At 43.1% G+C, this 72,089-nt stretch overlaps 1 long non-coding RNA gene across 1 annotated transcript; it reads left to right on the top strand.

Annotated features, from left to right (window-relative positions):
- Positions 1-20,196: 20,196 nt before the first annotated feature.
- LOC120038976 lies at positions 20,197-25,101 on the top strand. Its single transcript, XR_005475251.1, has 4 exons — positions 20,197-21,427; positions 21,780-21,894; positions 24,207-24,363; positions 24,667-25,101. It is a non-coding gene; the product is annotated as an uncharacterized LOC120038976 (long non-coding RNA).
- The last annotated feature ends 46,988 nt before the right edge of the window (positions 25,102-72,089 follow it).

The following is a 72,089-nucleotide window of genomic DNA, read 5'->3' on the forward strand; positions in this document are numbered from 1 at the left end:
ATTTATGGAGCATTTAAAAAATGTCTGTACTAATCCTCCCTTCCGTGCACCTGGTATTATTTTTGGGTTACCAGGTGCATATTTTTATAATGGTTTTAAATCATTTTAGATGGGCTACATACCTACATGCCCGACATGGAAGCACCATACTGCGGGCCCAAGTCAATGGGGGCCGGCCTGAGGGATTTATGGAGCTTTTAAAAAATGTCTGTACTAATCCTCCTATCCGTGCACCTGGTATTATTTTTGGGTTACCAGGTGCATATTTTTATAATGGTTTTAAATGCTTTTAGATGGGCTACATACACCAGTGCCCGCTATGGGAGCACCATAATATGGGCCCAAGTCAGTGGGGGCCGGCCTGAGGGATTTATGGAGCTTTAAAAAAATGTCTGTACTAATCCTCCTATCCGTGCACCTGGTATTATTTTTGGGTTACCAGGTGCATATTTTTATAATGGTTTTAAATGCTTTTAGATGGGCTACATACCTAATAATAACAGTCTGATGGCCTTGAGATAGAAGCTGTTTTTCAGTCTCTCGGTCCCTGCTTTGATGCACCTGTACTGACCTCGCCTTCTGGATGATAGCGGGGTGAACAGCCAGTGGCTTGGGTGGTTGTTGTCCTTGATGATCTTTATGGCCTTCCTGTGACATCGGGTGGTGTAGGTGTCCTGGAGGGCAGGTAGTTTGCCCCCGGTGATGCGTTGTGCAGACCTCACTACCCTCTGGAGAGCCTTACGGTTGTGGGCGGAGCAGTTGCCGTACCAGGCGGTGATACAGCCCGACAGGATGCTCTCGATTGTGCATCTGTAGAAGTTTGTGAGTGCTTTTGGTGACAAGCCGAATTTCTTCAGCCTCCTGAGGTTGAAGAGGCGCTGCTGCGCCTTCTTCACAACGCTGTCTGTGTGGGTGGACCAATTCAGTTTGTCCGTGATGTGTACACCGAGGAACTTAAAACTTAAAACTTTCCAGTATATTTAAAACCAAATACTTTTAGACTTTAGCTCAAGTCGAATTTTACTGGGTGACTCTCACTTTTACTTGAGTCATTTTCTATTAAGGTATCTTTACTTTTACTCAAGTATGACAATGGAGTACTTTTTCCACCACTGAGGCAAGCAGATCAGAGATGTCAAGGTGGCACCCAAGAAAATGCCATGTGTATATGTGCCACATACAAATATGTATGGTCATATTTTTGATGTTTTATTTAGTTTGTTATCTGATGGAGTCATCCCTTGTATCATTTTCTAGGCCTCCCAGGTATTTGCATTTAAAGTAATGTATATGATTACTGCTGCTAGGGGGCGCTGTGACGTCAATGGGGAGCGTTAGTGAGATCGTGAGGTCTTAGAGGTTTCTTCTTCAATCTTGGAGAATGTCTACTACTGAAAACGAATAACGTTTCTTCGTCTCATCATTTGACCCTATTAATTCAGTTACGTAATGTGCAAAAGTGCAATATGACTCTCAAAATATTGAGGTAACATGGTTAACTACATAGTCCATGAGTTTGGTCAATTAAAGAGAGTTTTAACAGAGTGATAAACTGGTTGGTATTTTCCCCATTGTAAGTCATGGAGGTTGGCTAGGTTGCTAATGGTTTACATGTAAGAGAAGGGATCAAGATGGCGTCTGAACTTTCTGTACTTTTTCTCAACAAAGTTTAAGATCCTATTTGTTTTATTTTCTATCAACAAAGACTCAGTTTAGTTCAGGTAATATATGTAAATATGTGATGTCACGATAAAATGTGTTAATATTTCTACAAAAATAGCGCTTAAAAGTTTGATAACTTGATGCTAACCAAATTTAGCTTCTCTTTGCTCTAGCTAGCTCTAGGCTAGTTGATTTCAGTCAATGTTAGCTTACATGTTAGTAGTTTATAATATAATGGTTGTAGCACCATTTAGCACAGGCCTCCAGTAATTTATAGCTTTTGCCAAATTGACACTGATAGTACAGTGAGTTATAAATTATGTGAATGTGTAGATGTGTGATGATAGTTTTTTAACTTAAGACCTACATGTAATCTACATGTGTTATAGAATAGCTCCCTTCTCACATCCCAGGTCATGTTTAGACTGGAACGTGACAACTCAACGGGCTATGCGCATCTCCCCAAAAGCCGACAGACAACTTTCCTGAGTGCAATGTCATTAATGTGACCGATATGTACAGTATAAAAAGCATAGTGAAGCAGGAAAAGATCCCACCTCTGACGCACAGCAGAGACATCGCTGCTGAGATTTCCCCTGGAGCAAGAGTCCCTCAAGAATTTAAAAACAGTCATTGCGTTTCAATGAATGTACTCCCCAAACGCTTGTTGCATCGTAAACTATCCTCCCAGTCCCTTGGGACTTCAGCGGATGGATGATGCGCCGCTGCCATTTACTTGGATGAGAAGTTGGACGAACGCTCCTCCAGCTCACGATACGCAATGGTGGACAACTACAGTGTGGTGGTGTGTCGTTCACGAACGAACGGCTCTTTTTGAACAGATCTTTTTGTTGAACGTCTGGAACCGAATTGCATCGGTGAAAGAGCCATTCATCTGGCTCTCTGATTTGCATACTGCTACTACTGCTTGTTGAGCTCAGAACAACGTTTATCTGTAGATAAATTACAACATCACTATCTAAAGGGGGTCCTCACTGCAGAAACAATAAATAGTGGGGAGGGCGGGTCATTCTGGTCCACGAGGATTTATTTCATGCTTAAAACTTCTTATGGCTGCAGGGGGCGTATTGAAAAACTGGAAAATATGTGCCCATTTTCAAACGGCCTCTTAATCAATTTTTGCTCTTACAATATGCATATTATTACTACTATTGGATAGAAAACAGTCTCTAGTTTCTAAAAACGTTTGAATTATTTCTCTAAGTGGAACAGAACTATTTTTACAGCCCATTTCCTATCCGGAAGTGAGATTTCCAACATCGATGTCTCTCTTCAAGACCTTGTCTATAAAAGGGCATCTCACTTAGGACTGTAGAAACACGTCATACGCCTTCCCCTGGGTGTCATGCGGAAGTGAGAGCAGAAAGGACTTGAATATCTCGTCCAGGGTTTGAACACAACCTCTTGGAGTGAGACTTGCGCACTTTATTTTTTTTTTCTGGGCGCGAAGTAGGACCTGTACTTGGCTCCTGGAAAACGCTCGTTAAAGGTGAATATGACCTCCGGCTTCGATTTTATTTGATACATGTCACAATATCATCCTAAAGTATGTTTTTTCAATATAGTTTAATTATATTATTGAAATTTATTCTGGACTTTAGACGTGATGCGACGCAAGAATTTTGTCAAGATGGAGAGGTTAGCGTCGCACTGCCAGTGTGCTTGCTAATTCAAGAGGGAAATCGTTCGTTCTGGATCGAAATAAAGACGTTTCTGAACAAAGGACCCCTTGGAGAACATTCTGATGGAAGATCAACAAAGATAAGGACCCAATTTGGGATGCTTTTTCATATATCTGTCGAACTGTGCTATGCTACCGTTCGACTAGAATCAATGCTGCTGTGTGCTAGCTAATGTAGTAAGCTAATATAACGATATATTGTGTTTTCGCTGTAAAACACTTCAAAAATCGGAAATATTGGCTCTTTTCACAAGATCTTTGTCTTTCATTAGCTATCCACCATATATTTTTCTGAAATGTTTTATGATGTGTAATTAGTAGTTGACGTTGGTGTCTGTATTTTCTCTGGCTACTCCCGTGCGATTTCTGACTGTTGCTATGATGGTAGCAGTAATGTAAAACTGATTTATAGCTAAAATATGCACATTTTTTGAACAAAACATAGATTTATTGTGTAACATGTTATAGGACTGTCATCTGAGGTAGTTTTTTCTAGGTTATTTAGGTTGGTTCTAGGTTAGTTAGGTTGGCTTGTGCATGCTACTTGCATCCTACTTGTGCTGTGAAAAATGTCTGTCCTCTTTTTTATTTGGTGGTGAGCTAACATAAATATATGTGGTGTTTTCTCTGTAAAACATTTAAAAAATCGGACATGTTGGCTGGATTGACAAGATGTTTATCTTTCAAATGCTGTATTGGACTTGTTAATGTGTGAAAGTTAAATATTTTAAAAAAATAGATTTTGAATTTCGCGCCCTGCACTTGAGCTGGATGTTGTCATAAGTGTACCGATGTCGGGACAGCCCGCCTAACAGGTTAAAAACGAATTCTTCATTTTTTTTGAACGCGCATTTCACGATCTGACTTAATGGAAGCCTACCTTTTGGCTTTTACATTGAATATCTGCAATTTATTTTAAGCATTTTTAAGGAGATCCGTTTATGTGCCAAATGAACCCGCTCTTTTACTTGAACGGAGACAAATGTGCCGGCTCACCGAATAGACTCAGAAATCCCATCACTACTACAGCGGAGAGGTTAGATCCAAAGAGAGCACCACAATCAACAGGCAGGCGCGGTTAGGACGTTGGGATTTGACTGTCACAGGGACAAACTAATAAGAGGTTATAATTCATTGGAATAGGCGGTTCTTGAGGTAACGGTGGTCAATTGAAAACGGACCAACTGGATTCTTGAACCCCGGGGAACAGGTGTAGTCCAGCAGTTGGTGATGGTGACATACTGAACAGTCCGACCTGGACAGGTGCACCAGAGTTGTGATTGTATGTTTGTTTGTACAGTTATGGCTGTTCTGTTATTATTTTGTGTACTCACTAAACACCCACATTTGTATTTGTGTGGGAAATGTTTGTAGGCTATGGTTGCTGTTTGTATTCCATTGAACTTTAGGCCCATACAAAGACAAATCACACAACATAGACTACCAAATAACCTTAGGCAAAAATACACGAAATAAAAGTCAAGTGAAAATAGTTATAAATGTCTTTATCAATTATGAGTAGCTAAACATGATCGACTTTTGGACACTGATGCGCAGGAGAACCCCTAGCTGTCAATCAAGCCGGCGCGGTGAACGGATTATGACGCTCAAGCGTTCCAAATGACGCAACAATACAGTTCCAGAACAGAGAAAGTTCCGAAGATGTTATTCGGTTCCACACTAAAACTGCGCTTTGACAAGTGGGATTTGAGGTGAGTCAAATATTTACAAAAGTTTACAATACATTAACCATCCGCTAGCCTACTTAGCCTATAATTCTGTCATGGTAAGATAACACATGTGAAGGTGAACGTTAATGTATTTGAAATATTTTTTATTTCTGACATTATCTAGCTCGCCTTATAAAACACAATTATTAATTATGGATTCGTTTTTTTTTTGTTGCTATCAATCACTCCATCTGTATTTACTCTTCTGTCTGTTTGTCTTGCTGACTTATCTGTCTGTCTGTCAGACTATCTGTCTGTCTGTGTACTGTCTAGCCAGCATATGCCAGAAAGGTTCTTTCACATAGGCTCATATTCACAAAGTCTCATAGAAGGAGTGCTGATCAATAATCCGTTTTGTCTTTTAAATCAAACTGAATACGTTTTGATTGACAGGAGGGGACCTGATCCTAGATCAGCACTCCTACCCTGAAACACTTTGTGAACACAATCCAGGTGTACTGTGATTATGAAGTTGTGATGAGGTATTATTATATTAGTCCCGTGATGGGTTGTAGGCTAGAGCTTGAGTACTGTAGTCTGAAGGCTGTTTCTGAATTCACTGACCTGGTGAGTAAATGTTGTGTACAATGGCGCCATCTAGTGACAGAAACATAGAAACACACATTGTTGCTGAACGAAGGCATCTCTATATTTTCCAGAAATAAAACTTGTAGACCTTTCCTGCAGTCTCTGAGGAGATGGACACCTCTTCTTCTTCTGGACGATCTCCGTCTCCTACTGGGACTGTCTTCTTACCCCCTCCTATCATGTGGAACAGTCTGTAAGTCATTCATCACATAACCTAGCTCTGGTCCAGGGAATTATGTGCGGCTTGCTGAAGGAAGGCTCAGTGTCTGCAAGCTGTACGTAACACCCTGGACCAGAGCTACACATTACCCACCTCTGGCCATCATGGACAGTCAACTCATCACATTCACGTACTGTAAGTCACAGTTGAGTGAGTTGTGTTATTAAAGGCAGTTTAATTGAGCAGATGTTGAATTATTATTGTAATATTGTAGTAAATTGTATGAGTTCACTTCCTAAATAATGTGTTGACATTCCTTTGCTCCCAGATACAAGCAGGCAGAGATGGAGGTTCAGTTCCTGAGGGAAGAGAAGAAGACCTGTACAGAGAAGGAAGCCCACATGCTTGAGTTGAGAGGGAAGGATCGAACGATTCGAAATCAGAAGAAGGAGATGGACAGACTTCAAGTGTGCCTCTGGGAGGAGGCAAAGAAGAAGAGGAATGGTGGAACGGAGAAGGACGAGGTGATTGAACAACTACAGTCTGAGACAGACCATCTCAGAGCCCTTTTGAAAGATGAAAGGAGGAGAAGAAGAGTAGAAAGGGGTATAATCAAAGAGTGGAAGGCTGAGATCCTGAGACTGAGGGAGGCAGAGAGCCAGAGGGAGGCAGAGAGCCAGAGGGAGGCAGAGAGCCAGAGGGAGGCAGAGAGCCACAGAATGGGAGGAGAACCAGAGAAAAATGCAGGAGATCAACAGACTAAAACAACTGCTGGAGCTGCTGATGGTGGACCTACAACTGGCCCATGTAAGACATGTCATTGTTATTATTAAAAGGCAGTGTATATTCACCCGTCTGAAAATGAATGGCGGCAGACAGCTGTATGCTAACCCAATGTTAACTTTTATGCCTTTCCTAAACGTTAACCCTTACCTTAACCTCACTGAAACTATACCTAACCTTTACCATAACCCAACCCCAGGTCCTAAACCTAACCTTCATTTATCTCAACCCCTACGCCTTTCTTCTGCCGGTTGAATATCCACTTCCTTATTAACGTCATTACTGTTGTTGTTGTTGATAACTGTATCTGTGCAGGTTGTAAATAATTGCATTAGTGAAACATCATTTGTAGGAGTAATTTCTACAAGCATAAACATCAGAGGCAACATTGTTGTAACATCACACAAATTGCAATGGGAATTTCTCAAACCCCTAACTGAATGGGCAAGCTATTTGTGTGTTTGTATTTGTACACATTTTGGACATAATTGATTCCATAAAATGTCTCATAATTTTTTCAAACCATGTCAATATATTAATTCTGGCTGCAAGCCCTAAGTCGGGATCAATATGACAACAGCCACTTCAAGTGCAGGGCGCGAAATTCAAAATATATTTTTTAGAAATATTTAACTTTCACACATTAACAAGTCCAATACAGCAAATGAAAGGTACACATCTTGTGAATCCAGCCAACATGTCCAATTTTTAAAATGTTTTACAGCGAAAACAGCACGTATATTTATGTTAGCTCACCACCAAATACAAAAAAGGACAGACATTTTTCACAGCACAGGTAGCATGCACAAAGCCAACCTAACTAACCAAGAACCAACCAAACTAACCAACAAACAACTTCATCAGATGACAGTCTTATAACATGTTATTCAATAAATCTATGTTTTGTTCGAAAAATGTGCATATTTCAGGTATAAATCATAGTTTACATTGCAGCTACAATAAGAAATTGCACCGAAAGCAGCCATAATAATTACAGACACCAACGCCAAATACCTAATTACTCATCATAAAACATTTCTGAAAAATACATAGTGTACAGCAAATGAAAGACAGGCATCTTGTGATTCCAGCCAATATTTCCGATTTATTAAGTGTTTTACAGCGAAAACACAATATAGCGTTATATTAGCTTACCACAATAGCCAAAAATACAAGCCATTTCCCAGCAGGTAAAAGTTAGCGATTGTAACAAACCAGTAAAAAATATATAATTTTTGACTAACCTTGATATTCTTCATCAGATGACAGTCCTATAACATCAGGTTATACATACACTTATGTTTTGTTCGAAAATGTGCATATTTAGAGCTGAAATCAATGGTTATACATTGTGCTAACTTAGCTACTTTTTCCCACAACGTCCGGATTTTTTTCTGACACTTTTTCTGACACACATATTCTGACCAAATAGCTATTCATAAACATAACTAAAAAATACATGTTGTATAGGAAATGATAGATCCATTAGTTCTTAATGCAATCGCCGTGTTAGAATTCTAAAAAATAACTTCATTACGACATCCAGCTTCGGTATAGCTAGAGTACCCAAAAGCTGGGCGCCGACGACTAGTTCACATGTACGACAGATATATGAAATAGCATCATAAAATGTTTCCTACTTTTGCTGATCTTCCATCAGAATGTTGGACAAGGGGTCCTTTGTCGGGAACAATCGTTGTTTGGATTTAGAACGGCCTTTTTCCCTCTCGATTTAGCAAGCACACTAGCCAAGTGGCACGAATCTCTCCATGTCAACAAACGGAAGAGAACGGAACACGGCAAAACTCCCGAAAAAATTTCAATAATCTGATTAAACTATATTGAAAAAACATACTTTACGATGATATGGTCACATGTATCAAATAAAATCAAAGCCGGAGATAGTAGTCGCCTATAACGGCAGCTTTTCAAAAGGCAAATCCACGTCCCTCTTCGCGCCTTCCTGAAAACAGGAAATGGGGGACACGTCATTCCAAGAGCTGTAATTCGAGTCCAGATCAAGTTACACAGTTCATTTCTTCTCTCACTCCTTGTCGACATCTAGTGGAAGACGTATGAAGTGCATCTAAACTAATAAATAACAAGGACTTGAATAGGCAGCCCCTAAAACAGAGCCTCAATTTCAGACTTTCCACTTCCTGTCAGGAAGTTTGCTGCAAAATGAGTTCTGTTTTACTCACAGATATAATTCAAACGGTTTTAGAAACTAGAGAGTGTTTTCTATCCAATAGTAATAATAATATGCATATTGTACGAGCAAGAATTGAGTACGAGGCCGTTTGAAATGGGCACCTTTTATCTGGCTACTCAATACTGCCCCTGCAGCCCAAACAGGTTAACTGACAATGAATTGTCCAGATGAATTGATCAAAATGACTCCGCTATTGATGTTGTCCAGTGTTTGATTCAATTACCTAGGTCTAAGTTGTATTTCTATGTATCATTCTCTGCAAATCCCTTGAAAGTATGTCTTGGTCAAAGATTATCACTAATTTATTAACCTTTTCAAATTAAGCAAGAGATAGAGAGATTGAGGATAAGGCAGAAAGTCATGGAGGATCAGCGACCAAGACTGGCCTGGAACAACAAACCTATTGAGACAGAAAGAGAGAGGGAAAGAGAGAAAGAAAGGGAGAGAAAAGCAGAATTGGAAAGACAAGAAATGAAGAAGAAAGTGAAACAGGCAGAAGAAACGATAAAAGTGTTAGAACGAGAGATTGAGAGATTGAAAGAGACTGAAAAGGAAATCATATTTGAAAGAGAAAGAGACATGCGTATTGCAGAGAATGAGAAAGTCAAACGGGTTAACGAAAAGGTGAAAGAGTTAGAGAGAGAGGTTGAGAGACTGAAAGAAGATATGACAACAAAAGAGATTCAATACAAAATCAAATTTGAAAGCGCGAAAGAAGCGTATAGAAGACAGATTGAGAGAGTGAAACAGGTTAACCAAAATGTACTAGTGTTAGACAGAGAGGTTGCGAGAATGAAAGAAGAGATTAGATTGAAAGACGAGACTGAACCAGAGAGAACATTTGATAGAGACAGAGAGAGAGAAAATGATTGGAGACGAACTGAAGAGGAGATGAAAAATAGAGTGGAGAGAGAGATGGAGATGGAGACAGCCCTCATCAATGACAAAAAGAAGTCTGAATTGGAGGAAGTATTCAATAAAATCAAGGAACAGCTGAAAGAATTAGAAAATATGGAAACAGACAAATATAAATGGAAACAGAACCAAATGGACATGGAGGAGAAGATGGAGGGTGAGAACAACAAACAGAAAGAGGTAGAAAGAAAGAGAATGGAGAAAATACCAAAACAGAGACAACAAGAAGATGAGAAGAAGAAGGAGATGGAGAGAGAAGAAGAGGAGAGACACAAACAAAAGCACATAGAGATGGAAGAGGAAGAAAGAGAGAGGGAGAAAGAGAGACAGAAAGAGATCAAAAGGAAGAGAATGGAGAAGAGACAGAAAAATATGGAAAGAGAACAAGAGAGACAGAGAGAGATTGAAAGGGAGAATGAAGAAGAAAGATGTAAACAGATGCAAATAGAGATGGAAGAGGAAGAAAGAGAAGAAGAAGAGAGACAGAGAGCGATCGAAGAGAAAGAGACACAGAGAGAGATGGGAGAGAAAGAGATACGACAACAACAAGAGGAGAGAACGAGAAAGTTTGAGAGAGATCAAGAAGAAGAAGATATATGGAAACAGAAGCAAATTGACATGGAGAAGGAGGGAAGAGAGAGGGAGAACAAGAGACAGAGAGAGATAGAAGAGATACACAGAGGACAACAACAAGAGGAGAGACAGAAACAAATGGAGATAGAGAAAGAAAGGGAGAAAGACAATGAGAATCAGAGAGAGATGGAATTAAAAGATCAGCAACAGAAAGAGATGGAGAAAGAAAATATGATTATGAGAGAGAGGGAGGAAGCAGGAAGAAGAAAGGAGGGGCAGACAAATATTTTGGGGGAAATTGAAGGACAGAATGAACTGGAGATAGAACAGGAGAGAGAGATGGAAGAAAAGCATGAAGTGATTAAGGAAGCAGAGGAAGAGTACAGGGAAAGAGAAGAGAGAGGAAAGGAAGTAAGCATGAAGAAACATGTAGTAGTTAATGTTAAAGCAAAAGCACGGGAAGTCTTCAATAGACGTAAAGAGAGAAGGTTAGAAGTGTTGAAGGGGGAACGAGAACACATAGAAAGAGGACAACAAATCAGGAGGGAGAAGGAGGAAAGACGGCTGGAGATGGAAAGAAAACAGGAGAGGGCAAGACGACAAGAGGAGCAGGATAAAAAACAAGAGATTGAAATTGCTAGACAGAAAGAAATGTTCAGACTAAGAGAGGAGGAGAGACAGAGAGAGGCAGAGAGAGAGGATCAGAGAAAGAGAGCCATTGAAGGCTATTTATCTTTAATCAGAGAGAGAGAGAAGATAACAGAGGCAAAAAAAAGAGAGGAGATTGCGGAAGAGGAGGAGGAAAAGGAAGATGACAAGGAGGACCTTGTCCCACCCTATAAAAATAGTCGAAGGGGAGCTATGGGCTGGGTGAATAAGAAGTGGGAGAAGAGGAACATCAAGAAGATAGAGAGAGCATATCAGAGAGAAGCTGAGGAGGGCTATAAGATCGTCAACAAAGGTAAGACCTGTTTTCCCTCTGCTTATAACATCATCCTCTTTAGTCTCCTCTACACACATCAGTCATCATGTTGCATCATTGTTTCAATATAAAACTACTGTCCAAAATGGTCACGCTGATCTATTATCAACTTAAATGTAATGTACACAGGGAATTTAGAATGGAAAACCCAACTGGATCTCAATGATCCTGGTCTAAAGTAGTGCATCATAGCCTTTTGGGGCCCTAAGAAACGTTTTGTTTGATCTGGAGATGGCCAGCAGGAGGGGCCAAGGAGGCCACAGGCATGGGCAGAGAACCAGGAGGGGAGTTCAGAGAACCAGCAGGAGTGGCCAGACAGCCAGCAGCTAGAAGCTCCAGAAGAGGCTGAGACATCAGAGCTAATCTCAAAGAAAAAGAAAAGGCCAGGCATCTGGAAGAGAATTAAGATGGGGTAAAGAATGTTTAAACATCTATTCATGTTTTACACTGTTAATATATATGTTGTCACTTCTATTATCCAAATGTGAGGGTTTAGTGTACATGCAACACACATGTAAATATATAGATACTTACCTGTCTCTGATGTCTTACAGCATTCCTGACGTGCTGTCTGCCTAGAGCTGGAACATGTAAATATATAGATACTTACCTGTCTCTGATGTCTTACAGCATTCCTGACGTGCTGTCTGCCTAGAGCTGGAACATGTAAATATATAGATACTTACCTGTCTCTGATGTCTTACAGCATTCCTGACGTGCTGTCTGCCTAGAGCTGGAACATGTAAATATATAGATACTTACCTGTCTCTGATGTCTTACAGCATTCCTGACGTGCTGTCTGCCTAGAGCTGGAACTCGACGAAGCCACAGTTCCACTGAGGTTACGTTGGTCATTAAAAGTGTCGCCCAATAATTCCTCCTCCTCTTTAAGTCATCAAGCCACATTTCCTCCACAAAACATGATCGTCTCCTCAAGCCAGCAAGTATCCTCTTTATCAGGCAACAAACCATCGAAGGTCAGTGACCCTCCTCCCCAGAGCAGAGGTTCTCATCTTTATCCTAATTAAATTCATCTCTACTCACCACCTCTACTGTCCTAGAAAATATCCCAAAAATGGAAATGGTTTAAACAGAAGTCCTCCCCTCAGACCAGTGGCTCCACAAACCAGAGTTTCTCATCTTTATTCAAGTTGAACGCAACTCTGATCATTTCCACCACCTCACCTGTTAAGGGGAGGTGCTGAAAAGGAGGTCTGGGAGGAGGTCTGCAGGTAGCCTGGACCGGACCGGTAGCAGCTAAGTTGCTGGCTCCATCCCCGGACAGAGCTGTTCAAGTCAGGCCAGTGATGTTTGACGATGTCATTTTTGTTATTAAAGTTTTACGTTTTAATAAAAGCATTTATTAAAAAAGCAATATGGTTGTTACGGTGTGGATTGTTTTGTTATTTATTAGAATTGAAACATCCAGTAGTCATGGTAGATGTTAGACTTTCAATGAGACACCTAACATTCCATCAGTTTGCTACAATGTGTGACATGTTATATTAGAGAGGAGTCCTCTATACACATCTATTTTAGACCATAGGAGAAATATCAGATTGAAATAGCTTCTCTAAGAATCTGAGGAGAGAGCAACAGTAGACGCATCGTTAGCTCTCCCACCTCCAGTTCAGTACTTGGGTCATTCCACCAGTTGAGTACCTTTTGGGGAGTGTAACTTTTATTTCACCTAATTCTAACATTCTGTCATAAAGAGCACATGTTCAACTTAATAAAACACATGTTTTCCCATCTCAAAAGTAAAACATACATACTATAGCAAGTGCCTATTAAGTGCCAAATAAAGTGACAGGGTTGGCTGTAACAGAGTTGACTATTTCATTTAGAATCAACCATAGATCCCCATGTGACAGGGGGAATGGAATGCAAGCTTACCAAACAAATGTAAATTGTTTCAACATTTCTAGACTGTCTATCTATAGGTAACAGGGTTGATGTCTTATAATTCACCCAGTGGTGATTGCAGCATGTACATCTTGGTGGGGAAAACTCCCCAAAAATATTTTAGATGAATGCCAGCAAAGCCACTACACAACACAACACTAAACAATACATTAATTGCACTATAACTTTGACAAACGGTGCCCACAAACTGTTAGGGTCGACATAAAGCTGTCCCAACAGCAGAGCTTTCTTTTCAGCACCATGGAGTGAATCCTTTTTAAAAAACATAGCTGATATGGCTGACTTGCTTAAACAAATGTGGTTTCTACTGATACTTGAGGGGACAACGAGTTGATAACAGGCAATCCGTCATTTTGATTAAGACATTTAATGAGAGAGCTAGGATGGACGCAGTCAATATATATAGTCTACATGTGCACCACCAAGTCAGAGCAGTAGGCTAAGTTATGAGAGGGGAAAGAGACAAAATTATTAGGGTGAGACACATGGGCTACTAACAGCTTACTACACAACATACACTTAGTATTACTTTCTTAGCTACAGTATACATATCTCCCTGGCATATTACATCATTTGTAGAGCAGCATTCAAGACATTTTTGGACTCACCTTGTTGTGCTGTGCTCTCTTGAACAGGAAGGTGTCGCGGCGGTTTGTCATCAAAGTCTGTCATTCTCTGGATTTATGGTGCTTTCAAGATAACTGGGAACTCTGAAAAAACAAGGTTGAATCATGACGTCAGTGATCTTCAGGTCAGAGCACAAGAAAGAGGCCCGAGTTCCCGACTTGGAATTCCGAGTTGGATGACCGTTCAAAACTTGTTTTCCCAGTCGGAGTTCCCAGTTGTCTTGAACTCACTGAAGTCTAAGATTTCCCAGTTCTGAGTTTCCAGTTGTTTTGAATGCGGCAGAAGTCATGCTGAATAGCAGGCTAGTGATTGCTTTGCTAAGCTTGTAGTTAGCCACTGATTCCTTCCAAACCACTCATTATTGAATTTGCCATTTCCAACTTGTTGTGTAATGCTTATGCCCAATGGTTGATGAGCACCGATACATTTTATCTATAAGTTCTCTTCATTATTTCTCTTCATATGACAAGGATTGGAAAGGATTTGCCAGTAGATTGTTGACTGGATTCATGATGATGACTGTTAGCTTGGTAGCTAAGATTTAGAAAATATGATGTTGACATGATCAGTCCAATCAAAGCTACGGTAAATATAACCTGATTTGATGTCATTTTATCTGTGGCCAATGACCTTGAGAATTATTGGATGGGCACTTCTAATGTAACTCTATGGCAGCACCCAAGGGGCTTGAATTTTCAAGCTCTCCTCATAGATTTTGCAGTGACGTAGTGTCCCCTTGAGTGACAGAACACTGAACCAATCACGGTGCAACTAGAGAACATTACCAACCCCTACTCTCCGTATTTTCCCCTGGCTGCCCCACCACAGAAAGCACTGAGAAAGGCTGAAACACCTGCATGTTGGAGCTGCCTTACTTAAGAAAGCAAGAAGAGACCATGTCTGTATGACGCTTTATTAACTCAATGACTTTTCTTTATCATTGGTTGCAAACTGATATGTGACACATATTAATGCCAGAACATGAGGCAAAACAAGCAACATAATTGCAAAATGTTTTTTTGCTAAACACGTGGGGCTCAAATCTGACTTGCCTAGTTAAATAAAAAAATATATCTATAAATGTAATATTCTAAATCGGCTGATGATAGTGAATAAGTTAAACCCTTTGTTTTTCCAATTCGGTGTCATATTCACTTTTTGGAGGTGAAATGTAGCTAAAAATGTGCTATCCTCTGCTCAGAGGGTTAAGGAACCGTCTTAAAACTGCAACGCATACAATTGCCTGTAAATGAAAAATATCAATACCTTCTCAACTACATGACAGAGATCTCAAACAAATTTGACACTGTAAAGAGACCTCATCTCTTGAATTCAATTAGTAACTTTTTTTTAAATCTACAAAATGTAAAATAAATCACTTTACATAAAAGTTCTTCAAAAAAACATCAATATCTTCCACCCCATATGACTTTCATGAATACAACCAACTGTTATTGGTTCAGGGACGTCATGCCTCCAATCAACAGCAATTTGTGTTGTATTTGTTGACTTTGGATACTTTTTTACAAACGTTAATTATATTTGCATGAATAATACTGTAAAATGTCAATAGATTCCACCCCATGTGACATTCATGAGTAAAACTAACTGTGATTGGTTCAGGGACCTCATCCCTCCAATCAATAGCAATTACTTTTGTATTTCTTGACTTTGGTGATATTCTACCAACTTAAATTGACTTTAAATTAAAGATACTTTCTTAAAACGTCAATAGCTTCCACCCCATATTACTTTAATAAATACAAACAACTATCATTGGTTCAGGAACCACATCCCACTAATAAATGTCAATTACTTTGGTATTTTATTTACTATAATTTTTTTTAAATGAATTTGAATTGACTTTACCTGAAAAATGCTTCCCTAAAACTTCAGTCGCTTCCACCCCATATTACTTTTATGAATACAACAAACTGATATTGGTTCACAGACCTCTTCCCTCCAATCAACGGCAATTACGTTTGGACTTTTGGACATTACAAATTAAGTCAAATTGAAAACAGTATTGGTGTTGTTGAATTAGGTTTTCATAATAGCAAGCTAGGACTGATGGTTTGGTTATCTAAACTAGCAAGTATGTTTGTTTGGTTACCAAGGCAACTACTGTAGCTATCTAGAAAACTTGCTAGCTACTTCAGTGGATGTTGAACACATTTCTACCGGCAAATGAACACATTTCTACCGGCAAATGAACACATTTCTACCGGCAAATGAACACATTTCTACCGGCAAATGAACACATTTCTACCGGCAAATGAACACATTTCTACCGGCAAATGTGTCAAATTATAGCCATGGTATTAAAGGGATAATCAACTCAGGGCTTTATGGGTTCTCTGGAAAATAATGCAAATCCATGGAAGGTCAGTTCCACAGTGTTCATTATTTGCCAGAGAACACATAGTCCCTCGTTGATTATCCCTTACATAACTTTATGAGCTGGAATTGCCTTTCTTTGCAACAGTGGAAGCTGCTGAGGAGACAATGGCTCATAATAATGGTTGGAATGGAGTCAATGGAGTGGTATCAACCACATCAAAGATGGGGTTTCCATGTGTTTGATACCACTCAATTGACTTCATTCCAGACATTATTATGAGCTGTCCTCCCCTCATCAGCCTCCACTACTTTGCAATTAGTTTGTTCGTTTTCAGTTGTTAGCATTTAGCTAACAGCGTCTATGTGAATTTGGTATCAGTTTGTGCTAATTTGTTAGCATTCTGGTAATACATGCCCATAGGTTTTTCTTGTGTTTTTAGCACCCGCTCATGTGCTATGCCGGTAATACTGTAAATCCCGGTATGAGAGAAGGATGGTATGACAATATGAAAATATGGATATCGCCCAAGCCTAATCACCACAACTACCACAACTTCCACACCTACGTACCACAACTACCACACCTACCTACCACAACTACCACATCAACCTACCACAATTATTACACCTACCATCAACACACCTACAATCCACAAATACCACACCTACCACAACTATCACAGCTACTATCACCATACCTACCAAACCTACCTACCACAACAACCTACCACAACTACCACACCTATCATCACCATACCTACCATATCTATCATCACCACACCTACCAAACTTACCTACCACAACTACCACCACACCAACCACACCTACCATCACCACAAGTAACATACCTACCATCACCACATCTATCACACCTACCATCACCAAACCTACCACACCTACCATCACCACACCTACCATCACCACAGCCACCAAACCTACCTACCTACCACAACTGTCACACCTACATCACACCTAACATAACCACACCTACCATCACCACACCTACCATCACTATACCTACCATTACACCAACCATCTCACCTACCATCACCACACCTACCATCACCACAAATACCATACCATAATTACTTCACCACACCTACCATCATTAAACCTGCCATCACCACACCTACCATAATCACATCTACCATAACCACACCTACCATACCTACCTTCACCACACCTACCATCACCACACCTACAATCCTATACTTATGTAGCAGTGTGATGTTGTTCCCCTAGATTATGCACCAAATTGCACACAAGGACCAATTCAAATAGGCCAGGTCAAGAGGGGATGTTAATAATTTGATAATAATAATAATAATTCAGTGTATTTTTTAAATTTAATTACAGCTGCATAGCTAATGTTTTTCTTTGGTGTACAAACACATTTTCATATCAATATTGTACATACATGTGATTGTAAAAGTTTTGTATATTTTGGTGTGGCCCATCGCGGGTTATCTGTATTTCCGTACCCCCTTATTGTTCTCTTTTACCTGGCCTTCAGCTAGAGAGGGGTATGTTGTCCTTCGCTCCGAAATTGTTTAATATAAAACCGTCATAATGTTACACAATGTACTGTTATGCTACCATAAGTTTGTTACAATGTGGATAATATAAAGATTTATGTTAACAAGTTTCACAAAGCTCGCTAACTAGGGTATCTATTGTAACTTGTGAGTACTTGGGACAGTGTTTGAGTGAGTGTCCATGTGCTTGCGCAGGTGCCTGAGAGCTAGGACTGCGGTTAACATAATGTGTGGTGTCTCTTCGTGTGCAGGGCAAATAAATATAAATAAACTAGCAGACCTTCAGTTGTGGCAGGGTCCTAATTAAAAGTACACAACGCAGAATGAACCACGCTACACAAGGTAGCCAAAGTGGAATCAAAAGTCATAGGCCTAATCATCAATCAAATATAAAATATAATCTACATATGAATGTAGTAGAGTTCAAATGGTTATTCCATCAAACTTCAAATTATTAGAATAGTACACAACGCAGAACAACCAGGTTGGGGGTCAGTGGCCCAAACCCGAGAACAGGAATATTCCAAGTTGAGACAGAAGGGGGGAGTCAGATCTCTATGATCGCCAGGAACTTTACTTTTGGTGTCTATTTTTAATTGTTGCGCTACTGGTGCTGCCTGTTGATGTTAGGTAGGCAGCTACAGTAGCTGAATGATGTTAACATCTTCGGGTTTTGTTTCATTAAATGTATTTTATTTCATCTGGGTGCTTGCGTCACCTACTAACACCCTTGTACTACCCGTAGCTCCCGCTCTCCTCAGTCCGAGAAAACACTGAGAGAAAAAGGTATGTGTTGTAGATTACTCCTTTGTAGAAGTCCATAACGTGAAATAAATAAAGTATCCCAAGGTTAATGCTGTAGATATTGTTATAAGGGAGTGTGAGACTATTGAAACATGTAACTTTCAGAGTTTTATTGTTGTTATTAATATAGTTTACAGAGTGCTAAAATTGCTGTTGCTAGCTAGCATGCCTTTCTGTGATGCAGACGGTTAGCTGAGCTGGTGCTGGCGTTGCATTATGGGAGATGCAGTTTTGTCCTTTAAGGTCTGAGTGGGATAGAGGCGATTTCACGTTGTAACTTGTTTGTGTTGCAGTGTTTTTGTACATGAGTCGTTGTATTTTGCTACTGTCAACACTGAAAGCACCTAGCAATCTATTGGGGATGTGAGACATGTGTTTTACCTTTCTTCAGGCTCCTGTGTAGAACATTTACATTACATTTAAGTCATTTAGCAGACGCTCTTATCCAGAGCGACTTACAAATTGGTGCATTCACCTTATGATATCCAGTGGAACAACCACTTTACAATAGTGCATCTAAATCTTTTAAGGGGGGGGGGGTTAGAAGGATTACTTTATCCTATCCTAGGTATTCCTTAAAGAGGTGGGGTTTCAGGTGTCTCCGGAAGGTGGTGATTGACTCCGCTGACCTGGCGTCGTGAGGGAGTTTGTTCCACCATTGGGGTGCCAGAGCAGCGAACAGTTTTGACTGGGCTGAGCGGGAACTGTACTTCCTCAGAGGTAGGGAGGCGAGCAGGCCAGAGGTGGATGAACGCAGTGCCCTTGTTTGGGTGTAGGGCCTGATCAGAGCCTGAAGGTACGGAGGTGCCGTTCCCCTCACAGCTCCATAGGCAAGCACCATGGTCTTGTAGCGGATGCGAGCTTCAACTGGAAGCCAGTGGAGAGAGCGGAGGAGCGGGGTGACGTGAGAGAACTTGGGAAGGTTGAACACCAGACGGGCTGCGGCGTTCTGGATGAGTTGTAGGGGTTTAATGGCACAGGCAGGGAGCCCAGCCAACAGCGAGTTGCAGTAATCCAGACGGGAGATGACAAGTGCCTGGATTAGGACCTGCGCCGCTTCCTGTGTGAGGCAGGGTCGTACTCTGCGAATGTTGTAGAGCATGAACCTACAGGAACGGGCCACCGCCTTGATGTTAGTTGAGAACGACAGGGTGTTGTCCAGGATCACGCCAAGGTTCTTAGCGCTCTGGGAGGAGGACACAATGGAGTTGTCAACCGTGATGGCGAACAACTTGTCAGATGGTGCATTGGAGACTGATGTGTTCCTGTCTTTTCACAATACTATTGCAGGTCAACATAAGCCAGCAGCATACCACCCTGCATACCACTGCTGGTCTTGCTTCTGTAGCTAAGCAGGGTTTGTCCTGGTCAGTCCCTGGATGGGAGACCAGATGCTGCTTGAAGTGGTGTTGGAGGGCTAGTAGGAGGCGCTCTTTCCTCTGGTCTAAAAAATATCCCAATGCCCCAGAGCAGTGATGGGGGACACTGCCCTGTGTAGGGTGCCGTCTTTCGGATGGGATGTGAAACGGGTGTCCTGACTCTCTGAGGTCATTAAAGATCCCATGGCACTTATCGTAAGAGTAGGGGTGTTAACCCTGGTGTCCTGGCTAAATTCCCAACCATCACTGTCACCTAATCTGTCTGTCAGTCTGTCTGTCAGACCCAGTCAACTTACCTGGTAAAATAATGGATTTTGGAGAAAAAAAGCCTAAAAGACAGCCATGGTGTCGGTCTTCATTTCTTGGTTCTCCTGTGGTGCATATAAGACCCGCTACATAAAGACAAAATGTAATCTACATGTGTTATAGAATTATCACTCTTCTTACATCCCAGGTCATGTTTGGACTGGAACGTGACAACTCAACGGGCTATCTCCCCAAAAGCCTACAGACAACTTTCCTGAGTGCAATGTCATTAATGTGACCGATATGTACAGTATAAAAAGCATAGTGAAGCAGGAAAATATCCCACCTCTGACGCACAGCAGAGACATCGCTGCTGAGATTTCCCCTGGAGCAAGAGTCCCTCAAGAATTTAAAAACAGTCATTGCGTTTCAATGAATGTACTCCCCAAACGCTTGTTGCATCGTAAACTATCCTCCCAGTCCCTTGGGACTTCAGCGGATGGATGATGCGCCGCTGCCATTTACATGGATGAGAAGTTGGACGAACGCTGTCTGGCGTGCGAAGGGTTTTGTCCCATTGTATATATTTATTGTTTTTTTCATGGCAATTTTATTATTAAACTGCGCCGTTGTAACACGATCTTTGCTCTCCCGACTTCTCTGCCGCCAGTACGCATTAACAGTAGGCTATGGTTGCTGTTTGTATTTCATTCATTGAACTTTAGGCCCATACAAAGACAAATCACACAACATAGACTACCAAATAACCTTAGGCAAAAATACACGAAATAAAAGTCAAGTGAAAATAGTTATAAATGTCTTTATCAATTATGAGTAGCTAAACATTATCGACTTTTGGACACTGATGCGCAGGAGAACCCCTAGGTTGTAAATAATTGCATTAGTGAAACATCATTTTTAGGAGTAATTTCTACAAACATAAACATCAGAGGCAACATTGTTGTAACTTCACACAAATTGCATTGGAAATTTCATTTATCTTTAATCAGAGAGAGAGAGATAATAGAGGCAAACAGAAGAGAGGAGATGGCGGAAGAGGAAAGAAGGGAGATCCTTGAAAAAAACAAGAGGGGTGACAGAGGAGAAGGAAGATGACAAGGAGGACATTCTCCCACCTGATAAAAGTATCCGAAGGAGAGCTGTGGGCTGGATAAATAAGAAGTGGGAGAAGAGGAACCTCAAAAAGATAGAGAGAACGTATCAGAGAGAGGCTGAGAAGGGCTATAAGATCGTCAACATTAGGTAAGACCTGTTTTCCCTCAGTTCATGACGTTTAAGTTGATACCACAGTAAGTTGAGACCGTGAAAGAGTTCCTAACAAATACACACCCAAGACGTTTTTGGGGGGGTTCGGGGGGCCACTAGTGGCCATGGGGCCCTAAGCGATCGCATATGCCTAGGGCCAGCCCTGGCACTATACAAAGAATAGGTGCCATTTGGGACTCATGTTAAACTTAGGGTCAGGTCAATTCGGGATGGGAATTATTGAACTTTATTGACAAATTCCATGCCTTGCTCAACTGAAAAGAGTAAAGAATCATTGAGATCCAACTGGGATTTCTATTCCTAATTCCCTGTGTCCATTACATTCCAGATGCCCAGAGAACCAACAGGGGGGGCCAGAGAGCCAGCAGCTAGAAGCTCCAGAAGAGGCTGAAACATCAGAGCCAACCTCAAAGAAAAAGCCAGGCATCTGGAAGAGTTAAGGGGTAAAGAATGTATAAAAATGTATTCATGTTTTACAGGGTTAAACACATGTGGTTTCTACTGACACTTGAGATGTACAAACTATGGCATAAGGGGACATTGAGTGGATAAGAGGCAATCCGTAATTTTGATTAAGACCTTAATGAGCAAGCTAGGACGGCCATACAGTGGTTCCTCCTTTAAAAGTTGCATCATACTACGGCTCACCTTGCGGGCTGCCGCAGCATTCCATGGCACGTCATTTAATTGTCAGCCATTTTTTCTGTTACTGCAAGTTAGTGCTAGTATGACCACCAGAGGGCATCTTTGAGAACCATTTGATAGTCTTCCATATTGGCATTACCAGAGACGGGGAGGGCACGCAGGAGACCGGGGTTCAATCCCCCGACGGGGAGGAAGGAGTAGGTTGTCCTTGTAGGATGTTACATCTATTAGGATGGAACGGAAAATGTGGTGCTGTACAACGTGACGGTCGGCAGTACAGTACTGGGCTATTTAGCTAAAGAATCCCTGTGTCGTGTGGACGGGAGACCGGGGTTCAATCCCCCGACGGGGAGGAAGGAGTAGGTTGTCCTTGTAGGATGTTACATCTATTAGGATGGAACGGAAAATGTGGTGCTGTACAACGTGACGGTCGGCAGTACAGTACTGGGCTATTTAGCTAAAGAATCCCTGTGTCGTGTGGACGGGAGACCGGGGTTCAATCCCCCGACGGGGAGGAAGGAGTAGGTTGTCCTTGTAGGATGTTACATCTATTAGGATGGAACGGAAAATGTGGTGCTGTACAACGTGACGGTCGGCAGTACAGTACTGGGCTATTTAGCTAAAGAATCCCTGTGTCGTGTGGACGGGAGACCGGGGTTCAATCCCCCGACGGGGAGGAAGGAGTAGGTTGTTCTTAACTGATTCCATATGTGTTATTTCATAGTTGTGATGTCTTCACTATTATTCTACAATGTATGTAACTATTCTTCTACAAGGATCCAACTAAAGAAGATGCAAAGACCAATGTTCATCCCCGGTATAAAACAAACTAGCTAGCGTTAGCTGAATGTAAAAGCCATGTATGCTGTTTTTAATACAGAAATCCTCTGAAGCCAACAGTCATGTGAGATGTTTATGTTGTTGAAAATTACTAGTATTTCCATTTTTCAAAATGTTCATGTTTATTTTTTGTTCGTTGTTGAAATAATGGTGGAATTGTACAATAGTTTTAAAGTGTAGAATGAATACACAAAACAAATGAAGATGTCAAATTTGAACTTACTGTGTCCCATGTTGAAAAACTACACACACACACACACACACACACACACACACACACACACACACACACTCACACAGTGCATCTAAGTAGGCCTAGCTACAACCATTCTGTCCTGGAAGTCAATTCAGCCTTCCACAGAGGTGAAGTACTGAGTCAACTTTTCCCTGACAGAAACTGCCTCCTGACCTGCTCTGTTGGCCTGGATGGCTCTCATGCCTCGCCTCATCCCTGGCCCACCCTGCTGTAGTCACATCTCCACATCACAAGGCTTTGTGAGGAAGTTGTGGAGGATGCACATTGCAACCACTAGGGTAGCAACCTTGCTTGGGAGTAGGTTTATTTCTTGGTAGAGGATCCTCCATCTGGCTGCAAGGATCCAGAATGTCTTCTCCTCTGTCATTCTAGCTCAACGGAGACGATAGTTGAACATTTCTTTCTCGTAGCTGATGTTATGCCCGGCATATGGCCTCGTCAGGTGGGGCTTTAGTGGAAAGGCAGCATCCCCCACCATTGTGTATGGTATCTTTCCCAAATCTTCACTCCCAGGCAGAAATGCATCTTGGGGCACCTGCAGCATTTTTGATGCCATTGCCCTTCCATGTGGGGAGTTGGCATAGACTCCTCCGTCACTGTTTCTCCCAAAATCTCCCACTTGAATAGCTGTGAAGCGGTAATTGGCATCCACAAGGGCGAGTATCACCACAGAGAAGGTTCCTTAAAAAAAAACGTCTCCCTGAGTTTGCTGGTTTGGTGATCATAATATGTTTTCCATCAAGCGATGCCAAACAATTGGGAAAGTCCCATTTTTCATGAAACTCTTGAGAAGTTTGTCTCCAGGTTTCCTCAGTGAGTCGTGGCAGATGGGTCGCCAGCATCTTCCTCTCTATGGCCTCACAGGTCTCCATAATACACTGCGACACTGTCTCGAGTCCAAGACAATAGGTGAAGGCCAGGCTGCAAATAGAGTCTCCAGATGCCAAATACCTGTAATGACAAAATAAATGTTTTGTTATTGTTTAACAATCAATTCTATTTTACTCTTCACAGAAGTTGGATTGTGCAAAACCAGATGGAAGTCCCTCCGTGACATTTTTGAAAGGCACCTACGGAAGGCCCAGCCCAGTGGTTCTGGGGGAACCAATCAGAAAGAATGGAAATACATGAAAATATTATCATTCTTGATACCTTACGTCCAGCCAAGAAGGTAAGTTATAATACACATTTGAAGTGATTGCACAGAATTCTAAATCTCAACAAATTGCAGTATTGCTGGCTTTGTTTTCTACCTGCTAAGTCACTACGTGATTGGCTCATGTCAGCTGGTATCCCATTTCTGAATGAGTGATTATAGAGGCCTATAGATTATCTTATTACAGAGGAATGAAAACCAGCACTATTAGACATTGTGGCCCAGATTTGAGAAATAGGATTAATTGAGGCTGACCTGAGGTTTCTCAAGTTTACTTAAAACACGTATAACTTTTAATTTATGTTGACCTTTTTTCAGCTCAAGAGGCAACCTCAGCCTTGAAAATGCTTATTCGCCTCAGCCACAACCGATGGAGCCCGATGACGCTGAAGACGACGTGGTGTCCCTGAGCCCTGTGCTTCAGATGCCTGAACAACAGTCAAGACCAACCACTACAGGCACAGCTCAAGACTGGCAGCCAAGAAAAAGAAAACAGAAAGTCAACTATCAAGATGTGGATGAAGAGCTGCTTGCATTTGTCAGCCAATCCCTTCTGCTGTTACCCCAGAGGATGAGGATGAGGATGAGGCACGTGTGCTCAGCCTTGTGCCAGAGCTGAAGAAAATAGGAAGAAACAAGGGACGTCTGAAAGTGCAACTACTGTCATTGATTGTAAACTGGGATGACCAGCATGCAACACCTCTGCTACCACAATGGCTCTTTGATGCTATGGACATAGTCCACCAATGGAAGGTCAGGTGAATCAGCTTGACCCCCCCCCCCCCCCCCCCCTCTCATGCTATATAGGAAGGCCTCTCCTCATTCTTTGTCTACTTTTCTCTGAAGAAGCACGAATTGTGCGAAACGTCAGGAATTTTTTCTTCTTAAATTTTAAATTATACTCCTTTTATCTTTTTACCCTTGAACAAAAAGGTTTGGACTATGTGAAATAGAAGAGGATTACTCCATCTCACTATTACAAAAAGGACACAATTTTTCCAACAAACAAAGACAAGCACATGGACCTTTGGAGACGTGTTGGGGATGGTATGGAAGAGCTCTTTCCCGTATGAGATATTCATTTTTCTGGGTTGGTGAGTACTCCCAAAACAACTGTGTGTACACATGACGATTTTAAAGTTTGGAGTGGATTGAAGCTGACCCACTATCAGAATTGAACCATAAAGGAGTGATCACTTGTGAATGGAGTGTTTTTTCTCACCTTAGTGTGGAGTGCTTTCCTAGTGTTACGTTCCCCAGTTTCTGTGTTGTATTTGAGTGTGTGCGTTTCAGGAGATAGATTCCTGAAAACTCCACAAGCAGCTGATTGGGCGACCCCAGGCTAATTGATGATTGGAGCTGACCCCGCCCCCTCGTCAAGAAGCAGTTGACTCTAATCACCATTGCCACCAGAAGATATAAAAGCTAGTGTTCTGTTCAGAAGGGAGATCATGAGAAAGATTAGAGGGAGATTGAATGTTTTGGAGAAATCATTAGAAAGAGTTCTGTGTTTGTTGCTTTGTCAAAGTTTCTTTAGTGGCCTGAGTTAGTTTACTCAGTTTTGTTGTAAAGTGTTTGTGAAATTGTTAATAATTATTCTGTTTCTTTTGTTCCCAGGGGGGAAGGGGAAGGCACTTAGGGAGTGCTTAGGCAAGAGGCCCGAGGGCATACATATACCCGTAGTATATTCAATGTCTAGGCACACTAGGTAAGACCTGGGCGGACCACCCCCTGTATTTTGGTTAGGGCACCAGGTGGTGCTAAGTTAGGTGGGTAGGCAGGTTAGATAGGAGAGGGGGAGCTTTGATATTTACTTTCTTTCCTTTGGTTCCGTCCAGCCCCTTTTCCCCATATTACCGTGTAAGAAATAATCCTAGTAACGGTAAATTCTGCCTTTGTCGTCCTTTCTCGCACCTACGGTCCATACCTCTTTCGCTTCACGGAGAGTTGAGTTGCAGCAGGGAGTTGCGTTCCCTCTTTTTAGAGGTGTGCGTAACACCTAGAAAGATTGTTTTTAAGGAGTAAACAACCTAACCTATAGTGGGAATTTCATGCGGACTGCTCCTTGGTATACATTCCCCTCCCCCCCCCTCCCCCCATTTTTTGAGGGGCTGAGGCCTGTATGAGGCTTAGTTGCCATTTCTGGAGCGACCACCAGATGGCAACAGACAATGATTTGTTGTAGGAGAAAATGAGTTGTGAGTGTTGACCTCTGTTATCTCTTTATATTGGGTTTTGTTTCATTGGAGTTTCTTTTCTAAAATAGGGCCAATTTTTTAATTGTTTTTTTGGTGTACATATATTTTTGTCCTTTGTGTGTGTATATATATTTATTTTTATATTTCAACTTTCATATGATCCTTTCTTTTAGTGGGGATTCCCAGCAAGGGTTCCGGCTATTGATTCTTTACCATGACAGTGCCAGTATCTAACCGTTTCCAGGCTCTAGTTAATCTAAATGATCAGGGTGAGTCTACTGGAGAAATTAGGAATATTCCTCCTCTGCAAGATATAACCCTCACGAAGGGATATTTTAAGGCTTTACAAGCAATTCACTCAGAAATTTTAGATTACTCTGCAGTTAATCATTCTTTTCCAGCAGGTATGGTAAGACAGGTGAACAAATTGGCGGCCTTTATTAAACCCTCCTCGCCTAACCAACAGACCCTAGCAAAGGTAAAACTTAACACCAGCAGGTGGATGGAGAACAATATGCATATTCTGAGGGAGCATTATGATGGGGTAATTGCCTTATGCATTCAGAATACCTCAACTTATAACCAGGAAGCTCTAGATAAGGCGGTGATGTGGGCAAAGGCCAGATACAAACACAAATTTACATCTTCAGTAACTACCTTAAAAGATATGCTGCAAAAACCCATTGACCCACCTGCCTCTACTAAACTGATAGCCTCTCATCAGGCTAATTCCAGTTATGCGGCTGCAGTGACTAGCAAGTCACCGACTGGCAAGGCCTTAATGGGAGCCCAGGCCCACAGGGACTCTGGAATATGCAGGAATACTCCAGGGGGATCGAGTGACACCTCGGTAAGGGGCAATATGGTTAAGGAACAGGCCTCTAGTATTCCTGTAGACAAACAGACAAACCATAGCCTGACTACCAACAGCAATACCATAGGGTTTGCTGGGGGTACACGGGGAAGGGAGGTGCAGGTAGAGGTTCATGTTGGGACTACTTCTCCCCCGTAGAGTGGTTCCCTCTATGAGCCCACCTTCTAACCAACTATCTCCCCTCTTATGGGAAAGGGAAGGACTAGCTTCAGACTTACCCCAACAATCAAGAAGAGCACGGGGATATTTAATCCCCAAACTCAGCGACCAATATGTAATTTGGCCCAGCCTAAAGTCCCATCCTTGATAATCCCAGGTAGAGAACACTCAAATGTACCTTTAACAGCAGAGGGATTGGAGATTATTGTGAATAATGGAAATAGTCTAGAACTACCATTGAATAATGTGGCTGTTTTGATGGATGACATGGTTTTATCCAATTCTACTACAGGTTCACAACAAGATAATCATCAAGGTACGGTAGCAATGGAAAACGGAAACGAAACGGGATCTGGGACAGAACTAATACTGGAACCTGTAAAAAGAGAAAAACGTCTTTATCCCACACATCCAGAACTGAAAGGAAAATAAATGATTGGAGTATTGAGATTACAAAGCCCGTGGTTTTTATTGGGGATTCCAACCTTGCGCGCATTCCTAGCTTTACAGACACTAACATACAGATAGATAGCTTTCCGGGAGCAACCTTCAGACATATTGCAGGAGTGATAAGCAAGTTGGAGAAACAGCAAAACACACAGAAGGTGGTTTTATCAGTGGGTCTTGTTAACGGCTTCAACCAGCAGTACACAACTGCAGTCAAGCAGTTGCAAAAACTACTGAATAAAACCACTGAAGTTTTTCCTCATGCACAGGTTTATGTTCCCATCATACACTTTTCGGATGAGCTTTCATGGGAAAAGCAGGAGGTACTGAATCAATTGAACCAGTATATTCAGAAAAATTGTAGGGAACTACTGGATCTGAATAAACTTAGATTTCACACAATGCAGGATGATCCAATACATTGGAGACCAGATACAGCTGTAAACATTTTAAATTACTGGCTAGACCAGTTAAACTATTAAGAGGGGAAGAGTGTATTGGTATTACTCCCCAACACTAATGTACTTAACTTATCGATTACTTTTAAACTTACAGCGGCAGAACAGCAACTTCTGGAGAAGGGCCTTATGTTTATTCCAACACCCGCTAAGATAGATCGTATGGAGCTCAGGAGGGATCTGCACACTTATCATAGAAAATTAAAATGACTTGATCATTTTAATTATAATACTGATAACCAAAGAGTACCGTTTACTGGTCCATCACACTGGGAGCCTAAGTTACAGGGAGTGTCTAATACAATGCAGACTTTAATCCAAAGGGACTCTACTTCCTTTAGTACATTTAGGTTTCATATGGCAGGAAAAGATAATCTTACAAAACAAGAACGGAATTCCTTAAATTCCTTAAGTAAGAATTCAAATATAATTATAAAACCAGCGGATAAAGGATCAAAGATTATCAGATACTGGGTTTTATCCAAAATGACAGAGGCGAGTAGGCAGTTGAGTAATTCGAAACATTATAGACCACTGACTCATTCATTGCAGCAGGAGACCCAGAGACAAATGAGGGAGATTATAGGGGAACTTTATGAGAATAATTACATTACAGACAAACAAATGTTTTATCTATTTGGACCAGATACCCCACGCCCCAGACAATTTTATTTGTTGCCTAAAATCCACAAACCTCCTGAGACTTGGACCATTCCCTCAGAGGTTCCATGTGGGCCGATTGTATCGGATTGTGGTTCAGAATCGTATAGAATAGCGGAGTATTTGGATTATTTCATAAATCCCCTGTCACGGAAACATCAAGGTTTCATTAAGGATACATACGAATTTGTGACACAATTGAAAGGAATTGGTGTGCCTCAAGAAACTGTATTTTTTTCAATTGATATTGACTCCTTGTATACTAATATTGACACCAACTTGGGTCTTAGAGCAATCAGAAACATTTTCCATAAATATCCAGACCTAGATAGACCAGATGGGGCTTTGTTACAACTATTGGAACTTAGTTTAACAAGAAATGACTTTGAGTTCAACTCTAATTGGTTTCTTCAAATCCATGGTACAGCTATGGGGAAGAAGTTTGCCCCGTCATATGCCAATATTTATATGGCAGAATGGGAACAATCAGCCTTCCCCAAATGTATAAAGCTTCCATTTTTGTATTTACGGTATCTAGATGATATATTTGGGTTATGGACACATTCTTCCTCAGATTTTATGGAATTTGTGAATATTTTGAATACACATCATCCGTCGATCACGATTAAATACAACGTTCAGCCGGAACGAATAGAATTTTTGGACACCGAGGTATTTTTTGTAGAGGGGAGTGATAACCTGAAGCAATTAGCAACAAAGGTGCAATTAGCAACAAAGGTTTATTTTAAACCTACGGATACTCATTCCCTCTTACATAAATCCAGTTTTCATCCAAAACACACCTACAGAGGGTTGATAAAGTCGCAGCTTATAAGATTTCATAGGATTTGTACACAGGAAAAACATGTAAAGGAGGCTATAGGAATTCTTTTTAAGGCTCTCAGACCCAGAGGATACTCGAAACGTTTCCTCCGCACCATAAGAGCGGAGGTGAACACTATGGTGGTAACTGAACCTATATATGGGCGGACTAATAATGATGGATGTATTATCCCATTTGTCACCACATATTCACAGTCTTCTATGAAATTTAACTCCATAGTGAAGGATCATTTTAAGCAGACAAGGGAGGATGGGGACACCCTCGAACAGTTTAGAGTAATATCAGCATATCGGCGAAATAAAAATTTGAAAGATGTGCTAGTACACTCTGGATTCAAGGAGAAGCTGGTGCGGAGGGGACCACACTTTAGACAAGTAAAATATATTCAGAATAAATGGTCGGGTCTAGGGGCCCCAGTATGGGAAGTATTTCAATTGAAGACCACCAACATTGTATATGGAATTGAATGTCTGAAATGTGGGAAACTGTATATTGGAGAAACCAGGAATTCCTTGGAAGCCAGACTCAAACAATACCTATATCATATAAGTAAAGAGTCAGTTAAAACCATATTATACACCCACTTTAGATTTCATCCAGTAGCTCAGTTAAGAATAGCAGGGTTGGAATCTAACCAAGGGTGGGCGCTAAAACATAGACAGATCAAGGAGCGAAGTTGGATCAACAAATTGGGTACTTGTAATCCCACAGGTCTTAATGAAAAATATTAGAGACCCTAAACCTTCTAACCCTGACCTAAAACCTAATTTTAATTTTGACTATAACCTTAATCCTAATCTAAACCCTGACCTTAACCTCACCCTTAACTGCAGCAATCCCCACCCTAGCTCTAACCTTAACCCCAATCCTAAACTTAACCGCAGTCCTGACAATAACCGTAGATCTAATCCTAACCCGAACCATAATCCTAACCTTAACCCCACCTCAAGCCCTAATCGCTAATCCTGAACCTTGACCTAGATGCTGACCTTAATTCGAACCCAAGCCTTAAACATAATCCTAACCTTAACTCCAAGCCTAACCCCTTGGACTCAAAACGTGGACATAAGGAATCCCATAGGCCTGATAGAGATTAACCTGTTTGGCGTGCAAGCCCGACGTCGGTACACTTATGACAACAGCCAGCTCAAAGTGCAGGGCGCGAAATTCAAAAGATATTTTTTTTAAATATTTAACTATCACACATTAACAAGTCCAAGACACCAGATGAAAGGTACACATCTTGTGAATCAAGCCAACATGTCCGATTTTTTAAATGTTTTACAGGGAAGACACAATATGTAAATCTATTAGCTAACCACGTTAGCAAAAGACACCACTATTTTTACTCCATCAGTTTTTTACTACATCAGTAGCTATCACAAATTCGACCAAATAAAGATATAAATAGCCACTAACCAAGAAACAACTTAATCAGATGACAGTCTGATAACATATTTATTGTATAGCATATGTTTTGTTAGAAAAATTTGCATATTTCAGGTATAAATCATAGTTTACATTGTAGCTACAGACAGAAATTGCACCGAAAGCAGACAGAAAAATTACAGACACCAACGCCAAATAACTAAATACTCATCATAAAACATTTCTGAAAAATACATAGTGTACAGCAATTGAAAGACAGGCATCTTGTGATTCCAGACAATATTTCCGATTTATCAAGTGTTTTACAGCGAAAACACAATATAGCGTTATATTAGCTTAGCACAATAGCAAACATAACAACAGCATTGATTCAAGGCAAAAATAGCTATAACGTATAAACCACCAAAATATATGAATTGTTTCACTAACCTTCTCAGAATTCTTCAGATGACAGTCCTGTAACATCATATTACACAATGCATATAGAGTTTGTTCGAAAATGTGCATATTTAGTGGCACAAATCGTGCTTATACAATGAGAATAGTGTCCATAACGTCAAGCAATCTGTCCGGCGCCATCTTGTAAACGCACCTATTCTTATCAAACTATTCATAAACTTGACTAAAAAAATACAGGTCGGACAGCAATTGAAAGACAAATTAGTTCTTAATGCAATCGCTGAATTACATTTTTTAAATTAACCTTACTGCGCAATACAGGCTGCGATAATGCAAGGCTACACTGCAGGAAATGGCGTCTTATGCATTTGACATTTTTCAACAGAACAATGAATTATCAGCATAAATAGTTCTTACTTTTCGATGAACTCCCATCAGAATCTTGGGAAATGTGTCCTTTGTCCAAAAGAATCGTTGCTAGGTTGGAGAACGTCGTCTTCAACGTTGCAATTAGCAGTAAACAATAGCCATGTGGGCCAGAGATACCCAACTTCCTACAACGTCACGAAAATAAATACCCGAAAATCGCAATATACTGACAAACTGATATAATTCGGTTTAAAATAACAACATTACGATGTCTTCAACACCTATATCGAATAAAAACAGAGACGGATATATCTAGGAGCTAAAACGGGAGCTTCTAAAATGACATGCCAAGACCCTCCCTGCGTCAGAGCGAAGAGTGGAAAGATGGAACACTTCGGTTCCAAGCAATTTATAACCTTTGGGAACTACGTAGAAACTCCATTTCAACTCTCCCTATTCGCTGACACCCAGTGGAAGGCGTATGCAGTGCATCTCAACCAATAGAGGACAGGCAAATTAATACACAGGTCTCAGAACAGCCAGCAAAATTCTGCATTCTGACATACACATAGGAAAATTGCTCTAAGTCCAGTTCTGTTTCACCCACAGATATAATTCAAACGGTTTTAGAAACTAGAGTGTTTTCTATCCAATAGTAATAATAATATGCATATTGTACGAGCAAGAATTGAGTACGAGGCCTTTTTGAAATGGGCACCTTTTATCTGGCTACTCAATACTGCCCCTTGAGCCCAAAGAGGTTAACCAGTCTAACCCTAACCAGATTCCTAGACTCGAACTCGGGCTCCATAAAGAGGTATCCTGAGGAGCTTGGTAATTAGGGAGCATGTGTTGATGTATTGCCTGGGGGTTTATCCTCGTAGAGGAAAATGTTATCTTTATCTGTTTCCCTTCCTATATGAACCATAACCCCTTTTGGGGAATATCGCATAATTTCCCGTAGAACAATTATGTATCCTTAGGAGCAATAGAATTAGAGAACATGCGCCCGTGTACTTGGTCCTCTTGAAGGGCAATTTTTTCTTAAACCTAACCCTAACCCTAACCCTATTGCAAATGTAACGTGCATTCTCTTAAATACTGCAGAAATGCAAAATTGAATGACCTCAGGATGGCCGGGCAGTGATAGTGGTTCCTCTCCATCGCTCGTTGTGTTAAATTTCATCGTGTCGATTTTGGTGATGGTACCTCACCGTTGAAACATATTGTAAATGCACAAAAGTCAACTAGCAAGTCAGTGTCCATCAGTCAATTAGATATTTTCAGACACCAAACTGATACCATCTGAATCCGAACTCACTTTTTCCAACTCCTTTAGAAGCCAACTATCACATATTTCAGAGCAGGCCCAAAATTCACAGCGCCTTCCATTTAAACCATAATAAAACAAATAATACGTAGTTATGTTCTAGCTGCGGGTCCAGTTCTCACATTATGTTTAGCCCTATGTGAGGCGACCTCGAATCCCAAGTTTCGGCTCGATAGGCCATTCGGTGCCCGAGCAAAACCCTAATTGGTGCTGAAAATCCACTTTTTTCCATGCCTTGCTACGGGGTGCTTGAATGAGCAATCGGACAGAATCGTTGGGGTCCGTCTCTATGGGCCGAGCCGGTTTCAATGCACCTAGTCTTGCGACTCTGGGACTTTTCTAAATGTCGCCATTTTCGTAATGCTCAAAATGAATTGAAGACATTGCAAATACACAAGGCTTTTTATCGGTCCGAGAACCTTCTAGAGCACAGGTGTCAAACTCATTCCACGGAGGGCCGAGTGTCTGCGGGTTTTCGCTCCTCCCTTGTACTTGATTGATGAATTAACATCACTAATTAGTTAGGAACTCCCCACACCTGGTTGTCTAGGGCTTTATTGAAAGGAAAAACCAAAAACCTGCAGACACTAGGCCCTCCGTGGAATGAGTTTGACACCCCTGTTCTAGAGCCACATAACTCACCGTGCACAATCGACCTGAGGTCTAGAACAGGTTTGTAAAGTTTCAGAACTCTAGGCCTGACGGTTCTTTAAAAGTTTGAACAAAAGTAACTACTGCAGGCACTGTCTGCCTCTTAGCCCCTCAGTGTGTCCCTCCATCATTTCTGTGTGGGTGTGTATTATTATTATTTTTTAATCTGATGGGACTAATGACTGATTTACAGTTCATGAGGATTGTCTATTCACATATGAAGTTTTGGAAAGATTTGACATTTTTAACCCTTCAAAACAGCCCATTTGACACCAATTATGGCACTTCCGGTTGGCACAGGAAGCTGAAAGTAAACATATACTCACTGGAGTTTGCTGTTAGAGAATCCTGAGTTTTAAGTCTATATGTTAAAAATTGACTGATTTACATAGGGCTGAATGCACTATTTCTCTCAAACTGCAGGTTGGGTATTGCAAACACTTTTAGGGTGATTTAACCACTTCCGGTTTCTCCAGGAAGCTTAGAATCGACACAGGTAGACCTCATGGTGGCCTGATGGACTGACATCAAAGACAGGTTCATAAGACATTCATAACCCACATAGGCTTCAGGTTGAATTTAGAGGTGCAGTCAATGCATTCCAATGGGGCGACATGTCATTGTAAACTGTTTGATGTAAACACCTTCTTTTAACTGTTAAGGGTTAATGCCACACGGTCAATGTTAGGCTTGCACAGATCGGGAGGACCTTAAGAACATTCCTGAGGTCAAATTGTGCTTCTAACCTTAACGGTTCTCTGTCTCCCAAAAGCAAATAAAATTGAAATTGAGGTCAAAGGGTCATTTTGGTCCGTTTTCTTGTCACTGTCGCTGCGCTCAGACCGAGTGAGCTACGGTCAAGCGGGGCATCTCGTTGAACTCGGCACGGCCTGGAGATAATGGTAATGCCATTGCAGGCTTTGTGTGTCTTTAAGCACCGTACTTTTTCACTCCATCCTTGCTGTTTGTGTGTGTGAGAGCTTTTCTTTGACATCTGTTGGGAGAAATGACTGATTTACAGTTCATGAGGGTTGTCTAATCACACAAGTGAAGTTTTGAAAAGATCTGACCTTTATTACCCTTCAAATCTGACCCTATGGCACCATTTTAAGGTACTTCCAGTTGACATAGGAAGCTGAAGTGAACACATACCCTCCTTGGGGTAGGCTCTTATATAATATTGAGTTAAGTCTTTATGTTAAGAACTGACTTATTAACAGAGGGTTAAAAGAGTGTGTGTTATTTCATAAAATCACAGAATTCTCGCAGAGCTTCGAGACCCACTTAAAAAATGTTCGTCTGAACACACTGCAACTGGATCTGTGAGTTTTTTGAAAAAGAATTTCCTCTGTTGATCATGACCAAATTGTCAATGTACGATTTCTCTTAAATTACGATAGATAAATGGCTGGTTCTTTTTTACCTGACACCGTATGCTTATGTACTTTGACGTGAAGTGGTCAAATTAGCACCCTACTTTGCGTTTTTGACCTTTAATCCCAGAAAAATGGCCATAACTGAAAAAGCGTTGAGGCCTCGACGCCTTCTTGTTCGGGGCCAACTGCCCATTACTCCAAACCTACGCTCGCCAAGTTTCGTCTTCGAAATATTTTCCGTTTAGGAGAAAAGGCAGCGCTCGTTGCGTTTGCAATATGATTTATTTTCCCTCGTGGGAATTTCCGAGACCGCGGAAAAATGTCCAAAATTTGTTATTTTTATTAAACGGAAACCGAACGTCCGAGACATTTTATTTGATGACTTCCTGAAAGATCTCTCCCCCGCTCACGGCCCGACGCCGTCCGCGATTTTTAGAAACGTCGCCGGACGTCTAGTAAGGGACCGTACATTTGCAATGTGACTTTTCTCACTAACCATACGGCGAACGCTAAAACGTTCCCTTAGGTATGTTTATACTTAAGTCTAACCATCTATTTTAAAGGGGTTGCCTGTTATCAGATTCGTCTGTTATTCTTTTAACCTAACCATTCACCCACATACAATCAACTTCCTGGATACAACAATATTCTTTCCAGATACTGTCGTGGCAGAATCAGATTTAGCTAAGTAACATAGATAGATAAGATGTTATTTTCATCATATGCTTGTGAGATACTTGTCATTAGAATGGGGCCCTTTGGACTATAGGGTTGGCAGTGCATTTTCCCTTCTGAGCTAGGGCTTAGTCACTCGGGGCCCAGAGAGGGGAGAGGTCAGGCTTGTCTTCATATGTCAATGTATCTGTTAAACCATGTGGTGCTATGTAGAATATCAGAAGGGGAGGAGGACAGAGTGGAACGTTGTTTTCTTATGGGAATGTGTCTGTAACTATTCTTAAATCATGTGAAGGGATGGCGTTATTAATGGGGAACCAGTTAGTTATCTCATACAATGTTTGTACGCCAGTTACTCCCTACTTTTTTCATAGGGAGAAGGAGTTTGGCAGTGTTTGGAACCATTGGATTCTTTGTAAGTTGAGAGGGGTGTATCTTGGCTATAAATGAAACTAAGAATTGTTTTGTAAGCACTCAGAGAATTCATTTATAGACACTAAATTGATCTGAGAGTCAAAAAAGGGCTTTGGTGAAGTTTGTATATATATTAAAGATGGAATATATAATTTAACTCTGACTTGTGTGTGGTTGGCTCTCTCGCTCTATTGAGTAATACAGGAAATTACCACGACAATACTGACACACACATAGTCTCTTTACAAAAAAAAGTATACTTTAAGGACACAGACACACATGCCTTACTTCACAAGTCCAGTTATCACCCAAAACATACATTCACTGGTATTGTAAAATCGCAACTCATTCGATTCCATAGACCATGTACACAACATAAAGACTTTCATCTAGCCACACAGATTATTTTTAGTGCACTGAGGAAGAGGGGATATTCAAAGCGATCACTGAGGTACATAAAGGCTAACACACTGGCGGGCTTCACCCAGAACAGATTGCCTGATCCTCCTAACCCTACCTCTAACACTAACCTTAACCTTAACCTTAACCCTAACCCTAACCTTAACCTCCACAACTCTCCCGGTAGAACTCTGGACCAGGTACTGACTCCTGACATGGGCGAACAGCCCACACCTATCCTTATCCCTTTCCCGATTCTGGGTCCGTATCCCTATCCCCCCCATCCTATCCCTGTCCTCCACCCTCAGACCTTTCCCAGACCCCCTGTTCCTTTTCCCCCAACAGACACAGAACCCCAGATTATACCCATTATCAGCACCTTCAGACATAAACGGACTCCTTCATTCCAGACTCGTCGCTTTCACCCAAACACAACACACATTCCCCCCACTTCAGGAATTCAGACCCATATCAGATTTCTGCAGAAACCCCAACTTAAGGGATCTTATTTTTTGCAAAATGTTCAAATAAACCCACTCCTAAACTACCCATTGAACAACAGTATTATAGACAACTTTCACACATTCAAAATCCACATGCACAAACCTCCAGTCCTATCTCACAACTCAGGACCATTCAAAGCACCAATATTGTCTATGCCATAACATGCACACTATGCCATAACATCTATATAGGAGAAACCGGTCACACAGTCTTAACACGCCTCAAACAGCACCTCTACACAATTGGAAAAAACATATTACAAACACACCTGGTCCAACATTTTCAAATCCACCCAACAACCTCCCTCCGCATTACCGGTCTGGAGACGAAATCCTCCTGGACCACAGGCCAGAGAAAAAACGTCAGAATCCAGGTGGATTTCAAAACTGAATACTTTGGCTCCACTGGGAATGAATATAACAGAAAACACTAACAGTGGGAGGGGGCCTAATGAAGAGGGCTGGAGGGGCCACGGAACAAGGAGGAAGTTCATATTTTTTTTAAAGAAGCATTTGATTGCTCAACCTGGTGATGTCTTTTTTGTATTTTGTGCTGAATTCTATTATATTATACATTTTAGCATGGCATGTGATCCCTTCATTTTCATCCACCACCCCTTTTTTTTGGGGGGGGGGGGTGGATTTCTAATTATTTACTTGATTATTTTATTTAATATTTTAATTATCTAATTGATCCGGTTTGCTTGTTTTAATGTGATTTTATATGAAATTTGGTTTAAGGTTAAACCTTTTTGTCTTCCTCCTGCTTTTGAATTGTTGTGGTTGACCCCTCGGAGCTCTCGGCCTCTGTCCTCCAACTTTCTCCAGACCGGTCAGAGGTGCAATAGGCCCGTGCAACCCAAGGTTTGACACCAATATAAAAATAAACCCTCTTAAACCTAACCCTAACCCCTAACCCCACCTCTGAAGAAAGCTATGATGCTGAAACGTCAGGTCTCTGTTTTCTGTTTTAAAACTTCTGAAAGTTCCTTTGACAGATGTTTTGCTTCAACAAACCATACAACAACAGCCATGGAATTTAGCTTATGAAGGCCTCTCGGACTGAAAATTCACTCGAAAGGAAGCTCCAGTGAGTACAAATACCTGAACAAAGGATTAAGGTGAAGGATTTTTTTATAACCTTTTAACCTTTGAACATTGCTATTTTTATGGACAATTTCCTTTGGTTAGTGAACCATCACCAAAGCAGGTATTGGTAGCATAACATCTAGGGACTCATGATTTTAATTGTTTGTATGTTTCATTTTTTCTTCCCCTTTGTCTTTGATTTTAAAACGGTCTGTGGTGTAGTGGAGACTCAGTTGGGATAACATTGTTGATTGCGGTTATTTTTTTATGGTGGTAGAAGATGATGCTTCCTAGAAGAGATCGGTTTGGGCCTCAGGCCCAATCTATAGCCTTGGGGGAGACCCACCCTAAGCTCAGACACTTGGGCCTCAGGCCCAATCTATAGCCTTGGGGGAGACCCACCCTAAGCTCAGACACTTGGGCCTCAGGCCCAATCTATAGCCTTGGGGGAGACCCACCCTAAGCTCAGACACTTGGGCCTCAGGCCCAATCTATAGCCTTGGGGGAGACCCACCCTAAGCTCAGACACTTGGGCCTCAGGCCCAATCTATAGCCTTGGGGGAGACCCACCCTAAGCTCAGACACTTGGGCCTCAGGCCCAATCTATAGCCTTGGGGGAGACCCACCCTAAGCTCAGACACTTGGGCCTCAGGCCCAATCTATAGCCTTGGGGGAGACCCACCCTAAGCTCAGACACTTGGGCCTCAGGCCCAATCTATAGCCTTGGGGGAGACCCACCCTAAGCTCAGACACTTGGGCCTCAGGCCCAATCTATAGCCTTGGGGGAGACCCACCCTAAGCTCAGACACTTGGGCCTCAGGCCCAATCTATAGCCTTGGGGGAGAATACACCCACCTTATGCTCAGACACTTGGGCCTCAGGCCCAATCTATAGCCTTGGGGGAGAATACACCCACCTTATGCTCAGACACTTGGGCCTCAGGCCCAATCTATAGCCTTGGGGGAGAATACACCCACCTTATGCTCAGACACTTGGGCCTCAGGCCCAATCTATAGCCTTGGGGGAGAATACACCCACCTTATGCTCAGACACTTGGGCCTCAGGCCCAATCTATAGCCTTGGGGGAGAATACACCCACCCTAAGCTCAGACACTTGGGCCTCAGGCCCAATCTATAGCCTTGGGGGAGAATACACCCACCTTATGCTCAGACACTTGGGCCTCAGGCCCAATCTATAGCCTTGGGGGAGAATACACCCACCTTATGCTCAGACACTTGGGCCTCAGGCCCAATCTATAGCCTTGGGGGAGACCCACCCTAAGCTCAGACACTTGGGCCTCAGGCCCAATCTATAGCCTTGGGGGAGACCCACCCTAAGCTCAGACACTTGGGCCTCAGGCCCAATCTATAGCCTTGGGGGAGAATACACCCACCCTAAGCTCAGACACTTGGGCCTCAGGCCCAATCTATAGCCTTGGGGGAGAATACACCCACCCTAAGCTCAGACACTTGGGCCTCAGGCCCAATCTATAGCCTTGGGGGAGAATACACCCACCCTAAGCTCAGACACTTGGGCCTCAGGCCCAATCTATAGCCTTGGGGGAGAATACACCCACCCTAAGCTCAGACACTTGGGCCTCAGGCCCAATCTATAGCCTTGGGGGAGAATACACCCACCTTATGCTCAGACACTTGGGCCTCAGGCCCAATCTATAGCTTTGGGGGAGACCCACCCTAAGCTCAGACACTTGGGCCTCAGGCCCAATCTATAGCCTTGGGGGAGAATACACCCACCCTAAGCTCAGACACTTGGGCCTCAGGCCCAATCTATAGCCTTGGGGGAGAATACACCCACCCTAAGCTCAGACACTTGGGCCTCAGGCCCAATCTATAGCCTTGGGGGAGAATACACCCACCCTAAGCTCAGACACTTGGGCCTCAGGCCCAATCTATAGCCTTGGGGGAGAATACACCCACCCTAAGCTCAGACACTTGGGCCTCAGGCCCAATCTATAGCCTTGGGGGAGAATACACCCACCCTAAGCTCAGACACTTGGGCCTCAGGCCCAATCTATAGCCTTGGGGGAGAATACACCCACCCTAAGCTCAGACACTTGGGCCTCAGGCCCAATCTATAGCCTTGGGGGAGAATACACCCACCTTATGCTCAGACACTTGGGCCTCAGGCCCAATCTATAGCTTTGGGGGAGACCCACCCTAAGCTCAGACACTTGGGCCTCAGGCCCAATCTATAGCCTTGGGGGAGAATACACCCACCCTAAGCTCAGACACTTGGGCCTCAGGCCCAATCTATAGCCTTGGGGGAGAATACACCCACCCTAAGCTCAGACACTTGGGCCTCAGGCCCAATCTATAGCCTTGGGGGAGAATACACCCACCCTAAGCTCAGACACTCTTGTGACGACCCTCCCACTCTGTCTGCCGTATTCTCTCTTTGTTCTTGTTTCCTTATTAGGATGCCGGAGTTGGGAGGGTCGTCAGCTACATGGGAAACACCTGGGCCCGGTGTCTCCCAGGATAAATACACCACTTCCCCATTCATGGAGGAGACTTCTCCATGCAGACACCTTGATAGAGTTTGTTGTGTTTCGTGGTGCTTTTTGGTTATTTGCTTTGGCACCTTTCAACACCCTGCATTATCACATTCATGCATGCTACACACTCACTTACACTACTGATTACTGATTACACACACCATTGTATATTGTACTTAGTTACTTTATTTAATAAATATATATTTTGTTACTCCTTATCTCCACGTTGTCTCCCTTTTGTTACGGGCTTTGAGCCGGTTCGTGACAAGTGGGGGCTCGTCCGGGATAATTGAACGTATTGGTTTGGGAGAACGTGGAGGTACGTGTTTGGTTTGCATATTTTGTTTGAGTCTGATAGGCCCAGTATTGGTTGCCTTTGTTGTTTGGTTTGTGTGCTGCGTTGGAGAGAGTATAATGGTTAGTTTCCCGGCCCTGCCCAGCCTGGAAACTCTTGTTTCGGTCTGAGGAGATGAGTAATCGGCTGTGTACCTCAGTGGGAGATTTGGGTAGGGTAGTGGAATTTGCTACCCGGAGCTATAGCCTTTTTACCCCTGATAGGCTTAGCGACGTGTTTCATTTTTGGAATATGTTGGGCATGGTTAATTTTTGTGTGGTGTCTAAGGACTGAGCAGTTGTCTCGGGGGCACATCCGTGGCTTGGTGGAATCTGCCAGCGTGCTGGGGGGTTTATTTCCTTGCCAGCGGGCTACAGTGCGTAAATACCCACCGCAAATCCGCACGAAGACTAGTGTTGAGTTAATGTAGGTTTTGGGGAAGCTCCGTATCTCATCTCTCTTCTGTGGTGCTCAGGGTGATTGTTATTTCTTGGGTTGTGGTCTGGTGTGCTCAGCAGAGGGGAAGAGTGAGAATTTTCTTTTGTAACTATGGCGTCTTATGTAGATGAGTTCATTCGCTTTCCATCAGAGGAATTGTTAGAATTAGGTACTAAAGAACAGCTGTTGAAGGTCGCTGAAAATCGCTGAATACTACAAGGTTGAAATTAGTGATAAACGTCTAAAGAATTCTATTAGGTTGATATTGAAGGCCAATCTGATGGAGAGTGGTATTCTTGAAGATACCACTGGGCCAGCCTCTACTGAGGAGTTATCTCCCCGTAACGTTACAATGGCCATTCCATCGGTTAGTACTAGTAGTCTTCTTTTTGAACAGCAGAAAGAACTGCTTCTGTTACAGCTGGAGCATGATCATGAGAAGTTAGAGCATGATCGTGAGAAGATTGTGTAAAGTATGAAAAGGAATTAGCATTTAAACAAGATATGGAGCATGCTAAAATCAAGTTGCAACAAGAACGGATAGAGTTGATTAGGGAAGGAAAGATCTCAGGGGAGAGTTTGTTCTGGGAAGGTGATCCAGATTTACCTAGGGGTCGTTCCTCTTTTGGTCGTGCCCCGGACACATTTGATATTGTTGGGAACTTACGGTTATTGCCTCAGTTTAATGAAAAGGACCCTGAGACATTCTTTTCGTTGTTTGAGCGTGTTGCTGACGCTAGGAGTTGGCCTGATTCTGACCGCACCTTAATGTTGCAGTGTGTGCTGACTGGTAAAGCGCAGGAAGCATATTCAGCTCTTAGTGTACACGACAGTGCCAGTTATGATAAGGTTAAAACGGCTGTGTTACAAATTTATGAATTGGTCCCTGAGGCTTACCGCCAACGATTTAGAAATTTAAAAAGGGATGATAAACAGACTCATGTTGAGTTTGCGCGACAATTATCTTTTCAGTTTAATCGCTGGTGTTCGGCCTCTGCAGTTGTGACTTTCCAAGGGCTGTGTGATCTGATTATGTTAGAGCAATTTAAGGACACAATCCCTGCTCATATTGCCACATATATTAACGAACGAAAAGTGAAGAATGTCGCTGAAGCTGCGGTTTTGGCGGATGAGTATGTGTTGACTCACAAGTGTCTTTGCAGAGCCCCGTATTCGGAATGAGTGGGGGCGTTCGGATAGATTTGGGCTTCGCTCACCGAGATACTTTGGTTCACGGGCAGAGTTCTATTCAACTAAGGTTGAGCCTGACTCCCGTGGTAAAGCTGACTTTGGGCAAGAGTGTCACTACTGTCAAGGTTCAGGTCATTGGAAAAACGAATGTCCACTTCTCAGATCAAAGGGTGCTTACGCTAAATCTAAGCCTACCGCGTTAGCTGCGCCTGTTCTACATCAGTTCACTCATGACTCATTGCCTCAGGTCCAGGAGCATGTGAAAGTACATATTGATCCAGACTATTTACCTTTCATTACGGAAGGTTTTGTGTCTGTTAGGAAGTAAGGACCTAGTGCCAGTGAAGATCTGAGAGACACAGGTGCCTCTGAATCATGTGTTGGAGTCTGTGTTACCCTTTTCTGCCGAGACTGATTCAGGGAATAGTGTTCTAATTAGGGGAATAGGTTTGAACACTGTCAGTTCCATTGCATAAACTGATGTTGGATTGTGGGCTGGTGAAGGGTGAAGTTGTTGTGGGGGTGCGTCCTTCGTTGCCTATTGAGGGTATCCTTGGGAATAACTTGGCTGGTGATTGTGTATGGCCTGTCGTGTTTCCATCTCTAGTGGTTTCCACTAAGCCGTCATTTGTGGGGATTCCTGATGAGTGTACAGAGTTTCCCAGAGGTGTTCTCTGCGTGTGCAGTGACACGTTCTATGAGCCGTGGCGAACTGGTCACTGCGCCGACTAATAATAATACAAAGAAGTATGTCCCTGTTATCCCGTTATCTGTAACCCGCTCAGATCTAATCAATGCGCAACGGGATGACTCCACATTAGAAGAGTTGCGTGACCAAATTGTGACTGTGGAACAGTTGGGAGATGTCGCCCATGGCTATTTTCTCCAAGAGGATGTCCTGATGAGAAAGTGGGTGTCTCATGGTAGTTTTCTGGGGGAGGCAATTAGTCAGGTTGTTGTACCAATTAAGCTTCGTAAGTTGGTGTTGGAAACTTCTCACAACGACGTTGCTGGACATATGGGGGTGAGGAATACCTACAATCGCATATTAAGACATTTCTTTTGGCCTAGATTAAAGAGGGATGTTTCTGATTTTATCAACTTGTCACACCTGTCAATTAACTGGTAAACCTAATCAAGCTATTAAGCCGGTACCATTGTTTCCTATTCCTGTACTCAGCCAGCCTTTTGAGTATCTGATTGACTGTGTGGGTCCTCTGCCTCGTTCTATAAAGGGTAGTAGTTACCTGTTCACTGTGATGTGTCAGACCACTAGGTTTCCTGCTGCCTATCCTGTCCGATCTATCACGACTAAGTCTGTGTTAAAAGCTTTGACTCAGTTTCTCTCAATGTTTGGAATACCTAAGGTCATTCAGAGTGATCAAGGATCTAATTTCACCTCTAATCTGTTTGGTCAGGTTCTCCAACAGCTCCATATTAACTTCTCTGGGATAGTTGGGACGCTAGCGTCCCAACTGACAAGCACCCCCAACCCCCCCCTCACTGATTAGCATCGCGTCACAATGAAAAAGGAAAATCTAAATATCATTAAATCACAAGTCCAAGACACCAAATGAAAGATACAGATCTTGTGAATAAAGCCACCATTTCAGATTTTTAAAATGTTTTACAGGGAAGACAAAATATGTAAATCTATTAGCTAACCAGGTTAGCAAAAGACACCATTTTTCTTTGTCCACCATTTTTTCTCTCCACCAGTAGCTATCACCAATTTGGCCAAATAAAGATATTGATAGCCACTAACCAAGAAAAAACCTCATCAGATGACAGTCTGATAACATATTTATTGTATAGGATAGGTTTTGTTAGAAAAATGTGCATATTTCAGGTAGAAATCATAGTTTACAATTGCACCCACCATCACAACTCGACTAGAATAAATACAGAGAGCAACGTGTATTACCTAATTACTAATCATAAAACATTTCTTAAAAATACACAGCTCACAGCAATGGAAAGACACAGATTGTGAATTCAGACAATATTTCAGATGTTCTAAGTGTTTTACAGCGAAAACACAATAAATCGTTATATTAGCATACCACATATGCAAACGTTACCCGAGCATTGATTCAAGCCAAAGAGAGCGATATCGTTATCATCGCCAAAATATATTAATTTTTTCACTAACCTTCTCAGAATTCTTCCGATGACACTCCTGTAACATCATATTACAACATACATATAGAGTTTGTTCGAAAATGTGCATATTTAGCCACAAAAAAACGTGGTTATACAATGACAATACTAGCAAAACTAGCCTGAAAATGTCGGGCGCCATCTTTCACAGTGATCTTGTCTCATGAATAACTATTCATAAACTTGACTAAAAAAATATAAGTTGGACAGCTATCGAAAGACAAATTAGTTCTTAATGCAATCGCTGAATTACATTTCTAAAATTATCCTTACTGTGCAATACAGGGTTCGCCAAGCGAAGCTATACCAAAAAAAATGGCGGAATATGCGTTTAACATTTTTCGACAGAACAACGATTTATCATCTTAAATATTTCTTACTATGAGGTGATCTTCCATCAGAATCTTGGGCAATGTATCCTTTCTTGGGTCTAATCTTCTTTTGGTCGAAAGATGTCCTCTTGTCCGTCGAAATGCCCACTAACGTTCGACCGGGACCCCGAAACGTGCCCGGTGCTTCAAAGTGCATCACAAAGCAATGCCTCAAAATCGCACTAAACGGATATAAATTGCTATAAAACGGTTTAAATTAACTACCTTATGATGTTTTTAACACCTATAACGAGTAAAAACATGACCGGCGATATATTACTGGCTAAACAACAGCTTGGAAAGAGAGCAGGTCCGACGTCCATCGTGCGTCAGGCGCAGGGAGCAAAAGAACGGTACATCCGGTCTTTGGTCTTTTATACAGGCCCTGATTGCGCAATCGACTCCATTCAAATTGTCACCACTTACTGACATCTAGAGGAAGGCGTGGGCAGTGTTTGTATCCTCATAGCATTTACAGGGACTTTAAAACTGACCTGGGACCAGAGGCCAAGATTTCTGAAATCTCACTCCCTGTCAGGAAAAGTGCTGTAGAATGAGTTCTGTTTCACTCAGAGACATAATTCAAACGGCTATAGAAACTAGAGTGTTTTCTATCCAATAATAACAATAATATGCATATTGTACGAGCAAGAATTGAGTACTAGGCAGTTTAATTTGGAGACCAATTTTCCCTAAGTCGAAACAGCACCCCCTATATCCCAGAGAGGTTAAACACAATTTGTCTAGCGCCTATCACGTGCAAAGTCAAGGAGCACTGGAACATTTCCATCAAACACTGAAGTCTTTGAGAGCTTATTGTACTGAGATGGATAATGATTGGGAGGAGGAGTTGCCTTGGTTACTGTTAGCCGCTAGGGAGTTTTCACAGGAGAGCACGGGTTTCAGTCCAAATGACCTTGTGTTTGGACATAGGGTGCGTGGACTTTTATCTGTTCTGCAGGATGACTGGAAGTCTCCAGAGCCTCCTCAGTCCTTGTTATCGTATGTGTGTGATTTCCGCCGACGCCTGTACGCCGCTGGTGAAATGGCTAAAGAGAAGTTATCATCTTCACAGGAGAGGATGAAGGGCATATTTGATCTCCGAACTGAGCCTCGTCACTTTAGTCCGGGTGACCAGGTTCTTGCTCTGCTGCCAATTGTTGGTTCTCCTTTTCAAGCCAAGTTTCAAGGTCCATATACAGTGGTGCGCCAGTACACTGAGCAAAATTATCTAGTTGCCACTCCAGAACGGAGGAAAGCACACCAGCTGTGCCATGTAAACTTGTTAAAACCCTATTATGCACGTTCCTCTGAGAATGAACAGTGGGAGTCTACAGAGGATGGTAAACCTGTTCTTTTGGCTGATACCGTTGTTTCCTTGGGTTTTTGTCTTGCTAGATCTGTGCATGAGGAGGAAGATGTGCCTGGTCCTGACGATTGTATATTGCAGGGTAGGTTGAAAAATTCAGAGACAATGGATATTTTAGACAGTCTTCTCACTCACCTACCTGTTGATGGGAGGAAAGAGATGGTTGGTCTGATTCGGAGATTTCCAGGATTGTTTTCTGATACACCTACACGTACAAACTTAATAGAACATGATATTGACATTGGAGATGCTGACCCCATTCGTCAGCGGTTCTATAGAGTTTCTTCAGAGAAACTGCGTTGTCTGGATGCTGAGGTCAGGTACATGCTGGAGAGTAAGATAGCAGAGCCTTCTTTCTCCAGCTGGGCTTCTCCCTGTATCTTGGTCAGTAAACCGGATGGAACAAACCGATTTTGTACGGATTACCGTAAGGTAAACAGTGTCACAAAGCCAGATTCATTTCCTCTTCCTCGGATGGAGGACTGCGTTGATCAAGTCGGAGCAGCTAGGTTTGTGAGCAAATTTGACCTGTTAAAAGGCTATTGGCAGGTGCCACTGACGACTAGGGCACGTGAAATCTCTGCCTTTATTACACCCTTTGGTCTGTACTCTTATTCGGTTATGAGTTTCGGTCTGCGTAATGCACCTGCCACTTTTCAGCGACTTATGAACAGGGTTGTCGCCGATTTGACCGGGTGCGCTGTTTATTTGGACGATGTAGTGATATGCAGATACTTGGGAAGAACATCTGTCCCGTATTCAAGCCTTGTTCGAACGTCTGGCTGCGGGTCACCTCACAATCAATCTGGCTAAATGTGAGTTTGCTCAGGCGACCGTTACATACCTTGGAAAGGTGGTTGGGCAGGGTGAAGTGCATCCTGTTCGGGCTAAAGTGGTAGCTATTGATGGCAGTAATAAAGTATTGTAACCTGGTAGCATGCTGCCCCAAATCCCCACAGTATTGTAACCTGGTAGCATGCTGTCCCACATCCCCACGGTATTGTAACCTGGTAGCATGCTGTCCCACACATCCCCACAGTATTGTAACCTGGTAGCATGCTGTCCCACATCCCCACAGTATTGTAACCTGGTAGCATGCTGTCCCAAACATCCCCACAGTATTGTAACCTGGTAGCATGCTGTCCCACATCCCCACGGTATTGTAACCTGGTAGCATGCTGTCCCAAACATCCCCACAGTATTGTAACCTGGTAGCATGCTGTCCCAAACATCCCCACAGTATTGTAACCTGGTAGCATGCTGTCCCACATCCCCACAGTATTGTAACCTGGTAGCATGCTGTCCCACACATCCCCACAGTATTGTAACCTGGTAGCATGCTGTCCCACATCCCCACAGTATTGTAACCTGGTAGCATGCTGTCCCACATCCCCACGGTATTGTAACCTGGTAGCATGCTGTCCCACACATCCCCACGGTATTGTAACCTGGTAGCATGCTGTCCCACATCCCCACAGTATTGTAACCTGGTAGCATGCTGTCCCACATCCCCACAGTATTGTAACCTGGTAGCATGCTGTCCCACATCCCCACAGTATTGTAACCTGGTAGCATGCTGTCCCACATCCCCACAGTATTGTAACCTGGTAGCATGCTGTCCCACATCCCCACAGTATTGTAACCTGGTAGCATGCATTCCCACATCCCCACGGTATTGTAACCTGGTAGCATGCTGTCCCACATCCCCACGGTATTGTAACCTGCATGATGCTTTTCCACCACCAACTACTAAAAAGGAACTGATGCGTTTCTTGGGCATGATTGGTTATTACCGTAGTTTTTGTAATAACTTCTCTACTGTGGTCGCTCCCTTGACAGATATGCTGAAAGCAAAGGCTGTTTACGTTTGGTCTACTCGTTGTCAACACGCTTTTGAAGATGCAAAGAGGTTGCTTACCTCAACTCCGGTGCTGGCTGCTCCTCGCGTGGATTTGTCATTTACCTTGCAGGTGGATGCTAGTCATGTGGGAGCAGGTGCAGTTTTGCTGCAAGCAGATGTGTCTGGGGTTGAGAGGCCTGTTAGTTTCTTTTCCAAAAAGTTTAACGATTATCAGTTGAACTACTCGGTTATTGAAAAGAAAGCGCTAGCACTCATCTGGGCGCTACAACACTTTGAAGTGTATGTCGGGTCGGGGGTAGTACCTATTGTGGTCTACACCGACCATAACCCTCTCACTTTTGAGGTCCATGATGTGTCCGAACCAGAGGATAATGAGATGGTGTTTATTTTTACAATCATTCCATCTCGATGTGCGCACATCCGGGGGACTGAAAACGTGATTGCTGATGCGCTCTCTCGCTCGCCCTGTTCCTGAATGTTTGTATTGTCAGGTTCTGTTTTTCCTGTCTATTCCCTCCTGGTCTTGTGTTCTTATTTCCTCTTAAAAGTTGCTTCCTATGCACTAAGGTTGCTGAGGTCTGGGGAGTCTTCTTTCCTCTTAAATATTGCTTCCCGTGCGCAAAGGTTGCTGAGGTCTGGGGAGGAAGGGGTTGGCTGGGGCAAATTGGAAGTGTGCACGTAACCCCTCATCAATTTGGGACGCAGAGGCTGGTATGTTGTTCCGGGGTCCTTGTTGGTCCCCGGTTTTATGGGGGGGAATGTGACGACCCTCCCCCTCTGTCTGCCGTATTCTCTCTTTGTTCTTGTTTCCTTATTAGGATGTCGGTGGGCGGAGTTGGGAGGGTCGTCAGCTACATGGGAAACACCTGGGCCCGGTGTCTCCCAGGATAAATACACCACTTCCCCATTCATGGAGGAGACTCTCTCCATGCAGACACCTTGATAGAGTTTGTTGTGTTTCGTGGTGCTTTTTTGGTTATTTGCTTTGGCACCTTTCAACACCCTGCATTATCACATTCATGCATGCTAAACACTCACTTACACTACTGATTACTGATTACACACACCATTGTATATTGTACGTAGTTACTTTATTTAATAAATATATATTTTGTTACTCCTTATCTCCATGTTGTCTCCCTTTTTGTTACGGGCTTTGAGCAGGTTCGTTTAAAACCTCTTTCGACCCTAAATTGACTAAGCAGTATTTTAAATTATTACAAGCCATTCATCATGCGGAAATTTTAGCAGAATTGCAAAGGACCAGGTCTTTCCCGCCTGGCATGATGAAACAGGTTGTTAGACTTGCAGATTTTATTAAACCTTCCTCACCCAATTCAACCACTCTGGCACTGGTGAAGGAGAATACGGACCACTGGATGGACACTAATATGTGCATCTTAGTGGACCATTATGATTCAGTCCTGGCAGCGGGGTTACTGGAGATGGGGAGATTTGATATCAATTCCTTTGAGCGAGCTGTTGCCTGGGCAAGGGCCTGATACAGACGCAAGTTTACTCAATCATCAGTGGCAACGTTACAGGCTATGCTTCCCAAGGCCAGTGCTGGTGCTAGTGAGGTGGTAGGCCCAGGCCAATTGACCATGGAGGATTTCCACCCTTGTCCGGGGTCCTGTGTCCAGCTCCCAGTAATGTGGAAGGAATGGGAAATAGCAGTCCGGCCAGTGGGTTAGTTAATGGTGGGGCTAAAAATAGACCTAAAAGGAGCTCCCCTAAGAGGTCTCCCAGTCTACCAGCTCTAGAGCTGGAGCAGGGGAAAACTAGTTTAGTCACGGCTGAAACACATTCCCCTAGACCCCAAGTACTTGCTGGTGATCCATTGACCACACAGTTAGCGCCAGGGGGGTTGATATCTGGAAGCAAACACAGGTGAGCTCTGCTCATGTTCACAGTCCTAAGAGGTTTTTGTACAGTAATGTCATCCTACAATGTAGTAATACAATTTCCTCTTTATCTGACTCTGGCCAGGAGGTCCCCGGAGTTGGAGGGGAGCGGGACCCGTGTGGGGCTACCCTTGGGACCCGAGAGGGGGATGAACATATGATAAGTGACGACAAAACGGAATCTTCCTTGAATACGTCCTTGTCTGAGCCCCCCGGGGAGTCCCACGTTGCTGCCGCTCCGATCCTCCCGCTGCTACTCTCTTCGGGGCCGCCTCCTCTTGATCCAGGTCAGAGTAAAACAGTGGGATTTGTCCCAGCTGAGGTGCACCCGGGGGTTTCTTCTACTCCAGTGATTAATTTACCTGTCAGGAAGCCTATATCCACCTGCCTTGAACCAGTTAGGCACCCAAATTCTACTAGGAAAATTTGGGATTGGGAACTTACAATTAGAAAAACAATTGTTATAATTGGAGACTAATATTTCACAGATACCTAGGTTTACTGACCCTAGAGTGCAGGCAGATAGCTTCCCTGGTGCTACATTCCATCATTTAAAAGGGGTAGTAGAAAAATTAGAACACCCAACAGTGGAGAAGGTGGTTCTATCGGAGGGTTTAAACAACTGCCTTTTGAAACAGCTGGCGTTGACCTCCTGGAAGCAACTACAACAACTGTTGAAAATGGCGGAAAGTAAATTTCCCAATGCCATACTCTACGTGCCCATGATCAACTATTCAGATAGACTGGAAAAACAGCAACAGTTACTCTTGGATCAACTTGTGGTGAAATCCTGCACGGAGCCTGCACGGTGCGCTGCCACTAAGAGCGCATCAGCAGTACGGAAGGAGGAAATAAAGACAGCTCTTTGGGGAGGAGTCTTGGGTGGCGCGACAGTTTGATTGTGTGTGCTATGCTGCAGAAGTTGTGTTTGTTTTCAGCGTATGTAGTAGTGTGACCGCTCTAGGTCGTGGTTGTTTTCGTTTGGGACCACGCCGGTTATGGATCGCATGGATTAGTAGCAACATGGTTGCGAAGCTTTAACATACAAACCAACAAACCATCGGACAGTCAGACAGTACACCTGCACGCCTGGAGACCACAGCTAAGAGCTCTCTTATTCTCTTTCTCATCGTTCCAGTGCTTTACCCTGCAACAGACTCTATTTTTCAAATGCACTTCCCATTGAAGTTCATTAGAGCTGGACTATTATTGCCCTGCCAGAAGTATTTGGGTGGACATTTTAGTTAAGGGAGGTTGCTTGCAAGTTGTGTATTGTTATTTGAACTGTATTGAGGTGGGGTGTACTAATGACATGTGGCCGAGAAGATTGTGTACATTTTTAACCTTTTGTCAATAGGGGGAGCTGTTAGCACTATTTTTTTCTTGACGTTTCCAAATTAAACTGCCTAGTACTCAATTCTTGCTCGTACAATATGCATATTATTATTGGATAGAAAACACTCTAGTTTCTAAAACCGTTGGAATTATGTCTCTGAGTGAAACAGAACTCATTCTACAGCACTTTTCCTGACAGGGAGTGAGATTTCAGAAATCTTGGCCTCTGTTCCCAGGTCAGTTTATAAGTCCCTGTGAATGCTGTGGGGCTACAAACACTGCCTACGCCTTCCTCTAGATGTCAGTAAGTGGTGACAATTTGAATGGAGTCGATTGCGCAATCAGGGCCTGTATAAAAGGCCAAAGACCGGATGTACCGTTCTTTTGTTCCCTGCGCCTGACGCACGATGGACGTCGGACTGGCCTCTTTCCAAGCTTTGGTTTAGCCAGTAATATATCGCCGGTCATGTTTTTACTCGTTATAGGTGTTAACCTGTTGGGGATGAGGGCGCTGTTTAGGCTATTTATGCTAATTGGGTACTTTTTTTAAACGGCTTCCCACAAAATCCTTGATCGTACAATATGCATATTATTATTATTATTGGATAGAAAACAGTCTATAGTTTCTATAGGAGTTGAAATTTTGTCTCTAAGTGGAACAGAGCCCATTCTACAGCAATTTCCCTGACATGGATTCAGATTTCAGAAATGTTGGCCACTGTTCTGAAGTCAGTTAAAAGGGCACTGATTTTGCTATGACTATACGGACACTTCTTACGTCTTCCCCTGGATGCCTTTACGTGATGACGATTCCAATGGGGTCGATTGCGCGTTCACAGGCCCTACAAATGAAAAAACCCTGAAGCTAGTCATTCTTTTGGAGCTGCGTCATGCGCCTAGAGGACACCGGCCCGCACCTTTTCCAAGCATTAGTGAAGGGGGTAATATTACTCGGGTCATGTTTCTACTCGTTATGGGAGTTAAAAACATCATAAGGTAGTTAATTTAAAGCGTTTTATAGCAATTTATATCCGTTTAGTGCGATTTTGGGACATTTATTTTTGCAACGATGTGAATAGTTGGGCACGCTTTTCAGTTCATCCCGAACGCCGTTGGCATTTCCACATGGCAAGAGGACAGCTTTCCACCAAAAGACGATTTCTCCCAAGAAAGGATCCTTTGCCCAAGATACTGATGGAAGAACAGCTCAAGGTAGGACATTTTTATTATGATAAATCGTGTTTCTGTCGAAACATTTTAGTGGCTTAGGACGCCATGTTTTTTGACGTAGCTTCGCTTGGCGCAAACTGTATTGAAAAGTAAGGATAAATTAAAAAATGTAATAACGCAATTGTATTAAGAATTAAATTGTCTATCAATCCCTGTCCACCCTATATTTTTTAGTCACGTTTATGAGTATTTATGTATAAGAGTAGATCACTGTCTAAGTGGCGCAAGGAAATTTTCTGACCAGCTGAGCTAAATTTCACATTGTATAACCATGATTTTGGTGGCTAAATATAAACATTTGCGATCAAACTGTATATGCATGTTGTAATGTGATGTTACAGGAGTGTCATCGGAAGAATTCTGAGAAGGTTAGTGAAAAAATTTATATCTTTTGGCGATGTTGACTTTTATCGCTCACTTTGGCTAGAATCAATGCTGGGCTGCTATGTGGTATGTGCTATGCTAATATAACGATTTATTGTGTTTTCGCTGTAAGACACTTAGAAAATCTGAAATATTGTCTGTATTCACAGGATCTGTGTCTTTCGATTCGTGTATGCTGTGTATTTTTACGAAATGTTTGATGATTAGTAAGTAGGTAAACACGTTGCTCTAAGTAGTTTTTCTATTCCATTTGTGACGGTGGGTGCAATTGTAACCTATGCCATCTACCTGAAATATGCACTTTTTTCTAACAAAACCTATCCCATACCATAAATATGTTATCAGACTGTCATCTAATGAGTTTTTTTGTTGGTTAGGGGCTATAAATATCTTAGTTTAGCCGAATTGGTGATGGCTACTGGTGTTGGTGGACAAATAAAAGATGGTGGATTATGCTAATGTGTTTTTAGGTAATAGATGTACATCTTTACATATTGTGTCTTCCCTGTAAAACATTTTAAAAATCGGACATGTTGACTGGATTCACAAGATCTGTGTCTTTCATTAGCTGTATTGGACTTTAATGTGTGAAAGTTAAATATTTTAAAAAAATATTTTTTTTGAATTTCGCGGCACTGGTTTTTCAGTGGGGGGGGGGGGGGGGAGTGCCGCTAGCGGCACACTCATCCTAGAAAGGTTAAAAACATCATAAGGTAGTTAATTTAAACCGTTTTATAGCAATTTATATCCGTTTAGTGCGATTTTGAGGCAATTCTTTGTGACGCCCTTCCAAGATCTGGGCACTTTTCCTGTACATACCGAACGTTAGTGGCCATTTCGACGGGACAACAGGACATCTTTCGACCAAAAGACGATTAGACCGGAGAAAGGATACATTGCCCAAGATTCTGATGGAAGAACAGCTCATAGTAAGAACTATTTATGATGATAAATCGTTGTTCTGTAGAAAAATGTTAAACGCATATTCCGCCATTTTTTTTGGGGTAGCTTCGCTTTGGCGGACCCTGTATTGCACAGTAAAGATAATTTTAGAAATGTAATTCAGCGATTGCATTAAGAACTAATTTGTCTTTCAATTGATATCCAACTTTTATTTTTTTAGTCAAGTTTATGAATAGCTTTTGATAAAAATAGGTGTCTTTCCAACATGGCGCCGGGCAGATTGCTTGAGTAGTTGGACACTATTTCCATTGTGTAAGCACGATTTGTGCCGCTAAATATGCACATTTTCTATCAAACTCTATATGGATTGTGTAATATGATGTTACAGGAGTGTCATCGGAAGAATTCTGAGAAGGTTAGTGAAAAAATTAATATATTTTGGTGGTGATAACGCTATCGCTGTTTTTGCCTTGAATCAATGCTGGGGTAATGTTTGCACATGTGGTATGCTAATATAATGATTTATTGTGTTTTCGCTGTAAAACACTTAGAAAATCTGAAATATTGTCTGGATTCACAGGATCTGTGTCTTTCAATTACTGTACGCTGTGTATTTTTAAGAAATGTTTTATGATTAGTAATTAGGTAATACACGTTGCTCTCTATTTATTCTAGTCGAGTTGTGATGGTGGGTGCAATTGTAAACGTATATACCTGAAATATGCACATTTTTCTAACAAAACATATTTATTGTATAGCATAGGTTATCAGACTGTCATCTGATGAAGTTTTTTCTTGGTTAGTGGCTATCAATATCTTTATTTGGTCGAATTGGTGATAGCTACTGGTGGAGAGAAAAAATGGTGGACTAAGAAAAATGGTGTCTTTTGCTAACGTGGTTAGCTAATAGATTTACATAGTGTCTTCCCTGTAAAACATTTTAAAAATCTGAAATGATTGCTGGATTCACAAGAAGTGTATCTTTCATCTGGTGTCTTGGACTTGTGATTTAATGATATTTAGATGCTACTATTTACTTGTGACGCTATGCTAGCTATGCTAGTCAGCTTTTTTACTGGTGGGGGTGGTGGGGGGTGCTCCCGGACCCGGGTTTCTGAGGAAGTAGAAGTTATTTAAGGCCTTTGTTGTGTCTATGAACACCTCCTACATTCATACCTTCTGCACTCTTCCACTGGAAGAGAATACAGATTTTTTGCAAATCCTCTGTTGATGACTGGGTTCTTGTATGAAGTTGCTGTTGCTCGGCCATTATTATTATTGTATGAGGTATTCTTGGTGGGGTTACCCCTGTGCTGTGATGTGGGTTTTATAGGGTGTGTATTTTCTTCTCTCCACTGGCTATCTGGTAAACAGGCTACACTCTAGGCAGTCTCTTTCTGCTGATGTGTGTGGGTCTGGTAGTGGTACTCTCTCTATTCTACTCTTTTCCTTTCGGCATGGTTAATACTTGCCTGGCGCCCGAACAAAATCTTTCTTTATCCCTCTCTAATAAATACCGCTACAAACTTAATCAAAAGATCCTAGAGCAATGCAACCATTTACCTGAGATTAGCAAACTGAGGTTCCACACACTGCCACGTGACCCAGTACACTGGACATCTGAAACAGGAAATATCATCTTAAACTCTTGGCTGGATAATTTAAACATGTAAGGGGAGAACAGTGCCTTGATACAGCTCCACATTCAAATATCACTAATCTCTCACACTCATATAGGCTCTCTGAGATGGAAAGAAAGGTATTGGAACGGGGATTGTCTTTTATCCCCACTCCGGGAATACTGGACAGGATGGAGCTTCGCAGGGACCTACACCTATACCATAGGAGGTTAAAATTGTTGGATCATTTTAATTATAGGTCAGACTAAAACAACACCTATACCATATGGCTAAAGGTAATAAGAGTACTGTACTTGCATTTTTGCCTACATGCAGTGGAGGGCTTGAGTATTTTTGGTCTGGAGACAAACGGGAGCTGGTCCAGGACACAACGACAGGGGATGGAAAGAATTTGGATTGCGCGCCTCAATACGATCCTAAGTGCCTGAATGAAAAATATTACATTTATCTTGGCTTACTTACCTGATGGGAGGGGGCCTCTCTGGTGCAGTGACATGGGTTATTTGGTGGGGGAGGTGGTGGGGGATTGTGGGAGAGCAGCCCATTATAAATGTTTATATATTCAATTATTTATGGATTTACTCTTCTATTTTTTAAGCACTGACCATAAATGGGACTTATTTTTATATTCTTTGATTCCTTAGTGTGGCGTGATTTTACCGTATTTATTTTTTGGATACTTCTACAGCACTTATCTTGAGTTTTTAAAGCACTTTCTTTTATATTTTAGTGTGGTATGATGATTTGTCCATGGTTTAATAGCCATTGTTTGATAGCACTTATGATTCTCTTTTTATTTTGTTTGTTCATTGGGTGGTTCTCCTTGCAGACCCTAATCCCCCACCCTAACCCCGAGATCCTCATGCCTCACCTTAACCTTTGGACCCCCATACCTGATCCTAATTTAATCCTGACCTGTACTTTAATCCTGACCCTAACCGTAACCCCAACCCGAACTCTAACCTTAACCCCTAGACCCTCATACCTAACTTTACCTCTTAGACCACAGCTCTGAGCTTGGCCCCTGGTCTCTATTTTTAGTTCTGAATCCCTGGTTTTTAACCCAAGCCTTATTTTACATTCTGATTCTGGTCTTTTTTAATATATTTTTTTAGTCATTAAAGTATTTTTATACATAAGTTAAAGCTAAAGGGGTTGCCTGTGCCAGTGCACATCAGATTCGTCTGTTATTCTTGTAACCCTAACCCCTAACCCTAACCTACCTCCCGGATACATCCTCAAGGCCAGAATACTCACGGTGGCTTTCACACCATCAGGAGCATCTGACACCACACTGGCGGCACTCTCCTTGGCATCCTCACTCTGGATAGAATCCAGCCATGAGATTCTACAACAGCACTACAGGGAGGAGGTAGCCAAAACGTACACCTCACTCTGCAACTCACCATCATCCTCCGAATGGCAGGAAGCCTGGTACCTAGGCATTCTATGGGCCAAGAAGCTCCTCAGCAGAACACTCCTGGACCGCCTACTACAGGACATTAGGGACTCACTCCCCAACTTCTACGGGACCTGGCCAACAAGAGACCTGAGCCAATTTAAGCCACCGCTTACCCGCAGCCAACCCAACAGCGAGGATGAGGACGACGTAGCCATACCAGCTACATATACACCAGGAGCACCTCACCATCTCCACAAACCAACAGACGCCTCACATTGGAACGGAACCCCTCGAAAGAGGTTATTACGCCCTCTCTTCGGGATTTGACATCCCACACCACTCCAGGGAAAAACATTTCCCCAGCCCAACACAGAAGACCAAGGAACCCTTTTACAGAAAGTGGCTTACCCCCACCATACCTGGGGACCCAGAGACCCAGCCATACCCTGACCAGGGTGGCACAGGGAGGGCTTCCTTCAGGGAACACAAACCCTCCTAACCTACCCCTAGATCATACCCTGACCAGGGTGATTGAGGGAAAGGAGCAGAGGCAGAGTGCTAAGGTGGCCTCAGATCTTTCTATGCCATGCCATACCCAAACCAGGGTGGAATGTCATGAAAATCAGCTGGAGCAGGTTACAAACAAGCCACAGCACATTCCCAAGGGCTTACCCAAGCCACGGAAATCCTTGGCCAGCCACGTACCACAGAAAAAGAAGAACCATCCTCCCCAATCCAAGGGGATAGAAGAGACCATCAACAAATGGGCAGCTATGGACAAAAACCTCCCCACCTTCCAGGTGTTAACCACCAATCCACCCGCACTCTCAGGACCACCACTCTCACCACTACAAGCCACCATCCCCACAGCACCTGTTGGAGATCAACGTCATCGAGGACGAGGCACTCATGAACGCAGCTTCGCAGGTGGAAAAACTCAACACCCTCGCTACCACCTCACGACCCACAACCCTACACCAGGATAACACTCGGGTTACCTTCGACCAACGAACCCCTCCACCCCTACAGGCAGAGATTTCTCCTCTCCAAACGACACCAACCCACAGGAATACTCCACGAAACCCAGGGAAGAGACTCCACAAATCCTGTGACCCCCCCACAATCACGGAGGCCGCTACAGAAACACCACCAACCCACGGATGGGGCAACTACCACCCCCCAACCCTCTACCAGCAGGACCAGCGTCTTGGAATCCACGGCGACATCTACCCCACCCTCAGATCTGACACCACTCAACTCGGCTAACAACAGCCACTTCAGGAGACGCCTGTCAGAAGGGAACAAAAGCGGGTGGAGAATCAAATCACTCCGACCTATTCTCATCATGGGGGACTCAAACATCTGCAAACTACCCCTCATCTATTCGGACCAGACCCAAATCGAAGCCTATCCGGGAGCCGGCATCGAACACGCGGCAGGGATGATAAAACTTCTCCTACCCAAGGGAGAACCCCTGGTCACCAAATTAATCCTCTCCTTCGGCCTCAACAACAGGGAACAAGGGAACGCCACCAAACACCGCGTCAACATCTCCAACCTTTACTACACGGCCACCTTAGCCTTCCCCAACGCGGACCTATTCATCCCGCTGGTCAACCACTCCCCGAAAATGCCACTTGAGGAGAGAATTAATCTGGACATCCTCAACAGATAAAAAAACCACTCATCCCTCTCCTACCTACAACCGAATTCCACACCCTTCAGGACTGCCTCCACTGGACCCCCAAGACTGCCACAGCCATCTGGAAATGGTGGAAACACCACATAGCACATTGCCTCTCTTACCCTGACCAGGGGGAGTACGCACATACCCACGCTGAAGACAACACTATCCTTCCCTACCGAACAGAATATACGGAAAAATACATACCCTCTACTACAGGACCACCCTCCCAAAATAAGCAGATCATCTAGAGGGATAGACAACCAGCACATACCTACTCCCGAAACAAGGAGAGACTCACTAACACCACCCCTGAAACCCACCGACATAGTACCAGTTATTAAAGGCTCTGAGGTGATCAACTTATCACGCTCCTTCACACATACCCCCACAGAAACTCAGCCTCCTACGCAGAGGCCTCACCTACATCCCTACCACCAAAAACGGGGACCATACCCGCACCACATTACAAACGGAAATCAACAACTACCACAACAAACTCAAAGTAGCTACATTTTTCCATCATCGGGAACCCCTACTACACGGAACCACAGAGACAAACTAGCACGGCTACGGACACCCTCGGGCTGGGTCCCTGAAAACGAAGACCTACCTCCCCTGATAAGGGAAATTATTGATAAAGACTGGGACACCTTCAATACCACCTCCTTCTCCCCGGAACCCACCAACAACCTCACGAGGGAGGAAACCACAGCACTAAAAAAACTGAAAAACAACCCATCTACCTCCGATCTGCAGCACTCATCAAAAGAGAGCTCATACAATTGGAACGAAAAAAAACACATCACCAAAAGGCAACGGGACTACCTCGCAAGGGACCAACCCACTAGGAGCAGGTGCTTCTACCTACCTCCCAAAATCCACAAAGACCCTTCCTCCTGGCCTCTCCCATTTTGAAGTACCTCCAGGGAGGCCCATCATCTCGGATTGTGGAAGCGAAACATACGGCATCTCACAATGGAGACATACACCTACGCCCCCTAGCTTCGAAACACAACAGCTACATCAAAGACACCCCCGATTTCCTCGACAAAATCGCCAACACACCGGTTACCACTGAAGACTTCCTCTTCACCATGGACATCGAGAGCCTCTACACCAACATCGAATTAGGAGCAGGACTCACAGCGGTCAGAACCTACCTACAAAAATACCCACTACCAGGTAGACCAGATGACCACCTCCTACGTCTCCTGGAAATAGTACTTACCTGTAACGACTTCGAATTCAACGGCAACACCTACCTACAAATGAAAGGAGTAGCCATGGGGAAAAGGTTCGCACCGGCATACATCTACTTAGCGGAATGGGAAAACACTGTTTACCCACTATGCCCACTCAAACCATTCCGCTTCTACCGATACCTAGATGATATATGGGGCATATGGCAACACAGCGCAGCGGAATTTTTACAATTCACCGCTATCCTTAACCACCACCCCTCCATCCACTTGGACGCATGAACTAAACCGCTCTGAAGTACACTTCTTGGACACCGTCACCTACAAAGGACCCAACCTCATCAGGAAGGGAAGACTGGACACCAATGTACTTCAAGAAAACAGACACACATGCCCTCCTGCATGCTACCAGCTTCCATCCTCCACGCACCAGGGGAGGCATATTAAAATCACAATTCCTGAGGTACCACAGGATATGCACCCAACCCAAAGACCTCAAAACTGCTACGCACACCCTCTCCAAAGCCCTAACCAAAAACAGAGGATATACCCGCTCAGCACTCAAAGGCCAAACACATCACCGGGAGACACACACGGAAAGGACAAACCAAAGGAAACCACCAAATCATACCCATCATCACAACCTACAACTCACCCAGCTACCGAGTGGCTACTCGCATCCAAAAAAGACTCAAGTCCAAACAACTACTCCCTCTTCACTTACCCATCCTGGCCTTCAAAAGGAACAAAAACCTCAAGGATTCCTTGGTCAGCAGCCACCTCTAAAAACAAACCACAATGAAGAAACCAAAGAATCTCACCGGGACCCACGGACCAAGGATGGACCTCCTAACCCCCTCGAGGACCAACACCACCACCATGGGCTGGACCACCACTGAGGCTTTCAGTACGGCGGAGGAACGCCTGGACACACAAACCTGCACCTTACACACCCCACAAAAAAATAGGGGGTCATTAAGACCACAAAAATAGACCTCCAATAGCACTATAGAGTTACCGTGACCACGGACTCTCAAAAATACTTACCTTTAGCCACTTTACTTACACATTATTCAAAACAAAACAAAAAAAAAAAAAAAAAAAAAAAAAGAGAAAAAAAGATATATACACATTTTTTTTATTGAACTCGGGGTTACCATGACCATGGACCATTGACGAAAATAAACAATAAAATAGAACATAAATAACCAAAATTACAACTAAAAAACCACCACCAACCCACCATCCTTCCAAAAGCTTTTTTGAAGACACCCACCAGCACCCCCAACGGACGAGAACTTTTTTTCTCCAACTACTCTGGGAACCCCGACCTTGGCGACTCCCCCGCAGCGATTACACCCTAAGCAAATTAGGCCCTTCCATACACCAAGCAAGAAGACGGGATGAAATGGATTGACCGGACTCCTTCAGGACCTCTCGGCCCACCCCCCCAACTCCACAAAAACAGGAGACTCACGTACCGCGCTGGATGACTATCTACCTCAGTTTAGAATTGGATTGGCAGTATGTTCAGTAGCGCGTGTTTCATCCTAGCGAGTTGGGGTACCTTATTCATAGAAAGAGGGGCTTTCGGGTCAGGCGCTGCGGCTGGAGGATTCGCGTCGGCCGTGTAATCCCCGGGGTGCCCAGATAATGTCTGGCGGAGAATTGGATCCCACAGAACAATTTCTCACTGGGGGACCCCTTACCCCGCCGCACTAAGCCTGGACAACCGATCCACTTTTTTTACCTGGACTACGAAAAAATTCACTATCTAGGGATGACATACCACTGGAACGCTACGATCCTGGAAGGGAATAGCTCCATGGGTCACTATCACCCAAACCACTGAATTACCTACGACTGAGATGGTGGGGATGGACACATGGCAATCAACTGTGACTCCTGGCAGACGTACGATACAAAAGCCAGAGGAAGTTTGCCTGATCCTAAACCCTCCATACACCTACCGAAACGCAGGACGGAACTCCAAGGGCGGATGCATGACAACCGTAGAGAGGGCTCGCCTTCTTGGTTTTTGTCTGCTCAAACCACTGGCAGTTCAATGACTAACCACTCGACAGGGACACATGGCAACCAACTGAGGTCCGGACCTGCACAAGGTACGCAACTCGATGGTTTTGCCTGATCCTACGCCGAGTATACCCATACAGACCAGCTGGATTCGACTAGACATGGGTTAATTCAGAGTTAGGATCCTGGAAGGGAATAACTCATAATTACACACGATTGAAAACATCCAGGACCAAAAGACTGACGAACACGGAAGGAAATAATTACACACGATTGAAAACATCCAGGACCAAAAGACTGACGAACACGGAAGTAAATACATAGACAACGTGGAGCTAAAAGAAGGATCCGATGGGGAGTAAGCTCCTAGGTTGCGCTATGCTTTCCACATCCGTTGACAAGCGGACCAAGACATCATGACCATACCACTCGACAGGGACACATGGCAACCAACCGAGGGCCGGACCTGCATAAGGTACGCAACTCAAGGGCTTTTGCCTGATCCTACGTCGAGTTGACAGACCTACCTAACCCTTACCATTCTAAAAACTATACCTTACCCTAACCATTCTAAAACCCATACCTAACCTTAATAACCTTTTGTCAATAGGGGGAGCTGTTAGCACTTTTTTTTTCTTGACGTTGCCAAATTAAACTGCCTAGTACTCAATTCTTGCTCGTACAATATGCATATTATTGTTATTATTGGATAGAAAACACTCTAGTTTCTAAAACCGTTGGAATTATGTCTCTGAGTGAAACAGAACTCATTCTACAGCACTTTTCCTGCCAGGGAGTGAGATTTCAGAAATCTTGGCCCCTGCTCCCAGGTCAGTTTATAAGTCCCTGTGAATGCTATGGGGCTACAAACACTGCCTACGCCTTCCTCTAGATGTCAGTAAGTGGTGACAATTTGAATGGAGTCGATTGCGCAATCTGGGACCTTATATAAGATCCTGGAGCGGAAGTACCTTTCTTTTCAACGGTGCGCTCGACGCAGAGTGGTCGTCGGACTGGCCTCCTTCCAAGCTTTGGTTTAGGCACTTCTATATCCCCGGTCATATTTTTATTCGTTATAGGTGTTAAAGACATCATAAGGTAGTTAATTTAAACCGTTTTATAGCAATTTATATCCGTTTAGTGCGATTTTGAGGCATTTCTTTGTGACGCACTTTGAAGAGTTGGACACTTTTCCTGTAGATGCCGAACGTTAGTGGCCATTGACAGGACAAGAGGACATCTTTCGACCAAAAGATGATTAGACCGGAGAAAGGATACATTGCCCAAGATTCTGATGGAAGCTCAGCTCATAGTAAGAACTATTTATGATGATAAATCGTTGTTCTGTTGAAAAATGTTAAACGCATATATTGCCATTTTTTTTTGTGTAGCTTCGCTTTGGCGCACCCTGTATTGCACAGTAAGGATAATTTTAGAAATGTAATTCAGCGATTGCATTAAGAACTAATTTGTCTTTCAATTGCTGTCCAACTTGTATTTTTTTAGTCAAGTTTATGAATAGTTTTCGATAAAAATAGGTGTCTTTCCAAGATGGCGCCGGGCAGATTGCTTGAGTAGTTGGACAGTATTTCCATTGTGTAAGCACGGTTTGTGCCGCTAAATATGCACATTTTCGATCAAACTCTATATGGATTGTGTAATATGATGTTACAGGAGTGTCATCGGAAGAATTCTGAGAAGGTTAGTGAAAAAATTAATATATTTTGGTGATGATAACGTTATCGCTCTCTTTGCCTTGAATCAATGCTCGGGTAACGTTTGCACATGTGGTATGCTAATATAACGATTTATTGTGTTTTCGCTGTAAAACACTTAGAAAATCTGAAATATTGTCTGAATTCACAAGATCTGTGTCTTTCCATTGCTGTGCGCTGTGTATTTTTAAGAAATGTTTTATGATGAGTAAATTGGTAATACACGTTGCTCTCTGTAGTAATTCTAGTCGCTTTGGTGAGATTTGTGATGGTGGCTGCAATGGCAAACTATGATTTATACCTGAAATATGCACATTTTTCTAACAAAACCTATGCTATACAATAAATATGTTATCAGACTGTCATCTGATGAAGTTTTTTCTTGGTTAGTGGCTATTTATATCTTTATTTAGTCAAATTGGTGATAGCTGGTGATGGAGTGAAAAAATAGTGGAGTAAGAAAAATGGTGTCTTTTGCTAACGTGGTTAGCTAATAGATTTACATAGTGTCTTCCCTGTAAAACATTTTAAAAATCAGAAATGATTGCTGGATTCACAAGAAGTGTATCTTTCATCTGGTGTCTTGGACTTGTGATTGAATGATATTTAGATGCTAGTATTTACTTGTGACGCTATGCTAGCTATGCTAGTCAGCTTTTTTACTGGTGGGGGTGGTGGGGGGTGCTCCCGGATCCGGGTTTCTGAGGCGGTAGAAGTTAACCCTAACCATTCTAATAACTATACCTTACCCTAACCATTCTAAAAACTATACCTAACCCTACGGACAGACAGTCTAACCCAACCAACGGGTTAATCTACAAGTGGGCAACCATGGGGTCTACAACTTTGGCCGGTTGCGCCCGGATCCCTCCGGCCCTCGCGTATATGATGTGGAGTGCACCCCCTCCCTTCCCCCCCTTCAGCTTCCACGTGTCAGAGATGGAAGTGGATCAACCGACTCAAAACTAGAACCCTAACCCTTCTGTAGAAAATTGAAAATTCACTCGAAAGGAAGCTCCAGTGAGTACAAATACCTGAACAAAGGATTAAGGTGAAGGATTTTTTATAACCTTTAAACTTTTAACCTTTGAACATTGCTATTTTTATGGACAATTCCCTTTGGTTAGTGAACCATCACCAAAGCAGGTGTTGGTAGCATAACATTTAGGGACTCATGATTTTAATTGTTTGTATGTTTCATTTTTTCTTCCCCTTTGTCTTTGATTTTAAAACGGTCTGTGGTGTAATGGAGACTCAGTTGGGATAACATTGTTGATTGAGGTTATTTTTTATGGTGGTAGAAGATGATGCTTCCTAGAAGAAATCGGTTTGGGCCTCAGGCGCTATCTATAGCCTTGGGGGAGAATACACCCACCCTAAGCTCAGACACTTGGGCCTCAGGCGCTATCTATAGCCTTGGGGGAGACCCACCCTAAGCTCAGACACTCTTAAAACCTCTTTCCACCCTAAATTGACTAAGCAGTATTTTAAATTATTACAAGCCATTCACCATGCGGAAATTTTAGCAGAATTGCAAAGGACCAGGTCTTTCCCGCCTGGCATGATGAAACAGGTTGTTAGACTTACAGATTTCATTAAACCTTCCTCACCCAATTCAACCACTCTGGCACTGGTGAAGGAGAATACGGACCACTGGATGGAGACTAATATGTGCATCTTAGTGGACCATTATGATTCAGTCCTGGCAGCGGGATTACGGGAGATGGGGAGATTTGATATCAATTCCTTTGAGCGAGCGGTTGCCTGGGCAAGGGCCAGATATAAATGCAAGTTTATTCAGTCATCAGTGGCAACGTTACAGGCAATGCTTCCCAAGGCCAGTGCTGGTGCTAGTGAGTTGGCAGGCCCAGGCCAACTGACTATGGAGGCTTTTCCGCCCTTGTCCGGGGTCCTGTGTCCAGCTCCCAGTAACGTGGAAGGAATGGGAAATAGCAGTCCGGCCAGTGGGTTAGTTAATGGTGGGCTAGACCATTAAATAGACCTAAAAGGAGCTCCCCTAGGAGGTCTCCCAGTCTACCAGCTCTAGAGCTGGAGCAGGGGAAAACTTGTTTAGTCACGGCTGAAACACATTCCCCTAGACCCCAAGTACTTGCTGGAGATCCATTGACCACACAGTTTGCTTCCAGATATCAACCCCCCTGGCGCTAACACAGGTGAGCTCTGCTCTTGTTTTTATACAGTAATGTCATCCTACAATGTAGTAATACTATTTCCTCTTTCCTCACATTCTTCCAAGATGGCGTAGCAGTCGGACGTGTGTTTGTCTTGTCCCGTCTTGTCCCGCGTAAATAGTCCTCGTATTTTTCGTATACATTTCGTATATATTTTAATTTCACTTTCCGTCTAGGAACTGAATATACATTCCTGCAACCCGCCTCACCCAATGTGGTACGGATCTGCTATTTTTTTATACTTTAGAACCGTAACCCCAATCAGAAGCTAGCCAGATAACTAGCTACTAGCTAGTAGTCACTTAGCCACTGCTGCGGTCTTCACCCTTAACTCGGACACCAGCCAGCTTCAGCTCGGGCCAATACCTGCCAGTCTGCAGGCGCGATATCAACCCAGAGCATATAGGACTGCTTTTTCTCTACCACATCACCGGATTCCTGACGCAAGCTCTGGACAATTACACCGGATCATCGCAGCTAGCTAGCTGCAACCGAGTGGCTACTACTGGCTAACACCTCTGTCCCGAAACAAGCACCAGTTAGCCTTGAGCTAGCCTCGAGCTAGGCCCATCTGCCGGCTAGCCGAAGAGGTCTACCAGCGAATTCTTGGGCTACAATACCTCTTTTGCCAATTGGACTGGACCCTTTATTGCCGACACGGAGCCCCGCCGATCCATCACGACTGGTCTGCCGACGTAATTGTCCGAGGTGGTTTCAACAGGCTTTTCCATTGCGACGTTTCCGAATACCCATCTGCTAATCATTAGCTGTCTTATCGGCTGCTATCTGAATAAGTATATCGGACAATTTTTTCTTTTTTTCTTGGGTCACTATCTATTTTGCCAATTGGATCGATCCCCTCTACCACACGGAACCCCACTAATCTACATACGGAAACGCACGAGGTGACTAAAAAAAAAAAAAAAATAGACCTCCATCCTATGTTATCTTGCTACCGATAGCCAGCTACCCGGCCAGCTGTCTGGATCGCCGTGACCCCAACCAACCTCTAATCACTGGACCCTTATGATCACTCGATTAAGCATGCCTCTCCTTAATGTAAATATGCCTTGTCCATTGCTGTTCTGGTTAGTGTTTATTGGCTTATTTCACTGTAGAGCCTCTAGCCCTGCTCACTATATATCCAACCTTTCAGTTCCACCACCCACATATGCGATGACATCACCTGGTTTCAATGATGTTTCTAGAGACAATATCTCTCTCATCATCACTCATTACCTAGGTTTACCTCCACTGTATTCACATCCTACCATACCTTTGTCTGTACATTATTCCTTGAAGCTATTTTATCGCCCCCAGAAACTTCCTTTTACTCTCTGTTCTAGACGTTCTAGACGACCAATTCTCATAGCTTTTAGCCGTACCCTTATCCTACTCCTCCTCTGTTCCTCTGGTGATGTAGAGGTGAATCCAGGCCCTGCAGTACCTAGCTCCACTCCTATTCCCCAGGCGCTCTCTTTTGATGACTTCTGTAACCATAATAGCCTTGGTTTCATGCATGTTAACATTAGAAGCCTCCTCCCTAAGTTTGTTTTGTTCACTGCTTTAGCACACTCTGCCAACCCAGATGTTTTAGCCGTGTCTGAATCCTGGCTTAGGAAGACCACCAAAAATTCTGACATTTTCATCCCTAACTACAAGATTTTCAGACAAGATAGAACGGCCAAAGGGGGCGGTGTTGCAATCTACTGCAAAGATTGCCTGCAGAGTTCTGTTTTACTATCCAGGTCTGTTCCCAAACAATTTGAACTTCTACTTTTAAAAATCCACCTCTCTAAAAACAAGTCTCTCACTGTTGCCGCCTGCTATAGACCACCCTCTGCCCCCAGCTGTGCTCTGGACACCATATGTGAACTGATTGCCCCCCATCTATCTTCAGAGCTCGTGCAAACACAGGATATGCACCCAACCCAAAGACCTCAAAACTGCTACGCACACCCTCTCCAAAGCCCTAACCAAAAACAGAGGATATACCCGCTCAGCACTCAAAGGCCAAACACATCACCGGGAGACACACACGGAAAGGACAAACCAACCAGGAGGTTAAAATTGTTGGATCATTTTAATTATGAAACTGATATTCCTTTTGTGCCTTTTACAGATCCCTCGGTTTGGGAACCTAGAGTACAATCTGTATCCCCCCCTATTCAAACATTGATTAGGAAGGACCTGGATGCATTTAGGAGGTTCCGACCTGGGCCAGTCACTAAGGGGAATATTACGCAATTGGAGCTAGACACTATTAAATCGTTGGGGTCCAATCAGAGTATAGTCATTAAACCTGCGGATAAAGGATCACAGATTGTAATTATGGACCGAGTACAGTATTTGTTGGAGGCTAACAAGCAATTGAATAACGCGAAAAATTGTCCCATTAGACCACTCTATTCAATCTGAGACTCAAAACATGATTAAGAGGATATTGGTGGAATTGCTTGAAAATAAGTTTACTTCCAAGCAATATACACTGCTCAAAAAAATAAAGGGAACACTTAAATCACACTTCTGTGAAATCAAACTGTCCACTTAGGAAGCAACACTGATTGACAATAAATTTCACATGAAGTTGTGCAAATGGAATAGACAACAGGTGGAAATTATAGGCAATTAGCAAGTCACCCCCAATAAAGGAATGGTTCTGCAGGTGGTGACCACACACCACTTCTCAGTTCCTATGCTTCCTGGCTGATGTTTTGGTCACTTTTGAATGCTGGCGGTGCTTTCACTCTAGTGGTAGCATGAGACGGAGTCTACAACCCACACAAGTGGCTCAGGTAGTGCAGCTCATCCAGGATGGTACATCAATGCGAGCTGTGGCAAGAAGGTTTGCTGTGTCTGTCAGCGTAGTGTCCAGAGCATGGAGGCGCTACCAGGAGACAGGCCAGTACATCAGGAGACGTGGAGGAGGCCGTAGGAGGGCAACATCCCAGCAGCAGAACCGCTACCTCCGCCTTTGAGCAGGAGGAGCACTGCCAGAGCCCTGCAAAATGACCTCCAGCAGGCCACAAATGTGCATGTGTCTGCTCAAACGGTCAGAAACAGACTCCATGAGGGTGGTATGAGGGCCCGACGTCCACAGGTGGGGGTTGTACTTACAGCCCAACACCGTGCAGGACGTTTGGCATTTGCCAGAGAACACCAAGATTGGCAAATTCGCCACTGGCGCCCTGTGCTCTTCACAGATGAAAGCAGGTTCACACTGAGCACGTGACAAGAGTCTGGAGACGCCGTGGAGAATGTTCTGCTGCCTGCAACATCCTCCAGCATGACCGGTTTGGTGCTGGGTCAGTCATGGTGTGGGGTGGCATTTTTGGGGGGCCGCACAGCCCTCCATGTGCTCACCAGAGGTAGCCTGACTGCCATTAGGTACCTAGATGAGATCCTCAGACCCCTTTTGAGACCATGTGCTGGTGCGGTTGGCCCTGGGTTCCTCCTAATGCAAGACAATGCTGGACCTCATGTGGCTGGAGTGTGTCAGCAGTTCCTGCAAGAGGAAGGCATTGATGCTATGGACCGCAGCCATCCTCACCCACAGATTACACTGCAGCCCAAGTACTACAGAACACACAGCAATGGATGAACAATAACATGAACATATTACAAACACACTACCAGACAATTATCGAATCACTCACACAACCACCCAATACTTTCAACACTCTTGCATTACACATAGCTGTGGGCTGGGCTCATAAGAGATACACACACACACTACCATCACTACAGTGGAAACAATTTTGAACATTTCCTTAGAAACTCACTACAGACAACTCCCTAGGGCTACCCTTTCTCACCCCACTACAGAGCTCCCCTTCCCCTCAGCCTCCCCCAGCCAATAACAGCATCGGCTCCCGGTCCACTGGAACAGAACCCATGGCATACAGCCTCAGCTCAAATCCAGGCCCCACCACAGTTGATCTCTGCCCACCACTTCAGCACCAGTTCCTTTCTCATCCTCATTGGAGAACTTCCCTCCTTTACCCAAGTTCTCTCCTCTAGTTAAGCCTCAGGCCTCTCAAAAACGATCATCCCCAGCACAGTGCACTTTAAACCAGACGCTAAATAATCAGTATTCTCCTCTTCCTCAGACACAACCTTCCACCGAGATAGGATCCGTACCTCAACACCCTCTTCCCCTGTTGCACCTTCACAGACACAGATAGATGTCAGCAATATTGCCCCAAACAACTCCCATCTCATTCTAAGAACAATATGGCACCCACTCCCTCCCTTTCTCCCAAGGCAAAAGGAAAGGAGATGAGAACCCCTACCTCCACTTCCCCTCATGACCCACAGAGATTAACTTCTTTAGGATAGGGTGCAGAGTTCTCACTTATGGAAAAATAGCGTGCCCAATTTCAACTTCGTTCTACTCATCCCCAGAATATAAGATATGCATATTATTAGTAGATTTGGATAGAAAACACTCTGAAGTTTCTAAAACTGTTTGAATCATATCTGTAAGTATAACAGAACTTATATAGCAGTCAAAACCCTGAGGACAAACTTTTTTTATTTAAGTCACTGTCTGTTCAAGGAGTTATTATAGGCAGGCCAGAATTCTAATCACTTTACTCGCAGTTCCTACTGCTTCCACTGGATGTCGCCAGTGTATGGAAAAAGATTAAGGTTCATTTGAACAATGACAAAGAAAAACACCAGGAAGTAGAGTGACGTCTGGTGTTTTTGTTTGATTGTTGCGCAAGACTTGAAAAGTACCGTGAGTTTGTTTATCTCCTATATTGAAAACAGATTGACCCGTCTTCAATTTGATCGATTATTAACGTTTACAAATACCTTAAGTTGTATTACAAAAGTACTTTGAAATGTTTTGGCAAAGTTGAGGTAATTTTTTAGATATTTTGTGACTTTTCACAAATTGGAAGCTGTTTTTTCTGGATCAACCGCGCCAAATAAATGGACAATTTGGATATATATGGACGGAATTAATCGAACAAAAGGACCATTTGTGATGTTTATGGGACATATTGGAGTGCCAACAAAAGAATCTCGTCAAAGGTAACGCATGATTTATATTTTATTTCTGCGTTTTGAGTAGCTCCAGCATGTTTGAAATAGGCTACACTCTTGTTGACATTTTGCTATCATCAGATAATAGCATCTTATGCTTTCGCCGAAAAGCCTTTTTGAAATCTGACATGTTGGCTGGATTCACAACGAGTGTAGCTTTAAATTTGGTATCATATGTGTGATTTAATAAAGTTTGATTTTATATAATTTTTTTGAATCTGGCGCTCTACATTTTTCCAGGCTGTTGGGACGCTAGCGTCCCGCTATCCCAGAGAGGTTAAACAACCATGGACCACCCAGGAGCACAGTATTCCAAGCATCATTGGTCCCCCATCGCCCACCATAGACTCCAACCTTGAATTGATAACCACTAACTCCTCTAAATTAATCCAGGCCCCAGTTGAGTTCCACCATAGGGCCTGCAGCCAGCCAGAAACCCTCAATGTTACAGCAACAATCCCCAATCCCCTGGTTAACACTCCTACCACCAAGGGGTATAAACACAGCAATGTTTCAGTTAAAACCTTGGAAAGGATTTCACCTCTATTGCTCTCACCAACAGGAGGCGCCAGATCAGGGAGTGAGACTAG

This window comes from Salvelinus namaycush, unplaced genomic scaffold, assembly GCF_016432855.1.
Source record: "Salvelinus namaycush isolate Seneca unplaced genomic scaffold, SaNama_1.0 Scaffold245, whole genome shotgun sequence".
NCBI classification, from domain to species: domain Eukaryota; kingdom Metazoa; phylum Chordata; class Actinopteri; order Salmoniformes; family Salmonidae; genus Salvelinus; species Salvelinus namaycush.